This window comes from Scleropages formosus, chromosome 8 (assembly GCF_900964775.1).
Source record: "Scleropages formosus chromosome 8, fSclFor1.1, whole genome shotgun sequence".
In the NCBI taxonomy this organism is placed as follows: domain Eukaryota; kingdom Metazoa; phylum Chordata; class Actinopteri; order Osteoglossiformes; family Osteoglossidae; genus Scleropages; species Scleropages formosus.
The window spans coordinates 15799177-15850437 of record NC_041813.1 but is presented as its reverse complement, the minus strand read 5'-3'; the positions used below and the strand labels follow the sequence as shown (position 1 = coordinate 15850437).

Here is a 51261-nt window from a genome sequence, read left to right as displayed (position 1 = left end):
GTCTCACACTTTATTAAATTTAAAATAAAATAAAAAAAAGTCAGTGCGGCAACGAATGTCTGCTGCTGCTTCGTGAAGCGTATCATTTTGAATCAATGGTCAGGGGAAAGGGAAGTTGAAGGTCTGTTTTACTGTCATTTGCACATTCAAAATGTTACCAGAATGACAAGCTGGGGCTTTTTTTTTTTTTTAAATTAAAAAAAAAAGCCCTGTTCAGCACTGCCAGTTCCTGCAGATCAACAGAAATTTGCTTAATAGGAAAAGCCTTGAGATTCCACATTCAGCCCCACCACATACATGCACAGGCCAAGTATGAATATGCCAAATCATTTTGTTTTATAATGTTCTAATTACAGCAGTGATTCAGTATCTAAACCTGATACTGCATCTCTACACCTAAAACATGCCCCATTTGCTCACCTGGGCTGGATTACAGGTGTCCTCTACGGAATCTACTGCAGCATCCTTCCCCACAAAATACCCCATAAAACAGTTGTTCCGTCCAATGTGAGTGTTTATTTATAGATTCCATTAAAACTGATTGCTTGGAGAACAGGCATAATAAAAAATAGAAGGGAGAGGCAAGGGGTCAGGAAACACACTGCTAGCCTCTGCCCTTGTGTAGTTCTAAAATATCAAAACAAGTGTCTGTCCTAGAGTCCTGGACAAGGACTACCAGACAGGACAAGCCTCACCTCTACACAGAAAAAAAAAAAAAAAAAGTCATACATTTTTAACTTCACTTATACAGGAAAATAGCTAATAAGATGCTAGTGGCTTCATGATAACTAAAATATATTATTTCTTATATAAATATGGAAATCCAAGTTCTTCCATCTGTTGAGTCTTTCGTAGAAACTTCTTCTCTGTTGCAACAGACAGTTCATGCAGCATGTGTGAATACAGGCCTGGTTGTCACCGAGCTGAACTCTTCTCCAATACCAGAAGAAATGTTTATTATTAACTCCCCTATCTTCTGTGGTAAATTTAACTAAGATAATAACGATAAAATACAGGTGTGTGTATATGTATACATTTAACAATTCATGTGACCTTCCAGCACTTGTATCCCCCATCCTTAACAGCTGAACTCAACTAAGAAATGTAACCATGGAGATACTGGATTTAAAATCTGAGCTGAAGAAAAGCCCTTCCCATCAACAGGCTCCACAAACCAACTGGTACCAGAGCACTGCGTGTGTGTTTCAGGTCTAACATTAAGATCGCATAAGGCACCCTCTGAAGCTGCATGTGTGGCTGTGAGGCGTTACCAACCGCACAGAAACACCCAAGCTAGACAGACAGACAGACAGAAACAGTGGAAGTGCACATGCTGTGTCATTCCCTGGGTTCTGAGCTCTGGGGTAAAGGGGTAGGAGTTGTAGACCCAAGCCTCCCAGAGTTTTCCACACACATTTTCCTTTCAACATCTCCTCAGTATTGAATTAACATTCAGGGCCATAAGGGTCTAATCAGCAAACACATTGAGAAGGAGGGAGTTTCACATGAACAGGGGAGAGAAAGAAAAAAAAAAAAAAAGAATATACATCTCCAGTAGGTTTCTGGCAAGACCAGCAAGGTCACGTGTGGGGTCCTACAAGAGAGGTCAACTGGTCCATGAGAGATAGTGTTGCTCTGGGAATTAAAAACAGACATTTCTGTGAGGTCTCAGAGAGAGGAGTCGGCAGAGGAGCCCGGTCCAAGCCTTCGGTCCATAGCGCCAACTATGTGGTAACATCACCACATTCATGTCCAAAATAAATCCACACCGAGAGCAGTGCCAGGTTTGTCACGGGTTTCTTCCCCACCGTACTGCTGCAGTGCCCTCACTTTGGAAGAGTGATTTTCACATAGGAAGTTGGAATGTAGCCCTCGTCACCGTTGGGACGACGCACACGGGTCCAGCCATCACCCTTGTCCTCCTCCACCACGCTCAGGACCTCCCCCTCCTGCATGGAAATGGTCCCCTCACTGGAGCCTGAAGGAGAAGGAAATCATGGATGGGATCATCACTGCAAACACATCACTATAACAAAGAGTGCTGTACACCAACAGCCCAAGAGCAGAAAGGAACCGTTCATCACATCAAACTAAACATGAAAAACTGGATCAACGGCCCCAGCACAACATGAGGAAATATATGTCACCGCACTTTTTAGCGCAGAAGTGTGTTTTCTGGAAGGTACCTGGGAAACTGTAGAGTGCCGTGCACTGGCCAATGGGCACGTCCATCTCATCCTCATCAAACTCGTCAAATTCAGCATATATTGCCTGTGAGCTGTCAGGGTCCCCTGCTTCACAGTTGGCATTATCAGTGCTGCAGTGAAGCACACACACCCACAGAGATGCCAATCAGTTCCTTTGCAAAAATGTGGCTGAGGTAAAGAGCACGTCAAGGACAAGGGAAAGACCAGCCTCACCTGTATTTGTTGTAGGCACCATTGTTGTTGTTAAGGCTGTGGGTTGAGTACCGTATGTTGTCCCCTCGGCCGCCAGCCTCCACCAGCCACGACTGCAGAAGCAAACAGAGAACCATTAAACCCAACACACTGAGTGCGGGAGGAGGTGGAGGCAGAGAATCGGACCACTGGAGTCAACCTCACCTCATACTTGGCCAGCTCGCCCCTCAGCCGTTCCATGTTCTGGGCTGTCTGAGTGATCTGGGGTGCCAAACTCTCAGGGTTTCCCATCTGTGGGTTCTTCTCATAGACATCTTTCATCTTCACCAATGCTTCACTGGGGAGGGTTGGATACAGTGAGGGAGGTCTACCTTTGACGAGCTGCCAACCCACCATTAACCCACAAGTCACTCAGAGGGACTCACCTCTGGTCTTGCTCCTTCTGCAGCTCCTTCCCAATCTCATCCATCTTCTGCTGCAGCTTCTTCCTCCGCTGCTCTGGCGGTAGGTGAGCAAAGTCCTCTGTGATGGCAGGCTAGATGGACGAGTGGGGCGAAATGGGTGTCACTGAACCAGTTCCTGCTAACGCAAATACACCTACATGCACTAACACCTCCAGCATGTCTACCTCAAAAGGACGTTGGGGAACAGAAAGCAAAATTATGTATTGAGTGAGTGCAACTATCCAGATAGTATCAGATTTTGGTCCTTAGAATAGTGCAGTTGTGAGACCACATCCATTATGGTGACATGCTGGAAGGAATGAGTGAAGATTGTACCACCTTCGACAGCTTGTTTTTAATTACTGTTAGTTGCAGTTATATGAATCCCCACCAGATGGCCTTCCAACCTTTACTTTCGAGCTTTGCGGATTTGAGATGTAGCAATAAACACCACCTCCGTTCAGGATTCCCTTGATTAATTGGAGGTAGAAAGACTAGTTCATGATTCCCTGACACCTTCAACCATTCCCAAAATCATGACAGCAGCTGACAGTGAAATTTACCCGCAACCTCAAAGACACCACAAAATCCTTTGGATAAATCCATTACCAAGGACTTCTCTGGAGTATAAACCTAGGAGGCAAGACAAAAACAATGTGTACCAAAGAGGTTATAAGAACAGCTCCTTTCTGACTATAGAAGATTCAAGATATCGACTGGAAGATGATTGCCTCTTAGTCTCCGAGGAGTTTTTTTGCCCTGGATTAGCGGTGAATGATGCAGTGATGAGTTTGAGTCATCCTCAGTCCACAGAAAACCCCTCAGTACCATTCATTCATAAAAGCACACCCCCCTCAATTGGCCACCCTGCCAGCTGTAGGCAGGCTTAGAAGGCATAAGAGAACAGTGCAACCTCTGACACTCACCGAGCGCTTGAGGGTCCGGAACGAGGAGATTCGGGGTTTGACTGTCTTATTGATTTCCTTGAGACAGTATGACAGAGGGTCCCGGGTAAACTTTGGGGATGGGGGTCCATTTGCGGGCAAAGGAGTATGGTGAGTGGAGGCAGGAGTGAGAGGGGGTGAAGGGAGCTGGGGTTGGGGAGGTAGAGGGTATTGGCACAGGCCAAGGATAGAAGGGCAAGGGTAGACAAAACAAAAAAAGACAAACACACGCACACACGCACACACACGGGAAAGAGACAACACAACACCATCAACACAAAGGCAGCCAACCCTCAACACAGATGTCCCACCCACCACCCAAAACCAGGGACTTTGACACCGAAGCACTAAAAACATAGCCAAGATGGTGGCCACAGTAAAGGACAAGGTGAAGGGCAACCAGTCTCCATGACAATGGCCCAAACAATGGCTGGCGGTCAAACCGACAGAGCGCAGCCCAGCGGGGGTCCCATCTCAGCTCACAGAATGCACTAGATCTTGAGTCCTTCAGGGGATCTTTTGAGAAACAGGATGTGTGTTAAACACCAGTATGCTGCATACACAGCTTTCACACTGAAGCATTATGGAGAATGAAATGAATTCCTAGAAGCGCATAAATATGCATGCTTGCAAGACACAAAGCCTAAGGTTATGGTGGCTTTGCCAGCATTGCGAGGTGGTTCTGATAAACACAGAACCATCAAAGGGGAGGTGACAAAGGCTGGACAAGGACATCTACTGTATGGTCAAACAGTTAAGAGTGGAGCATGCAGTGTTACAAGGCCTGGAGACTAGACAGAATGGTTGTGTCTCCAACATCGCAGTGTTTTAGTCCTCCCCTCAGTGATCCTGGTCGCTGATCAGTACTTAGCCAGCGGCCATTGAGCAGGATAGCCACAAAGAAAGGGAGGGAAGTGCCCTCAACCCCAGAGAGGGAGGAGCCACAACATTCAACATCCTGTGAAACAAGACACTGCAAAGGCAAGGACTACAGAGAAGACAGACAGCACATGGAGCCAATCATAAGACAGCACAACATGATGGGGAGAAGGTTAGCCAAAAGAATGTCCAGAGGGAAGGAAGTTAGACAGGAAGTGAAAGGGAGGGGGGATGGATGGGCAGTCTGTGGATGATGTTCATTTCCACAGTTTCAGCTCCAGGGAGCCAACACACAGCTGACCTTTACAGGCAGTACCAAGTGACCAAGGGGCATTATAAGACTGCGCCATTAAGTAGGAAAGCTTTTTAAAATACATTCTAATGTTAAATACCCTTCACTTAAAGATTAATCCTGACACTGCAAAACAAGCACCAGAGTAGAGATGAAGATCCATTCAGACAGTGTCTTTCAAGGCTTGTGCTACCCTTTCTCTCCAAGGGAAATGCTGTTGCCAAGGCATGGACTTTCTGATGAATATAAAGCCTCGGAGAGCAGGCGATTTAGGTGTGTGTGTGTGTGTGTGTACGTATTTTGCATATTGTATGTACATTTTTGTGCTAAACTTTTACGCTTGGGGAGGGGGGGGGGGACTTGTGGAATCGTGCAAGAAATTATCCTTTCTAAGATCAAATGTAGAGTTTTGTTGCGAGTTGAGTCAAGACTTGAAGTGAAAGTCAATGTGATGTGTATCTCTGTGCCTTGGAGCTTTTCCAAGCCCCAGTATGCAGGTTGATGACTACCCCCCTGCCATGTGAGAGGTTGTATGAGGCTGTCATTGGCTGGGCAGGGGTAGGAAAGGCAGGGCCTACCTTGTTCTTCTTGCCGAAGAGCCGCAGCTTGTTTTTGTTCTTGCCAAGCAGGTCCAGGGGCCCTTTGGGTGTGCTCAGGCTGCTGTCTGATGACGTGCGGTTGATACCCTGGCTGTAATCCTCAAATTCCACGTCTCCTGGGCGATCAAAGCCTGACTTGTGCTGCTCAATGACTGCCAGGGAGTCCTGCAGTCGGCACCAAGTGTCAAATGTCCCACACATACAAATCAACGGTGACACAGAGAGAAATGCCCATGCAAATGGATATGCAGACAAGAGACTGAGCAAGACGGAAGGCTCACACTCTTCTGGTCGGTGTTGGTGGCTGCCTTGGTAATGCCTTCCAGGCACTTCCCGATGATCGGCATCACCTGCTTTTCTGTCTCAGCAAACATGGAGTAGCCCTCCGCCAAGCACCGAATTCGGCGCTCATCCAAGTCCTGTAGTTTCTGTTAAAGAAAAACAGGAGTCACTCAGACACCAAATCAAACCAAGCCAGTCAGGTGGTTTGTGGTTTCAGTTACCAAAAAAAAAAAAAAAAAATCCCAGAGCAATGGACCATTATACCCATGTATGAGCACTAACTACATTAACATAACATATAGAGCTTTGCAAGCAATTTGCCACCTTTGCTCCTCTGTGTCCCCATCTGAACTTAGTCCCCTAGTTTTAACTAGTAGAGTACAGCTTCTTGATCCCTTGCCAGCTTATTTAAATAGTCTGGCAGTCCTCCAAAATAGTCGAGTCCAGACAGTGTGCAAAGCTACTCACATTGAAGATTTGGGGAATCTGGGAATAGTAGAACTGGTTCTGCTCTTTGTTGTACTTCTGCAGCTGGGAAGCATACTCATTCTTACACTCTTCTGCTGTGTGTGCACGCATATGCGCCACCTGCTTGGCCTAAAGGACAGAGGCGCACACAAAGTGCAAATACAGAAAAACCAGTCAGTCGAGAAGCTCAAATATGACTGACAGCAGAAAACCCTGCTCCAATTGCTTACATACCTTCTCCACGTCTGCTTTAGTAGCATTGATGTCCTGGTCAGTCTTCTCAGCATTCTGAGCTGCTCTTTCAGCTTCCCGCCATTCGCGCTCAAAGCGTTTCTTGCTCTGTGCAAAAAGATGGAGGTGTAATGTTCATCCAACCAGCAACTGCAACCACAAAAAGCTTGACTACTCACGTACCCAATGATTCAACTGTTTTTCCACTAAGTGTTCTGAGCACTGCCATCACCTCACAATCCAACAACTCATCCATCCAGTGATCTGTCCTTTGTCTTCACCTAACAATGCAAATATTCATCCACCTAAAGACCTCAGCATTACCACCATCCAAAAACTTGACCTCTCATCTATTCAGTCTTCATCTCTCCGAAGGTCACCAAAGGAGCACAGGTCAGCAAGAGGGACACTCACATTTTCCATCTGCTTAAAGCTGCATTCCAGGCTTTGCTGGGCCTTCTTAGCCTCAGACAGATGCTGCAGGTAAAAGTCAAAGTTTGAAGTTCAATGATATCCAAGGAAGCATGAAATAAACAAATGATACAATGAGGCTAGGGCAAGCTAAAATCTTTAATTCCAGGCTGAAAATATGTCAAACAGAAACCCAAGTCACACTCTTAGATAGTCATGAGACATTTACATTTATTCATCTAGCAGACACTTTTCTCCAAAGCGATGTACATCTCAGAAAAATACTGTGTGTGCATTGAGATATAGTAAGGCCTCTCTCGAAGGGTACCATGAGCAGCTTGTCTCTTGAAAGTGACAATTACTGCACATCCCTGCAAGCTCTGGTCTGACATCACTGCTTGCCTACATCTCTCTTAGTCTCTCACCGTCTTGCGCTCTTGCTTCAGCTCCTGCAAGTGCTTTGTAAGTTCCAGGCAGATCTTGATCATCATGTTCTCAGCAATAACCTCCCGCTGCCCAGCATAGTCATTCATCTCATTCAGGATGTCCTGGAAGGCCTGGTGATTGGTGAACCTGAGCCAGGGGTCAAGTTGGGGTATTGGTAAGTAAATGACAGTAAGAGGAACAGGGAAGAGTGAGAGGGAAGGGCAGTCAGTCTAAGATGACATGATATGCTGATTAGAGCCACAATGCTAAGACCCTGTCTATATTCTTGCTGGCTCGCCCATGAAGTTCAGCATCAACGGGAATGTAGATAACAGCCCAGTATTTCCATACACTGATTTTGTTCAGCCTCATCCCACAGCAGACAGGTGTTCAAAGGACAAACTGCACCAATATGCAAAGTGCACACCAGCGAATCTGCACGTGTTCTTTCCCCTCTCAGACAGATTCTGAAGGCCTTGACAACTCTACAGGTTATCTCTATAAATTAAATTATTTTCAAGTTAAGGGCATCTTCTGTCACACTGTCAAGTTTTCTCTATGACAGAGAGATAAAGTGTGCCATGAATCAGTGAGGGAGTGAGCAATTGAGTCAGGTGCCAAGTGACACAGAACAGGTTCTTACCTGCATTCCTGCTCCTCCTTGCTGCCTCGTTTGGGGAGATACTTTTTTGTCATATTCCTATAAGCGACATAACCCTCCAGTCAAAACACAGCAGAACAATGGACATCCCGAATGTAACGCACCAATAACAAAAGAAGAAAACCCAACAGCGAGCCATTTTGGAAAACTTTTGCAAGGGAGTCAGTGGTATCTGGAGTCTGTACTAGCAACCAGGGTGTGGGACTGTCCCTGAACTCTAGGGGTTTACTGAAATTTAAGCACATAGTAGGAAAGATCACAACAGTTAACGTTTACACAGGACCAGAGGCTGGTGAAAGTACAGGTACGTCTTGGGGGAGAAGAGAAAAGGAGGGGAGAGGAGAAAAAAAAAAAAAAAAAAAAAAAAAATCACACCGCTGAGTGGGGCTGGTATTAGAGATATTACCAGAGAGATACTGGGGCAGAAAATCCATCCTCATACAATAAGAAATTATGTGTCAGGACTGGAAAAAAGCATATTTGTATTTTTTCCTAATTATTTTTAATATCTTGAACTAGCTGCCTCTGCAGTCAGAACTGTAACCTAAAAATTACAGCTTATTAACACTGACTTAAAATGGTCTTGTATATTATGTAATTCAGAGCTTCACATGGCACAAAGTGAGACTCTCAATGCTTTCAGAACAGCTTTAGAAGTTTGGCGAGAGCCAAAACTGGCACCCCCTCCCCACAAACCACATCCCACTGGTGTTTGTCTCTTTCTTTCACTACATCCTCTTTGTCACATGCCCGTCTGCTCCCACTTCCTTCTATCTCCAAGGAAGGAGAGAAAGATAGAGGCAGTAAGCAAGACAAACAACCATGAGAGGAAAAAGAAACCAAGACTGGGGAAAGAGAACGCCTAGATCCAAGAAAAGGCAAACATATCACACGAGTGACAAAGCACGGGATTAGACCCCACTGATGTGGGGTTGAACCCATGGACTCACCTCAGCTGTTTGGCATAGTTCTGCTCAATTTCAGTCCGCTCCTTCACAAACTTTACATACTTTTCCACCAGGTCCAGGCCGGATTGCGTGTGCTTCTCAATCGTGTCATACTGGTCCTGTTGGAAAGGAATCCATCATTCAGTGGGGCCTCTTTAAAGAGCAAATGCTTTCTCATTTTATTCAAATACCGAATGAAATTATAATAATTAAAATACTGATCATGAGCAAAGACATCCAATGAAGCAAACAGTATGACTCCCTCAATGTCCTATTTATCAGCCTTTTGTAATTTATTACAGCACGAGTAGCACAAGATTCAAAAGGCAATTCAAACGAAACACTGCCAGTTCAGACAGTTCTTTCAGAGTTACAGAACTAGTGTATCCAACATGCATTTATTGAGCAAATATTCCCAGCAAACAGCACTCTGCTCTTAAACATGACATGTTAGCCAACTCTTGCTTATTGCAGATGACCTAATTGAACTTTATTTCATTGCTCTAATTTTTGCAGTATTGGGTCTTTTTTAAAAAAAAAAAAAAAAAAAAAAAAATTCCAAATTTAATAATCTTCAGTTAGTGCTACATTTTGTTATAAGGTTGTGATGGGTCTCCTGGTTTGTTACTCTCATCACAGTCAACTGTTTCCTTATAAAGATAACAATACTATAGGTACAGCAGCAAGCTTAGCAGCTGCCCCAGTGCAGTCTTGAAGTAGCTGGAACTGGCATAGCTAATCGCTAATTTTCCTTATTAGCAAACTTAATACGCATGAACTAGCTAACAAATCCTATCATCAGTGTGGTACTGGGTACAAATTCCTAACACGTACAGTAGCAGCAGTATTCAATGTAGCACACTCAGAGAGAGGCTTTGCAGAGCGACAAATATCAGTGACATTTCAGCAAAGTGACCACAATAATGTGGACATATCTAGTCACAACCATGCACAGGCCACGCATGCCTTTCGCAGGAACAAAAGCTAACGTCAAGCCCTCCAAATGATTGTTATTCTTCTGTAATAGAAGCAATAGTGATGCTAAGCTAGCTGAACACGAGTAGCCGCAGGAGTCTAGTACCACCTATTTGGCGAGAACGGGCCCATATCACGTGAAGAATGCAGTGAGAGTTTGCTGATATCATATGAATGTAGCTCTAGTGCTCTGCATTCCTTTTAAGCAGCAGTCCCTGTAACTTTCGTTATCATCATTGCCACCAAAATCACCTTCAACTACTGTTGACCCATAAACAAACTGTCATGAAGTTAGCACTAATATAAACAAACAAATTATAAACTTGCTGAACGCCCTCGTCATGTGTAACCTCTGAAGGGATGCTGAAAGTTGAGAAATAGGAAGGGGCAAATACTTGGACACACACGACCTAATGTTGCCATGCTTGACCCTCACCCCGTCCATCAACGGGAAAGTGCAGTCAGGAATCCGAGGGAGGCATTCGGCCTTCCCCTCCACTGACCGCCGCTGCAATTTCACCCCAACTGTATGCTTGCGCACTCTAGCCGCGACCAAGGGTTTACGCACAGCAACAAAACGAGCTTCCTGCAACACTAACACTCGACAGGAACAGTGATACCGAAACACTACTCCTGCATATAGAACAGGGTTGGACACACAGACCAAAAAAACACAACCAAGAGCAGTCCCCACGCTCTGCTTCTCACTTCACCACTCAAATATTACCTCATGTGTGGGCATGTCAGTGTGTGAGAGGCATCACAAAAAAAGCCTTTTTGTCCACCCCCCACCTCTGTGCTCTTACAGTAAGCATATGGCACACCGCGCAGGATTGCACACTTCAGGCAAAGATTCCTGACATGTTCAGCCATGTCGCAGTTAACTCTAACCAAGATTTGTCAACAGGGAAGGGGGGGGTTTAAAAAAAAAAAAAAAAAAAAAAAAAAGAAAAAGAAAAAAGGGGAGAAAATGAAAACTAGTGCAAACCATGCTATTTCTAAAGTCCTTTCAAAGCACAACTGGAAAAAGCTGTTTTAAGTCAAACAAAGGCACTGAAATGGAAACTTCAAGAAGAGAGCACACTGCCAGTTTCATGTGCATTTAAGCTGAACTGTTTGCATGGAGCAGATACACACCACCTCTCAAGGTATGAAACAAGGCAACAGCCTTAGTAACATCCAACTTTACGACACGGGAGTCAATCCATACACGAAACAAGCTGCAGATGCATTCACACCAGGAGCTCTCTGCATGAACCCAAAGTAGTCCATCTACTTTTCCTCCTTCCTGTTCTGCACCATAAATCGCTGTTCTGTGCAAATGACCATAAAAGAGGGCGGCGAGCATGCAAGGTGAATCAAACATAGAGCGTAAACACAAAACCTTGCACTGATCGCAATATATCAACTGTCCAACAAAGTTTCCCTGAGGAGATGGGTCACAGTCAACACCAGTAGCGTATGGGTGTAGCCAAAAAGTGACCCCTTTTCTCGAGATCCCAAGATGATCCTCAAAAATGTCTGAGGCCAGAAATACACACCAACAAGCTTCACCTCTGCAAACACTGAGGTATGAAAGCTGGGTCAGAAATAAGTTTATGCTGGCTATTTCTGGTCCATGTTTCCCAATAGGTTGTGTGGTAATCACTCTACAGTTAAGAACTCCTGAATCCAACATCTGTCACTGAGATAAAGTCTATCTCTGACACACAGACACAGGAGGACTACTGTTTTAGACCCATAACTTGTGGAATCAAAGGACCTGGGTTCAAATCCCACCTCATTCTGTAGTACCTTAGATCAAGGTACTTACCCTGAATTGATACAGTACAAAAGGGTTCATTTGTGACACAACACTAAGTCATTGTAAAGACCAGGACTTCCACAACAGTACATAACCAACAGAACATAACCAACACTGGTCCGCCACTGAGGGGGAAGTGATAAAGCCCCGGGGTCATCTGGACCATATGCTACACAAGCACGTCCCACAGGTTTTCCAATGGTTGTGAGAAACTTGTCACTCCTCCAGCTGGCGCTAAGCTCTCCTGCCACTGTGACCCAAAGCATGTAAAGAAACCCATGAGCCTGCCAGGATGCACATGTGAAAGAAGCTCTCCCTAGGCTGGCAAAGAGTAAAACCATTCAATGTAAAAACCACACCACTGTCCCACACTGTTTAGCCAGTGAAGAAAAAGATGACCTACTAAACATTTATTCAACACTTTTCTCCAAAGCAACTTACAATGTTAATCTTCCAACATTTATTTATTTATTATTTTTTTTAACTGAAACAATTTAGGGTAAATACATCCCTCAGGGGTACTACTGCCAGAGGTGAGATTTGAACCTGTGACCTCCAGGTCCAAAGGCAGCAGCTCTAACCACTATGCTACCAGCTCTCCCCATAAACAGACATACAGCCAGCAATGAACAGAATCTGGCAAATTCTTACTTCCTTAGTCACCGTCACACAAATTTGTTTATTTCTGAGGCCACACATTCAAGCAGCAAGAGCAAACCATTGTCCATCTCCACGGCTTAGTCTGTTGACTGGGGAAAGGGGAAATCCTATTCCATTGGAGACCCAGGAGAAAAATTCAGTTGTCAGCTGTTACATCACTGGGAATGGAGGGGGAACACCACACACACAAAATCAGGTTCCATAACGTTTAATGGTTTTACTGGAATTAGTGTGATTCTGGAAGACGTTGCAATGAAAAGGTAGGGCCAGACAAGTCCTCCTGAACACAACTTATTTACATTATTTCATTTAGCTGATGCTTCTCACCAAAGCAACTTACAATGCTAAGCTACTTTACAATTATTTACCCATTTATACAGCTGGGTAATTTTACTGGAGCAATTTAGGTTAAGCACCTTGCTCACGGGTATTACAGCTGGAGGTGAAATTCAAACCTACAACCTTTGGGTCTAAAAGCAGCAGCACTAACCATTACGCTACCAGCTATCCCCTTATTCAAGGGAAAAAGTCAGAAAGTATCCACAGTATTGTTTAAACAAATACCTTCTTACTAACATTTTAGGCACTATTTACATCCCTTGTAGGTATCTGCAACTCTCCCCAACACCACACCTTTCTCTCCACAAGCTGCCCCTCGTTCCCTCCCAGGTGCCATCTCTGGGGACACCGAAGACACATCCCAGGCTTCCAGTCAACTTGCTGTCTCAGCTACACCCTGGAGCCTTGGAGAAGAGACGTGTCCCACCCGGGGGGTACTGTGCTCTCTGGTAGCAGAATCCACAACAGATTTCCTTCCGAGGCAGGGAAGGGAGCGGAACATAAACAGATGAACATCAGTTGATGGACATTAATTAGATGTCCTGACTTTATGAAATTAGGGCAAAACAAATTAGGTTGGTGCTCCAGCAGAGGGATGGTTGATGGTGAGAGGGAGGGGGGCACTGATAATGAGGTCAGTGCTACTCACGTCACCCTCCCACCCTGTGGCCTTTCACTACATGTAGAAGTAGAACAATACTGACACGTTGATCAGCATGGGGCAGGAGCTAAGGGAGGGGAAAGGGGGAGATTTTTCAAAAAAAAAAAAAAAAAAAAAACAAACACACACAATAGCAGCACTCAGAAGTGGTGATCAACACAACTATGAGCTCCCAGGTATGAGCTAAATGTTCCCTCCTATACTGCAGATCAATATCAGATCAAACACGCCAATACGTGAGCAGATTCTTTGACTCTGCTAGTGCCAGCATGACCCAAGCCACCAGCACATTTATTCATTTAGCAGATCCTTTCCTCCAAAGCGATGCACATCTCAGAAAATACGTGTGTTTTACATTAGCAGAAAGAGAGACTTGGAGGCAGATGTGCGATTACAACGCAGTTAGTTTTCCACTTTCCACCATGAGCCAATGTACATCACAAGACTAGCTGCATAAAGTTTATCTGAACATCAACAAACCCTAATCATAATCCTTAATTATTCGAAAGCACTGTGCCGCAATCACCTCACCGGCTCAAGCTGACCCTTGCTACCCCCCATATTCCCCCCAGGCCCCCTACCAAGGGGCGTGCAACAAAAGCACTGAGGAATGCTGGGCGTTAGACTGTAGAGCTGTTGACACCCAATCAAAAACAACAGGGATCCACTCGCATAACAAAAGCATGTTGGCCACATGTTTCTTAAAACACCTTCGGAGGCTTTGTTTGGGCCAAGGCTGCAAATTGCGAGCGGCAGCAGGAAACAAACTGGGGGTGGGGGGTGGGCATGAATGCAGGGAAACCAGACAGCCCACCAAAACCCCACTAGTGTCCCATGGGAGGAGTCCACCCCTCGAGTCCTCTGTTGGGACAGCAATAAGACGGAGGAATGCGCCCTTCCTGGTTCCACATGTGTACGCAACATCCGAGTGAGCGTGATTAAGGGCCAGTTGAGTTGTAGGCGTGCAACATGTGGCAAATTCCACCACACACACGTAGCGATTATTCATTTTTATTCATCCACGTGTCTGTCCACAATGCAGACCTTTGACAGTCATCAACGTCAATGTGGATCAATGTCCAAAGCTCTCCTAGAGAGACACACACACAGAGGTTGCTGAAACAAAGGCCAGCTGGGACATTCATTGACCTGGTCACCAGGTCAGCCTTAAATGTGGTTATTACAGCGATCAGTGTAGCAACAGACACCAGGACATGCTGGGCACCCAGATTAACCATATGCGCCGATTAAGATTTAAACGTCTCAACTGTTAAGGCAGACAGAGGAGCATGAAGGCATTTTCAACACAGCGACACTCAGCTCCTTGTTGTAAGTCTGAGCACTTCTTCTTGATCAAAATATGTACAAGTGTTGGAGTGAAGTGATGCAGCTCACTGAAGAAAAAAGATCAAGGACATTTTCGGTAGGGTGTCCCTCAAAGACTGCAAATCAGCAAGGCGGCTAAGTGTGTAAAGGAAATTACAATTCCAAATGATCAGTGAATCCATATGAATACATGGTCCGGACCGATCGGGAGCAGGGAGCGGAAGTGCGCACAGATGTCCTCGAGCTGCTTCGGCGCGCGCTGTGCTGCAGGATGTCGCCATCAGGGACAGGGAATTGGACATGAAACCAAAACTCGGATTCCAGGGAGCCCTGTTGTTGTACTCCTACCAGGAAGGCTGGCAAAACTCTCTTCTTCAGTCACGCAGCTGCGTGGAAAACCTCGCGTTTTGGCAAAAAAGAGAGTACAGAGAGTGGAGTGTCACGCTGTTTTCTCCCCGGGTCACAGAGAATAAACTCAAGGACCAGCAGCGGCTGAACAAAGCTGTGCTAAGTTAAAAGAAATGTGCTGTACTGTGAGACAAAAGTCTTACGTGTAGTCTAGATCATAATTCTGAGCGGAAAGAGTGACGCTTAGGTTTAATTGATAGGTATCCATGTCCTAACACACCTTTCTGCTCGTTTGGGGCTCAGACAGACACGCACCGCACGGAGGAGGAGGTGCGGAACTTAAGTCGTATCATTAACTCCATGGATGGTACGAAAGTGACTCTTGAGCTCAGACCCAAGCGTCTGCAGTTACGGAGGTGTCACTACAGCGAAGGAGAAAGGCAGGAAAAGGGAGGAGAAGGAGGGACAAAGCCGCAGAAAACTTCGGAAAAAACCAAACAACAGAAAACAAAGTTCAGAGAAAACACCGCAAATCCCAGGGCGTGTGAGAAATCAGGAATGAGTCATGACCCCCCAGAAACACACACGTTTTCTCCAGTCCCCCTACTGGGGCTCTTAGCCACTTTCTGCGTTACATTGTTACTCACCCAGAGCTCCGAGCCCCAATCCATGCCGCACGTCTTCTGATCGGGATAAACCACCGCAAGAGAAAACTGTGTCAAAAGTTACCGGGAGTTCCACAAAGCAATCCGCGTGTTTTCCCTCGACAACCACGCGTGTCCGTGATTGAAGTCCAACCCGGCGCGTCCCCCGCACCTCTTCCTAGCTTTTAAACGTATTTAATGTGCTTTTCTCTCCCCACCAGGATGGCCTGCTGCTCCTTCTTCTCAAGGCTCAGGATAAACTGGCTCTCGCACTCGCGTCACTCCTAGATTTCTCTCTTAAAGGAGCCGCGCGCAACGTCCCCCCTGGAGCTGTGGAGCTCGTGGCCGGGGACTTCATCATGCAGGTCGCGCGCTTCCACATGTACAGCTACAGCAAACACGGTTATTAGTGAGGCTCTGTATTTATATAATGAAACCTGTTCACTCTTTTCTCGGTATGACTGATACGGGAATTCCCAGCACTATTTGTCTGAAATGCAGGTATTTTTAAATGAATATCAGACACTTTTAAAGCGTAACAGCTCTTCTCAGTCAAAGATCTCAAAAAAGAGTGGAACTATTAGCTCTTATACTAGCACATGATCTATTTTATTTCGTTATATACTGTAATAACTATTCAAATGTAATTTTGTCAGTTTTTTGTTGAAATATCGGCGATGCATTACTCCAGAATGATGTTGCATAGAATTCCCTCCCATACCCCCACTCCTATTTATAGACACAATATTACGTGTGTCACTAAGTCACGTTTTCAATCATATTATCTTCCATAACGCACGTTATGAAATGTATGTGCTTCTCAGTGTTGGTTCGGTAATAATCATCATAGGCAACATGAATGATGCAGTCAGGTCCAGTCCGAGATGGCATTAACTCAGCAATAAGTGTATGGTTAAAAATATCCTCAGCAAACAACAAAAAGTCAATCTGACATAATTTAATAAATTAATCACAGTCCAGCAGCGATCCGTCATATTTATTACAATTTTGATCTTTGTTCTCCAGCAGCTGTGCGACCTAATTAAATTACCGTTTTTGATGCAGACTCCGTTTATTGCAAAGAAAGAGACGCGTTCCAGATTTGTTCACATGATGGCTGCGATGGCGATGCTTTCTTAGTATCTGACTTTGTCTAGTCTCCCAGGAGCTTCTTAGCAACTCAGCGATGCCATTTTCCTCATTGCTCAGTTACCAAGAGTGGCTTGATGCGCCCCCTGCGTTTACTGTGCCGAAGGCTCCTGCACTCGGGTTGCTATCAAAGGGAGATTGATTGATTTCCTCCGACGCGTGTCCCTTTAAGAGGCTGAGGTGGTCGGAGCTCCATGCCACACACTTTGGAGAAGAGATGTGGTAACGTGTCAGCTATGAAAAACCATCTTCGCGTTTACAGTTTATTAGTGAAATTACGGCACTATTACAGGCTTATGATCATGGGAGGATTAAGTTCAGCGAGTGGCTGCAATGCTAATGGAAATATCTAGTATAAATAAGTATTAAGATCAGCCAAAGCCCGTGAAACAAATGTGAAAGAAAATTTAATGTTTTATCTAATTTAAATAAAATTATGTTAAACCAGCCATTCATTCTTTTGCTTGTGTAGTTTGTACACAGATTCCTTTCATTCTCAGACTCAGAGAACCACGATTGCGCGTCTGCCTTGAACCTCCCCATGTTTCCATGAGTGCGGTTTGTTAAAATAGACATTTGATCATTTATAATCTCAACTGGAAGTCAAAATTCTGCTTGGGGCAATTTTATCATATGAGCTATTTACAGCAGTGGGGACGCTTTCCTGGTTCTCCCCCTGGTGGCCAAGACGAGACAGTGTTCTTATAAAGGAGGTGCAGTGGGAAGTTGAAATGATCCTTCTCAAGTTTTAAGTTTATTGTCATAGATACAAGTACCATGTACATGTATCATGAAAATCTTCCTGAATGCTTCTCCACAGACTATGGACAAAGACAATAGAAATACTGCACAAACAATGACAATGACAGTGAGTAGTGCAAAAGCAATGGCAAACATGTTTTTGGAATGTTCACCAAAAGCATTTAAGGCCTAAATTAAAATTGCCTTATACTATGCATTGCAACATATGTTTTTCTTTTTCAGGAAAATATTGCAATAAACCCCACATTTATCATGTTTAATATACAGAAGTACAGTAAAGCAGTAAAACATAGCAGTGACTATTTACAAAGCAGAAACACGGGGTATTTTCAATGCACGTGAGAAAACACAAAAAGGGTTGAAACATGAGCGATACTTTGGCCAAGGACTAGTTTTGCACCACCTGGACTAAGGTACACTTGTGTGTTTATATAGAACCTACTTCACTCCTTTTAATTTACAAATTTAAAATCCCACTGTTGAACTTTACACATCAAATTCCCAAATGCTGTTTTTCACGTAAAGTAAAAGAAGTATAAAATAGCATTACAATAACAGTATTAAATAGAATAACTGTAAAACTGCAATTAATCTTCAACCACGTATTGAAGAGTTCAGGCCATCTCAGCCCCATCCTTTTCCAGTGTCGTGTTGGAGTTTGCCTGAATTTTAAAGAAAGTATTTCCAAAAGAAACATTTGAAAAGTGAAGTTACACACTCCGATCTCCATCGTTCAACTACGTTCAGTCCTGGTCTTCTGTATCTGCTGTGCTTTTCTGTAAAGACTGATGGGCTCCATTACTAATCAAACATTGCATTGGTATACTATTTGGATTCACTGTGTGTTCTGAATGTCTTTTGGAAACAGAGTAATTCCCATACTGTCTTTTTCTTTTCATGAGGAAGAGGATGAAGGCAATTAGGAGAAACAAAATAGCTACTGGTATCACAGCAAAAATGGTATAATCTGAAAAAAAAGCAAAAATAAGGCAACAGTCAAATATTATATAGTGTTTTCTATTGTCACAATTATTGTGCTTTGTATCATTTCTATATACTATGATATTGGAAGAGTAATGTCTTTTCAAAAGCTGCACTGATTTTGAGAAATTGAACATTATCTATATAAATTAATCAAGATAAGTACTTTTTTATTACAATCACATTTTTTCAGCAAATTGTATCTTAAAATCATGCTTGACAGTACATCTTATACATGCAAATCAGTCACACTGCACAGCTCACTAGGTTATAATTGTCAGGCATAGTTTATACTGTACATTACTTATAATTCTTACTCAGACACTCCAAGTAGTTAAGTTACCAAATCATGTTTTCTGAGTCATGTAAATGTAAGTAACATGATCAGACCAGCAAACCTGCTCTGCATGTAATACCTTTTTTTACCACAGTAATGGAGACTGTCCTAGTGGTGCTCCCCAGGTAGTTACTGGCACTGCATGTGTAAACTCCAGAACTGTCTGCTGAAATGATGGAATTGTTTTTCTTAGGAGTGAGGAAATCCACATTCCCTGAAGGTGAGGTCCACTGGAAGAGAGGAGAGGGATTCCCCTGGACAGTGCAGTTCAGAGACACCATGCTTCCCTGGTCCACAATCACATTTTTATCCCCCTCGCTGATCACTGGTGGATCTGGGAAAAGAGAAATATTCATAGCAGGTGTATCCATATGAAACATCCGGTCAGGTGTGGATCAGCACAGACAGAACAGAGGAACAGCACACAATGTATTCATACTGCTATAAACTAGGGCTACCTAGGATTCAAACCCACAGTGACATAAAGATACCAAAATGTCAGAAATGGATCATGTATTTACACAAGGTCTTCATGGTCTAGACCAAAGTTTTGTCAGTTTTTGTTCAAGCAGAGTTCCAGCTTGCTCAGTCCTAATTGAGATTTTGACTGAAGACATGACAAAAATTCAAGTTATTTTCAAGCAAAAGTGCTGATGAGACCATACAGAGATCACAGAGACACTGCTGATACATTAAATACTCACAGTGCACAGGGAAACTGAGAGCTTCAGATTCCACTGCAGGAGGGGACCATTCTCTTTCGGATCCCAGCTGCAGCTCTGCCACACACTTATATTGAGCTCCATCATCTGTTCTATTAGGGGTGATCAGGAGGGTGGAGGACACATTCACAGGTGTCTTGGATTCTCCAGGATACAAGGTTATGTTCACTACCTCAGTGCCTTTGTACCACTTCACTGTGAGGTTCTGAACTGGAGCCACATTCTGGACCTCACACACCAGCCTGTATTGACGCCCCTCCACCAAAGGGCCAGTGTGGTTCTCAAACCTGATGGAGACACTATCTGGAGTGTCTGTGGAGGAAAGGAGAAGCCCTTTAATCAGTATTAACTGTTAGACTGGAACATCAGTGTTTACCAGATTAATAATACAGAGGTAAATCATGGTACATGCTGAAACTATTACTCCATAAAGGTAGGCATCTAGACCTATGGTAAAAAAAGAAAAGCTGTTGAGTTTGGGGAATTTTTCACTGTGGTCTTCAGTCTTATCCTTCTCAATGAGAAGTCAGAAATGCAGGAATTGCAGGAGGATGAAAAGCAGAAAAGAGAAAGAGAGAAAAAACACACTTGCTGTACACGGTGACTAACACTTTTTTCAAACACTGAGGAACTCCCTTAAAGTTTGCAAAGCACTGAGGGTTTATATCCCACACTGTCAGATTTTCAACAGTCCAGAGGAGAGACTGGACACCTGGCTGGTTTGGTACACGGTTTTGTTTAGCCACCCAGCCCATCCCCACGTGCTCTGTGAACACAGTGCAGTTCACTGACACTGGGTCTCCATATTTCACCACCACTGCAGGGGGGTCGATTTCAATGGGACAGTCATCAGCCTCCATTGAAACACACAGTAACAGTACAAAACTCAGCTGCAAATAAAACACACAGACATCATGTGACACATGTTCCCCTCATAACAGAAAGCACACTCATTCACTGCAAGAGGGTTGATGTCTACAGGACAAGAGACATGAGAACCTGCAAAAGAATTATTTTAGATAAAATTTTCAGGGATCACAGAGACACTTCATACATTAAATACTCACAGTCTACTTTGATACTGAAGGGCTCTGACTCCACTACAGGGATCCTCATTGTCATTATCAGAAAATCCCCATTATCATTAAGAGCTTACAACAGGAAAGAACAACAACTTAAAAGTTGTCTCATAGCTAATTATGAAATGTTTGTCATCTTCTTACTGACCATAGACACTCAGGAACATCAGACATAAGCTTTAAACACAGAGTAAGTGAGTTGAATAAAGGTAGTTTACATTTCTATTCTACTTGGATGCATTTTACTGGGAGCTACTGAATGCAGAAACACAAGTTGCTTGTAGAAATTAGACAGGCAAAGAAAGTCAGATTTTTATTTTTTTTATATGATGAAATCAAATTTTTACTTAACTCATTCGCCAGACTTTTCATACCAGATCCAGCTGTTGACTTTGGCATTTTAAAAGGAAAAATATTGTACTTTTTAACTGAGTGATCACCTTTTGGCAGTGCTGTTGTAGTCAATGAGTGGGAGCTTGGGGAATTCACAGTAACAGAGAATATCTTGGTGGCATTGCCCAGGTGGTTACTGGCAGTACATGTGTAAACTCCAGGACTGTCAGCTGAGACTTTGATTGCAATGGAGTTGTTTTTTACTGTGCTGTGATTTACATTCCCTGAAGGTGAGACCCACTGGACATGAGGAGAGGGATTTCCTTGGACTCTGCAAGACAGAAACACCATCTCTCCCTGGGCCATGGTCACATTTTCACCCCCCTTGCTGATCACAGGTGAATCTGGGAAAGGAGAAAAATTCACAGCAGGCGTATCATAAATGCAAGATACATTGGATTCATACTGGTATCACCTAGGTCCATGTAGAATTCAAACCCATGGTAACTGGCTGACTGCTTCCCATCTGCTTTCAAAATAGCCCTCATTTCACTGCTGTTAAAGAAACCCTCTTGGGAACCCTTCATTAGGATTTTGACTGAACACATTAGACAATTCAAGTTATGTTCAACCAAAAGTGCTGTTGAGAACTTACTGGGAACACAGAGGTGCTCGTGATATAGGTAGATGGAAATCAAGCAGTCTTACCCCACCGTACGAAGGTAATGTGCTCCTGAAAACCCTTTCATAACACAAGCATGTATTTACCGCTAGTTTCAATGGTAAAACAATTTTTGTGTTCCAAAGCCTGAGAAATGCCACCCATTTTACAGTGTTCTCCAGAGTTATTGACATCACTGGTAAAGGTGAGCAAAAGAAGAAATAAAAAAATTTTTTCATTGTTCATTAGCTGAGGGGATGCGGTGGCGCAGTGGGTTGGACCGCAGTCCTGCTCTTTGGTGGGTCTGGGGTTCGAGTCCTGCTTGAGGTGCCTTGCGATGGACTGGCGTCCCGTCCTGGGTGTGTCCCCTTCCCCCTCTGGCCTTACGCCCTGTGTTGCCGGGTAGGCTCCGGTTTCCCGTGACCCCGTGAGGGACAAGCGGTTCTGAAAGTGTGTGTGTGTGTATGTGTTCATTAGCTTGATCTTGCACTCACCTTGTAAGAGAAATCTCATCTTTCACTGAGGCAAAATTATTTTTAAAAAATTAAACATTTTTCTGAAAACACATGTTTCTGGAAACCAGTGTATCCTGAAATACCAGCAAATCCCCGTAAAATGAACATAGTTACATTTATTTAACTGATGCTTTTCTCCAAAGTGACTTACGATGTCAAGGTTGCAATTATTACAAGCTTACAATTATTAAACCATTTATACAGATGGGTAATCTTACTATAGCAATTTAGGGTAAGTACCTTGCTCAAGGGTACTGCAGCCAGAGGTGGGGATCATACCTGTGACCTTTGACTCCAGTAGCTCTAACCACTATGCTACCAGCTGTAAATATAGTTATTTCAATATTTAATATTAGTCAACAAAACACAACAATAGGATTTTTGCCTTCTTTAATTACGCTATAATACTTTATGGTCAGCTTGTGCTCATTCAGCTCTTTTGTAGTTGTTACATAACGTACATTAAAACGCTCACGAATAAACGTACATACAAATGATACTGAGCGTTTATGTACCATTACTGCAAAAACAGAATCGTAAAGGCAAAAGAAATGTATTAAAACAACACAAATGAATTTGCACATATCGAACAAACATGGTGTTACACAGCACCTGGGCTGTGCAACTGGACATGCACTCGATCCCATAAGTGTGTTGAGTTTGCAAGCTCTCCCTGGGTCTGCTTGGATTTCATTTACATCACATTTACTCATTTAGCTGACATTTTTCTTCAAAGCAACTGACAACACACACACACACACACACATTTTTGGAACCGCTTGTCCCATACAGGGTCACGGGGAACCGGAGCCTAACCCGGCAACTCAGGGCGTAAGGCTGGAGGGGGAGGGGACACAGCCAGGACGGGACGCCAGTCCGCCGCAAGGCACCCCAAGCAAGACTCGAACCGCAGACCCACCGGAGAGCAGGACTACAGTCCAACCCACTGCGCCACCGCACCCCCTAAACCGCTTGTCCCTTATGGGGTCACGGAGCCTACCCGGCAACACAGGACGTAAGGCCGGAGGGGGAGGGGACACACCTAGGACGGGACGCCAGTCCGTCACAAGGCACCCCAAGCAGGACTCGAACCCCAGACCCACCGGAGAGCAGGACTGCAGTCCAACCCACTGCACCACCGCACCCCCGCAACTGACAACAGTACAATTAATTTACTCACAACAATTTACCCATTTATACAATGTGGTAATTTTAGGGTAAATAGCTGCAGTGCCCTTAAGAAAAGTAGAGGTACGGCTTGAACCTACAAGCTTTGATGCAAAGGCAACAGCTGTAACCACTACACTATTAGGTACCCAAATTCTTCCTTAACACGCTTACTTCAGATGAACTGGTGACTATAAATGGTCTGTAGAGAGCGTGTGCATTTAAGCGTGCAAGTCTGTGTGTGTGTGTGTGTGTGTGTGTGTGTTACTTTGCTCTGTTGTATAGATGTGGGAAGACTGTAGAAAGTTTAGTGCTGTGCATCTAACACTTAAAGTCACCTTGGAGAGAGGTTGCAGAAAAATACTAGTTAGGCATTTTAAGTTGCACTGGGGAAAAGCATCTGCTAAATCAATAAATGTATTGTAAATGTCTCATGCTGCTCAACTGTTGGGAGGTGCATGAAATCCAAACTTGGTCCTTGTAAACAAAATGCATGGGGAGTTGGAGTAGGGGTATGATGCAAAAGTCCTTGTAAACCTGAATTCTCTTAACTCAAATGGGCACATCTCTGTAGCGAGTATAACCATACTCACAGTGCACTGTGATACTGAAAGCTTCAGATTCCACTGCAGGAGGGGACCATTCTCTTTCGGATCCCAGCTGCAGCTCTGCCACACACTTGTATTGAGCTCCATCATCTGTTCTATTAGGGGTGATCAGGAGGGTGGAGGACACATTCACAGGTGTCTTGGATTCTCCAGGATGCAAGGTTATGTTCACTACCTCAGTGCCTTTGTACCACTTCACTGTGAGGTTCTGAACTGGAGCCACATTCTGGACCTCACACACCAGCTTGTATTGATACCCCTCCACCAAAGGGCCAGTGTGGTTCTCAGACCTGATGGAGACACTATCTGGAGTGTCTGTGGAGGAAAGGAGAAGCCCTTTAATCAGTATTAACTGTTAGACTGGAACATCAGTGTTTACCAGATTAATAATACAGAGGTAAATCATGGAACATGCTGAAACTATTACTCCATAAAGGTAGGCATCTAGACCTATGGTAATAAAAGAAAAGCTGTTGAGTTTGGGGAATTTTTCACTGTGGTCTTCAGTCTTATCCTTCTCAATGAGAAGTCAGAAATGCAGGAATTGCAGGAGGATGAAAAGCAGAAAAGAGAAAGAGAGAAAAAACACACTTACTGTACACGGTGACTGACACTTTTCTCAAACACTGAGGAACTCCCTTAAAGTTTGCAAAGCACTGAGGGTTTATATCCCACACTGTCAGATTTTCAACAGTCCAGAGGAGAAACTGGACACCTGGCTGGTTTGGTACAGGGTTTTGTTTAGCCACCCAGCCCATCCCCACGTGCTCTGTGAACACAGTGCAGTTCACTGACACTGGGTCTCCATATTTCACCACCACTGCAGGGGGGTCGATTTTCATGGGACAGTCATCAGCCTCCACTGAAACACACAGTAACAGTACAAAACTCAGCCTCAAATAAAACACACAGACATCATGTGATGCATTCCTCTACATTATCATTCTACAGCAGGGGTGGACAATAATTTTGTACAGAGGGCCACATCAGAAATCTCCCAAGGCATCAGGGGATGAACACATGGAGATAGGAATGACATGCAATCTTGTGAGCTCTGTCATCAAAAAATATATTGTATATGGCACATAAATTTTTACTTACACCTGAATCTGGTTACTTAGTTTATTGCACCAAATGTGTGAAAGCTACTTTGTCATTAGGCTTTCAGTAACCCTGGTTTGCCACTTCGCAGTAGTTGTTCAAGGAAATACATTTTCTGTTTCTCCCAAATCTGAGTTTTCAAGTCCCACACACTTCAGCGCTTTGCCCAAGCTGAGCCAATGATCTGATAGGTGTGTGGTAGGACAGGTCTGTGTGTTCAGTCCTTCAGAAAAACAGCAAACTGCCTGTGGTTTAATGCCCTTAATGAAGTTACCTTGTTTTGTTACAACATCAACTATGTGGTTAAGTTTTAACACTGACAAAACACCTCCTGATGAATATAATGCAGTGCAAAAAAATATTATTTTCTGCTTTGGATTAATTTCAGACACTTTATCCTGCATCCGTTTCACAGACCCATATTTTCTTCCTGTCAAATTCGGACTTTCATCAGCTAAACCACTAGCTAATTTTCCCATTTTACTAAATGTTGTATGCATGTGAATGTGTCTCTCGCAGCCGTCGTGCCAGCGGCTGCAGAGGCGAGCTCCTCGGTTATTTCAAGGTTTTGCGTTACTCCTCGTATAAAGCTGAGAAGCTGGGCTGTGTCACACACATCGCAACTTTCGGGCCAAGGAAGGAGTAGTTAAGTGAAACTGTCCAAAGTGCTTTTCAGTTGCTGCTCCAGATACCCGCCTCATTACGATGAATCCGTCTCGAAAGCAATATTTTTTTTCAAACAACTCCTTGTCTGAGCAGTATTGCTGTTGAATACCCTGCACTCCGCATCAAACTTTCTCTTTTTGCCACAATAAGGTACAGGACTCAGGAGGCTAACAACATAGGCCTAGCTAGCTATCGCTCTTTCTTGCATACGTGAATGACAGAAGCGCAGCGGTGTAATTTTACGATGCTTTCACTGGTGCAATTGCATGTGCTATTGTATACACGTACATTTCAAAATAAAAGTCACAACTAATTTTAGGAAGAAACTAGTTTACAGGATTTCGTAATATGTTTAAAATTTTGGATAATTATTACATATTTAGTAGTTACTAATAACTATTAAATATATGCCTCGGCTCCTCCTGCAGTAGTACACACATTACTGAGGCTCATTTAAAATAACTATGAGTTAACTACTCATCAATAGTCACATACAATTACCTATGGCAATAAACAGGCTATGTGTCACACACAGAGTGGCCGGAGACAGGTGGTGAGTGTGGACTCAATTGCGGGTTGGTTTTATTTCTTTCTTCAAGTCCAAAGGGCTGGGCACAGGGACGGACTGGGAGTAAAAAACAGCCCTGGATTTTCCCCCAAATAGGCCCCACCACAACTACAAACACACACACACATTTTCAGAACCACTTGTCCCATACGGGGTCACAGGGAACCAGAGCCTACCCGGTAACACAGGGCGTAAGGCCAGGGGGGGAGGGGACACACCCAGGACAGGACGCCAGTCTGTCACAAGGCACCCCAAGCAGGACTCAAACCCCAGACCCACCGGAGAGCAGGACTGTGGTTCAACCCACTGCGCCACCGCACCCCCCAACTACAAACAGCCACTACTATCTCACAATATTATAGCAGTCGATGTATCGCATTTATGGCAAATAACATCACAAAATCCACGGTGACTGAAATAAATTTATTATTGTATGAACTAAAATGCTTGAAATCAACATAAAAAGAGCAGAACGCAAAAATGTATAATATGACATGTAATGATAAACATAAACCTAGAATCTAGAAACCTGAAACAACAGAACTATTCTACAATTTGAGTATTCATATGTCTGTTGTGTGTGTGTGTGTGTGTGTCCCTGAACAAGCAAATGAATACAGATAAGTTGATTTCAGATAAGTCTCAGTATAACATCTGTCACTTAATATTAAACCAATCCTAAATTACTTTTAGATTACTTATATATTCTTGTCACACTTTGAATGTTATGGAAAACAAACACATTGTTTTAGGTTTATTTTCAAACAAAATGGTTGTCTGCGTGATGTTATCTCCATCTTGGGGAGAATTATAGCCTATGCTTTGCTATAATTTCAACTGCAGATAACGTGAGAACACCTGATTGTGCAAACTGACACGTAGCACCATTAGAACTGTTAAATTCAGTTTGTTTTGATGTGAGTTCATGACCACTTCGTGGGCAATTTAAAACGGGATGAATGGGTGTGAATTTGGATATTGGCTGGGTTAGCCTACGTGCCACGATCAAAATAATATAGTTTTGGCGTCTACTGTTGCCGCGCAACGACAAAAGTCATGGTGCAGCCAAGCTGAGTGAGAGTGACCATGTGTGCACAAATTATTTGCAAACTCGCTCATTCTCATGTTAATCGGAGCAATCACCTTAGCTACTTCACACACACACACACACACACACACACACACATTTTCTGAACCGCTTGTCCCATACAGGGTCGCGGGAAACCAGAGCCTACCCGGCAACACAGGGCGTAAGGCCAGAGGGGGAGGGGACACACCCAGGACGGGACGCCAGTCCGTCGCAAGGCACCCCAAGAGGGACTCAAACCCCAGACCCACCGGAGAGCAGGACCCGGTCCAAACCACTGCGCCACCGCGCCCCCCTTAGCTACTTCATTTACTCTATTTTCTAACTCAGTAGCAATGTAACCCATTGTAGGATCGCTGCTGTCTCGTTATGAATGAATGGAATATTCACGTCAGACAATGCGGAGTGATAAATAGCAATGAACGTTATAAAATAAATAGCAGTGAATGTTCGGACTAGGGATGTCCTGGGATTTTACTATAGTGCTGTTCATATGCTACATGCTCTATAGTGAGAGAGGCAGGCAAAGGTAACCTGATGTAACTGTCCTGACAGGCGATTCACCAGAACCATTGGCTCAGGAGTAACTGCTGCTGTCTCTCCCTCATCAGGCTCAAGATTAGGGCTACTGCTGTTTGCAGTTGCACTGCTGCTGGCAACACTATTGTCAAACATCTCTATTATTTTTTTGCATTTTGTAGCGTCGGTCTCTAAGGACTTCACTTTTTTTCTTTTAGCTTCTCCCAACCGCCTTTATCTTTACGTTTTTTGCTTGCCATCATGAGCCCGCTCTCCTTTGCGTCAGTTTCGGTTTATTATAAGCAAAAAAGATTGCATTAGCGCCCCCTTTTGTCGGCTGTCAACGTCATTTAATCTGACCCTTTTTCTTTGATGATGAACCAGCCAGGCCGACGGCCTTCTGGACTTCTCCAGAAAGTCCAGATGGCCAGTCTGCCCCTGGCTGGGCACGATGAGGGCCAGAGACAGGCAAAGGTCGTATGAGTCTCAAACGTCAATTCACAGGCAAGTCTATACTCGGTGGTCGTGGAAAGCAGGTGAGGGTCGATAACCAGGAATACTAGGCAAGACCAAGACCAAGACTGCTGACACCACGAGGGCTGCAAGAATCCATGTTGTCATTCGGCTACGGAGCTCCTTATATCCTGGGTCTTCACTGATTGGTCGCAAGTGTTGGAGATCTGCTTGTTCCCGGGGGTGTGACCCTATGTATGTATGGTCCTGTTTATTGTTAATAATACACTTTTCAGATATTCTTATTTCAGGAGGTTGGTTAGAGTATTTTGAACCTTGTATGTTTCCTATTGCCAGACTGAAGGGGTGTAGTGGTTCGGTGGAGCGGCGGCACAGCGGGTTTGACCGGTGCCTTAGGGTAGGGTGGCTCTGGGGTTCGAGTCCTGCTTGGGCTGTGCGGTAGCTCTATACTTCTCCCTGCATTTACCTCCCCTGATGTGCGGCGGAAGGACCTGACAACCCACCTCTGTCCCTCCCTTTACTTGCCTCAAAAACCATGCAGGTGGTTGCTATGGCTCTGGTTTGACTTGGCACCGTCCATGCACCACTGTTGACTAAATGGCTTATTGGAGAGATTGTATATTGCCATCAATGAAATGGATCTATTGTGTTCTTTAACCGGAAAAAAAAACTTAAGAAATAAAGCCTCTCTTAATTGCATCATGTGGAAAATCATCACTAGTTAGCTTACCTCATAAAAACTATACAAATTCAATGTTTTCTACCTCCATTTTTGTTGGGACACCTCTCCTTATAAAACTCTTTGAGTAAATTAGATAGTGATTGAGGGTTACGTTTTAACTATTAACTATTAAGAAAGTCCTGGTAACTTGTTAGTAATTATTGAATAGTTACCACCTTGTTTTTCAAGAACTAATCATGATGTGGAACAGTATACTAGGTGAAAATCTTGGTAACTCGTTAGTATTACTGAATAGTTACCACATCGTTCTTCAGGAACTACTCATGAGCTAAGAGTTTATCTAGCAATGACTTACCAAAGAGTTCTGTATGTATCTACTCTTTTCTCTGCACTGGTATCCCATAGCTGCCCAGTCAAATTACAGACCCTGGTTATCACCTACAAATGCATCAGTAGAACTGCTTCCAGCTATTTACAAGACTTGATGAACCACTACACCCAAACCAGACCCCTCCGCTTATCTACTTCTGCCTGCTTGGTGGTCCCGCGCACGAAAGGTAAAGCACAGAGGTTCTCAGTTCTGGCTCCGTTGTGGTGGAATAACCGCCCCCTGTCACTCAGAAATGCTGAAACTCTGTCCACATTTAAAAAGGGTCTGAAAACTCACCTCTTCCAGTCTCACTTCCCCCATGATCTCTTAAGCTCATGTAAGTAAGGTGTAAATGTACATGCACCGTAACTGTTTGATTATACCCAGATAAGCCTTTACACAGTCGATACTCCTGTAGTATTGTACGTAAATGTTTGTGTATCTTAAAAAAATTGTCGGAAGGTGATCAGGAAGCGTCTATTCTGAATCTTATGCAGCTACTCGTATGATGAACATTGGAGCATATAGGGGAAAGAAACTAACTTTACTTAAGAATCACACATCTGCAGCTATGTCTCTTTTTCCTAATGCACAAATTGTATCCTCTGAGATGACGTAGGTCGCTTTGGAGAAAAGCATCTGCTAAATGAATAAATGTAATATGGTTCACACCTGGTGCATTGTTGTTAAAAAAAAACTGAAATTGTAATAAAAAATATATAGGTTCTCAGCAGCATATTTAACAAATCTAAATAAATATCCCAAATCAGGACAATGCTTGTAGTGTTTGTCCCTTTGCAATATGGATGTCTTCCTATATGCCTCTTCTGTTAGAAAGCCAAATTTTCAAGGTGAACTGAGCCGTTTTTTCGGCTAATGTCATTTTTGCATTCATTCACTTTCACTTCTTCACAATTCTGAATACAAATGTGGAAGGAAAGAGACAGTTGGGACATAGAAACTGTCAACAGCTGTTATCTTTATCAACAAAAAGCACTAACAACAGCACTTTATCAGCTGTTCAGATCTTACTTCCTACCTGTAAAATACTTCTGTCAATGATAAATCCATTGATTTTTTTTTTTACCATTGTGTTTTTTTACATCGGCATGCTGTATATATAATAATACAATATTAATGACTAATAGTATATGTAGCAAGCTGGGGCGGCCCATGGAGGGGGCGGAGATGGGGGCAAAGCAGCCACAGCTGGGGTTGATTTCACTCCCTATTTCTTCCCCGGTGCCCAGCAGTAGAAAGAAGAGACCGAGGAGGAGAATGAGATAGAGGCGAACCCGAACCCGATCCCTGAGACAACGCCCGCATCCCGACCAACCCGACTCTGCCAGCCCCCCTGACCAGCACGAAGCCTCTCCCTACCTGTTCCCTGGTCCCCCTTTCCCGTTTCCTTCCTTCTCCCCTGTCTAAGGGCAAATAAAAGCCCACTGCAACAGGCAACGGCATCTCCTGTCTCCTGCCTCGTCTCTTACAGTATACTATTACTACTATTACACTACTATACGGAATACTGTTCATTGTACATATTAACCTCAGTGTACTTAACGGGAGTAAAATAATGCATGTATTATGCTTCTACTGGTTTGAAAATGCGTACACCAGAATCTGTAAGTATTTCAGTGTGGCAAAGAACCAGCAGATACACCCTTTTGTGTGTTTTTTTTTACCTCAAAATGCAGTAGTGTGACCACGTCTCTAAGTCCACCCAAAATTCACACCCTGCATTCTGCACAACATTTTCTCACAATAACAAGTCTCTTAGTGTTTACTCTGTCATGCAGATGGGAATGAAATGGAAATGAATATGCCCGGATGCTGCTTTAAATTTGCCTGATGCAGTTTGGCGCTTAATTGTGAACCAGTCACGCTACTTACTGTGGCATTTGGGATTGTGGGTGGTATCAGCAATAAAGTTTATGTTGAGCTCCTTCAGTATACCCAGGCCTCTGACCTGTGCTTAGCTAACAATGCTAAACATATTAACCCTTTCCAATCAGTTATTACTGTTGTCAACATTATGTTAATTTTCTATCTGAACAGCACACTATGGCTTCCTGATCTAATGTCATAGTCATACACCTTCATCCTGTCATGCCCTCAACCGCATGCCCGACAGCTGCAGTTATGGGTGCATGCTGCTGTATGACCAAAAATAACTAGCTTAGTAGTATTTTTTCATTGCTGAATCAATTCAGCTTTAGTCTTTGCTCAAAGGCATTGGAATTTTTCTCCTGGTGGAAATTGACACACCCTGTTTTAGTTATAAGGCTATCTTTGCTACAGAGGCAATTCAGTTTAAGCTTAAGTAATTTGAGATTCCTAACTACTATCATTCTTGAGCTGTCAGAAGACAGTTTCTTAAAAAAAAATCAAGATCAATAGATTGACACTGAATATGTTAACCCTGTGCCAGTTGTCCAGAGTTCAGTTCTCTACTGTACTGTACATAAATCTTTAAAAATCCTTAAAAATTCAAGATGGAAGCTAACAGAAATCTTAATCTCTGGAATATATCCATTTGGGGTCTGAAAGCTGCTAACTCCCTCTCTCCTGTAACGATAGCTACTTTGGTGCAGGATAAACAGGTTTCCAATACGTGGCTTTACAGCCACTAGTGAGAGACAGTCTTCGTGTCTGAGTTCCACACATAAATGAGTTGAACAACATGGATTTGCAAACTCACCACCTGCGACGGTAAGAAGCATGACAAAGCCCAGCAATTTCTTAAATTTCATCCCGTCTCACTGCGCTGAGGACTGATGGTTCGGAGCTGGGTCCAGTTCTACTGAATAGACGGCAAGTGCTCTCACTCTTCACTACGTTGTTGAACAGCAAAGAAACGTTGACGAACGGAAGGAGAAAAAGAGGAAACCACAACCATGAAGAAAATGAAACAGATCTGAGAGCAATGTAACAAGGGAGGTCAGCAGTAAAATATGCTTCAGCATTTATCCCCTCCCTGCCACCATATCCGAGAACAATGTGAGTGTACAACAGAAGCCGTGTGGACTAACAAACAACTTCTATTGATACAAAAAGAAAGACATCTGTTGCGCTCTTTTTGTTTGCAGTAGCTTGCAGCCATTTTGCTTTATTAGAAAGCTCCCACTTCAGGCTTCTGGCCTTTGTTGGAGTTTGTAGTGGAACAGAGCTAGGCGTATGGCTTAAATAGGTTTTCAAATTAACATTTGATTCACTGACTCTTGTAGTAAAATACTGAAAAATGGCCTGTACTGGAATAAATGGAGGAGCACGTCTCATATCTAGGTTGCATTCGGGGTCAGGCAGGCCAACGAGTTATTCATTAATACTGAGCTATTACTTTACAGTACAACTGGCATTCTGACATATTATCACAGTACTTCTCAGTAAAGGCGGGTTGCTGATTACACTAAGTCCTAAGTATCTTCAGTGCCCAAGTTCAAATCACATTCCTGCAAGCTGAAGGGCGTGTAACTCCCTCTCTAGAAAGAAACATACACTGTCTGAATTGCTTGTCCCATACAGGGTCGTGAGGAGCCAGAGTCTGGCTTGCCAACTCAGGGCATAAGGTTGGAGGGGGAGGGGACACACCCAGGATAGGACACCAGGCCATCACAAGCCACCCAAGTGGGACTCGAACCCCAGACCCACCGGAGAGCAGGACCTGGTCCAACCCACTGCACCACTGTGCCACCACTCCCCCCTACAAAACATATTCAGAACAGTCAAATTTATAGATACAGCGCAAGTTAGAAGTGCAAGTACACCATAGCAACCTCAGCAATACCTGTATAGGATGAACAGCACAGAAGAGTGAAAGCAAAGAAAGCCTGTCATGGATCTCTGGGAATTGTGGTGGAACAGTTGAAAATACATGGTACCGCTTATCCTGATCAAAACTGTTTACCAAGTGTGTTATGAAAACAAACTAGTTTGAAGTGCCAACATTTTCAACTAGTATAATTAATGGAAAAAAAACAAATAGACACATATTTACATGTACTATATAGTTTTTTTTATTATAGTGTTTTATTTAATTACATTAACACAAACAAAAAAAGAACTCTGAGGTTACCATGGCATATCACCACACTTGACAAAACACAGTGGTGAGTAGTCTTGGTTCAAAGGTTGGATATGTCTGGAACACAATATCTGTAGCCCTGACTGAGTTTGTTTTAACAATTCACTCTATTCAATAGAACAAGACATGGTTGGCTTCTTTGTATATGAAGTCACCCACCTTCAGGGCACTGGGGATCAAATTTCTGTAACATACTTACAGTGTTAGAAAAAAAATATATCTTGTGGGCTTACTAAACAAATCAGTGTTCACATTACATTGCTTTTAAGTGTGTTTTCTGACTATCATAAATTCCAGAGGAGTCTTTGTGCATCTTTAGAATGTTGCAGCCTCACCCTGATGCCAGACTGTGTCTCCAGACTGTTTCCATCACCATGGCAATGTTCTTTCCCAAACCCAGCTCTGTCCATCTCCATGGTGACAGGAGCTCTCCTTCCACCTTGATACTTCTCCCTCCCCAGCCAAGCTCTGTGGTCCTGGCACAAACTGTTAGATGGGTTTAATCATCATGGTGACCTTTTTCAATGAGTAGGAGCCTCCGTGGAATTCAGCCCAGTAGACCCCGTCCTGGTAGCGGCTACGGTAGTGACCTCCCCTGTACCACACTCCATTGAGGTTGGAATGGGCACACATGTGGTACCACCAGCCCCCCTTCTGATAATGAGCACAGTTACCTGTCCAAGACACAGGGAAGCTGTTACTGTCACACTCACCTGTACAGGGAAGAGTGCAGGAGAGACCTTCTTATGAGAATAAGTATTTGTATGTGTGTCAGAGCAAAGAGTGTGACTGGCAGTGTGAGTGTGTGTGTGTGAAAGACAGAGACAGAGATACTGTGACTGGCAGTTAGGTGTACCTGTGTAGGCATCTCGGTCTCGATCCAGTGTGGTGAAAGCCTTGTTGTTGTGCCAGGAGAGAGAGTCACCAGCATTACCGTTATATTCTCCCAGGCGCAAACGGTATGAGTCGCTCTCCGGCTCCAAGTGGAAGTGGTTGTATTCTGCAAACACCTGGCGGCTCTGCCAATCTTCCAGCATCACCCGCAGGCGGTAGTCTGCTTGTGCAGTCAGCCAGTACATATGTTCGAGGCCCAGCCAATATTCTCCGTTGAGGTTGCCAAAACCTTGCTAGAGAGGACAAGATGCACATTACCACACAAATTACCTTACATCCACCTGCTGCTCTTTCATCTGTTGCTGTAAATGCAGTTTTCTGCAGTCTTTCCTTTGTTTTTCTATTTGCTTGAATTCAGTTTTTTTTAATATAATTTTCTTCTTATCAAGGGGACACAGATTGTTGCAAACACTGAAGTCCTGCAGGTCTACACCCACTTAACTTTCTAGTTTATTTTTTAAACAGCTAATGCAGTACCTGTTAAATGATTGATTACATTTGCTATAATTTTTTTTCATAATTTACAATCATTTGTGTCATTGACTTAAGTTGTCTTTTACTTTCCTTTTTGGCCAAGTAGTTCTTGCACCACTTTGAGCGGTGTTTGGAACTACTGTCCCACTGGAGCTTGAGGGCCTTGAGAGCATTGGAGTTGTAACTCCAGTGGAACTGTGTGCCACCAAAGTTTTCTATGATATCCATGCTAGTTGAGACTACCATAGACTTCATAAAGATCATTAAATCTGTCACCAGAAATGCTACCCTCCATGTTGGAAAGTGGGAACCACACAGGCATAGCTTGTCCTCTACCCCTCTACATTTTACAAATACTCAGTAGTTGGACCCAAATATTTTACACTTTGACTCATAAGTCCATAAGACTCAAACATCCAGTTTCTGTGTTTTTTGACCAGGCAAATCTGGCTTCATGTATGAGTAACCAAACTTTTGACTGGCAGTTAACAACTAAACTGTTTCTGTTTAAAATACAGTCTCAAACTTTTTAACAATTTAAAACCATATAAGAATGTTAAATGAACTTTCAAAGAAGATCACACTTACAGTCATTTAACTGATGCTTACAATATTAAAGTACTTACAACAATTTACCCATTTATACAGCTGGATAACATTATTGGCACAATTTAGGATGAGTACCTTGCTCAAAGATACTACAGCTGGAGGCAGGACATGATCCTGCAATCTTTGGGTTCAAAAGGCAGCAGTTGTAACCAGTATACTACCAGCTGCCCCTAAACATGCACTATAAAAGCGCTGAAAGCAGAAAATGTTGCCGCTAACAAACTGTGAGCGCTAACTTTGTACTGCTCCCAGGTTCTGAAGAAGTTGACGGATCCATCCAACCGTCTCTGAATGACAGTCCAGCCACCCTGGGCACGGTCCTGTTCACACCAAGCCTGCAGTAGATGGTTTGTGTTGCGTGGGCGGAGCAGGTAAATCCCACTGGTGTGTCCCCCTGAGTCCAAAACATGTTGACAGTCCCACCACGGTCCTGTGGGGTAGGGTGGATGCACAACACAATGTGTGAGGAATATGCTTGGTTACTGGTAACTATATTCTTGTTTTGTAAATCAATTTTTGTTACTTGTTTTTTACTGACTATAGTGTGCTAGATAACTGACTATGTCATGGTTTTTGGGTAAATTGTCTTTGGTATGGGTTGCTGCGTAGTGGTTCCTAGCTGCCATGTCCTGCGTGTGGAATCTGAGGAATTTAGGTTGATAGGCATGTGTTGGGGGATGAAGTGCCTTTGGAGGTCAGAGGTCATCAGAGTCAGGCTCAGAGTTCCCTCAGCAACCTTATCTGCTATCTGTTTCACAGGTTGAGAGATGTCCCTCAACCTCAGCAACGCAGATCACACACAGCTTGTCAGCTTGCTGAAGAAAATACTGAGTTAGGATTTAGAGCAGCGGTAGTAAACCATGGTCCTGAAAGGCAACAGTCCATTTTAATTAGATTTGATTTACCAAAAAAATTATTTAGACAAGAGTTAAGAGCATACAGTATGACCCTCTAGAGCCTGGTATGGTGGCTCTGGCTTAGACTGTGCACTATGGTGAATTTAGTACCGCTTTAACTTCTTCAGCTGGAATCAAACCTAATTCTAGATGGAGAAACTTCAGCTGATCCTGGTCATTCTTTTCATGTGAAATACACTGGTATTGCTCCTGTATACCTCATCCTATCCCACAATACTATCTTCATTTTCATAATGCTCCTTTAGCAGGTGATAGAGTTCCACATCTAGAAGGAAAATAACTTCTTAGGTACGTATTGGTGATTTTCCTCCAACTCTTCAATTCATCAGGCTAGGCTATTTTGTCAGTGTTTAGGCATTCCTAAGCAGAAGCAGTTTCTAAAACAAGGTCAGTGACATTCTAAGTGTGTCTGGTTTTACTCTGTGTAGTGAGATAACACCTTCTCCCCCTCACACACACATACACACGCAGAGCTGTTGCGAAAATGTGGAATGGGCTATGAGGAAGGTCCCCTACCCGGACTTTTAGTTACAGGGAAGCTGATCAACGGTTGCTCAGTGGCTGGGCTAAATACAGTGCTGCCTGGTTCCACCCTGAAGACAGTGGCACTTTGATCCCTCTGGACATCACTGTCAGCCTCTCCGGTCTCCACACTAGCATTTTGGGCCCTTTGGGGCTCTGTGTAGATGGGTAATGAGACCCCCTGCCACACACAGACACACACAAATACAGACAACACAGAGACAAGTACAGAGCTGATTATATCAACATCACAGCTACTATTAAAATGTTTACTATACAAGTCATTGCCATGGTTGCTACATATGTGGTAATGATTAATTCACTCTTGTCAACCACCTTAAAGAAACACACACACTGAACCGCTCGTCCCATACAGGGTCGCAGGGAGCCGGAGCCTAACCCAGCAATGCAGGGCATAAGGCTGGAGGGGACACACCCAGGACGGGATGCTAGTCCATCGCAAGGCACCCCAAGCGAGACTTGAACCCCAAACCCACCGGAGAGCAGGACCCAGTCTAATTCACTGCGCCACTGTGCCCCCCTCTTAAAGAAACCTTTCCTGTAAATTATTTTTATGGTTACCTCGGCCATCAGTTCAGTTTGGTGGCACCCCAATGACAATAAAAAATGGCAAAACATCAGTTTGTTGATGTTTTGATGAGTTTTTCCTACATAGTTATACAGATTTAGGATGTCATTTGATGTCAGGATGCAGTTTACCTCACTTTTTTTTGCTTTATTTTAGGTGGAATTACAAAAAAAAAATCATCATAAAGGGCCCTATTCTCATGAGCAGTGACTGATGGAAGATCAATAAAAGGTTAATTATATAAGTAATAAAAATGCCTGAATACCTGCTGTGGCAGGCCTGTGTTTTTCACCTGGCACTGCTTCTCCAGCCTGGTGATCAGCTCACTCTGATTGGTCACTTTAGAATTGAGCATCTCATACTTCCTCTCCAGTTCATTGTAACTGGCAGAGACCTGCAGCACCTGGGGCCATAGAGAGGGCAATAATGAAGGAGATTGGCAACAGGCTGACTGTGAAGGGGTCATGGATTGGCTTAAGGGAATGGAGATGGAGAAGGAAACATCACACAGGAATATCAAGGGGACAAAAAAAGGTAAGGAAGTTGAAGAGAAATACAATTTCCTCCATAGGATAATTATGAAGTGATCCCCATGTGATCCCACAAGGTACCTGTGCAGTGGTGTTGAGCAGCAAGCTCTCCAGTTGCTGTTGTTCCAGTGTCAGGTCCTTGCTCTGGAGGACCTGCTGCAACAGCTGGGCATACGTCTGAGTTAAGCGCGCATTCAGGCCACTGCTCTCTGCTCGCAATGCACGCACCTCCTCCACTAGGCCATTGTCCCTTCCCAGAAGCGCTCGCAGTTCTTCCAACTGCCCCTTTTGGCGCCTCATCTCTGCCCACAGGGCTGCCACCTCAGACAGGTTGGCCTTGCTTGCAGCTGTGCGTGATGTCACGCACACAGCCCCTGTTAGCTGCTGGGGAACAACGAAGGTGTAGGAGCAGCGGCTGGCCTTTGGCTCTGATGAGTGGGACATCTGCTCCTGACAACTCTGCCCCTGCTGACCCCCCACCTTAACGTTCCCCTTTCTGTCTGCTCCAGCTTGGCCAAGGAGAACCGTCAACAGCAGAAGTAGCAAAGTCCACCAAGTCTCCATTGGGGTCTCTGTGCACAATACAGTATAAAACAACTTATTCTTATGTAGCACTATATGCTGAAAGCAGACTCAGGGTACTTTCGAACATTACAGATGACACAAATGACAAATCAAAAACAAATGACAATGCTTGCTCCCACACCAGTCTCTCTGATGGGTTTCTCTTTGTAGTTCCAGTCTAACCCAAATGTTTAAACTTACACATAGCCTATTGCAGGAATAATAAAAATACAAATTGTGCCACACAACAAAATCTGTTGGAAGACCAGATGTATCCACATGTTTACTCTGGCTAATGCAAGGAGAAAGTACCCTGATCAAGAACTCTGTCTGGCAGGGGTAAATTAGTGGGTTAACATCATGAGGTCCACGGTCAAGGATAATACACATACCCAACCTTCGAACTACTGTCAGTATTGTAACCTTCACTATTGACACAGACCCTGTCACAAAATCACAGCTTTCACAGAGGCCACGGACATATTGCTCAAAGGGGGCTGGAAATAGCATAATGATTAAAAGCTGTCACCTTCTACTCAAAGGACCCAGGTTTGAATACCCACTCCAGTTTAGCTGTGAATTGCTCCTATAAAAATGAAGATGTTTAAATGGATAAATAACTTTAAGGAGCTGAACATTAAATAGCTTTGGAGAAAAGTATCACATACACAAACACAATATCTACAACCGCTTGTCCCAAGCGGGGTCACAGCAAACTGGAGCCTAACCGGGCAATAGAGGGTGCAGGGATGGAGGGGGAGGGGACACACCCTGGACAGGACTCCAGTCCATCACAAGGCACCCCAAGCAGGACTCAAGCCCCAGACCCGCACACAGAGGGCTCGAGCCAAACCCGCCGCACCACCACACCCCCTGCCCCTCCACGTATCAAATACATAAATGTAAATACACAGATTTTGGATAACTAAGTACAGCTAAAGTCTTCATTTAAATTGAGATAATCAATAAATAAATCACTTAAGAATATTGTCATCTCCTAATCTCAGTTCATCAATGCAACAGTCAGTCAGTACAACCTGGTCCATGTCACTCCTTTAATAAACCTCAGCATTTGTTTTGCTCTGCACACTCATGAATCAAATGTAGGATTCAGTGCAGTGGAATACATGGCTCTGTTACTCAAGTTGATTTTCTTCACAGATGAACAGGAAAAGATTGCCAAGATCCAAAATACAAAACTGAATTAGAGACGTAAGATTGAAGAGAGAAAGAGATTACTTCATGCATGTTCTCACTCTAAAAAATGTCCTCATCCTTAGGCAATGAGTTGAAAACAGCAAAACAATACCTTTGTTATGAAGGCAGTAAAGCAATGAGCGGCTCAGTTTGGACCAAATATCCCAGCGTTCTGTAGTCTCCGTCCTCCTGTAGCTCACCGTTGTAAGAGAACTCACAGCTCAGGTTTCAAACCAACTTTCATGCAGATCTGCCCTGCTGAACGTGAGGAAGTGGTCAACACTGGCAGCCTTTTTCCCACCAAACTGATACCCTCATGTGCAGTATAGAGAGCTCTGCTCTCTAGAAAAGAAAGAGCAGTACAGTTACAACTGTAATGAGTCCGGTGGTCTCGATCTTTCTCTGTGGCTGAACTCAGCCAGTCCTGCAAGCAGTGGGACAGTGAAGGGGTCTGAGTCACACAGCTTTGAAAGCAGTAAGACTTCCCTCTTCAGTCCCCCCAAACCTTCCTCTTAGAGGATCTGTAAACAAAGAGAGGTTTAATTACACACTGCCTGTAATGACCCCCTCCTCCCTGTTGAAATGCCTCAATCTGACCCTCCCTACATCTCTACCCCTTCCTGACCTGTTCAGTAAAGACTCAGAAACCCCCCCTCCAGTCTGTTGATTACAGTTACCATTTCCCTGAACTTCTGTGGTCACAATCTGACATTCTCAGGAGACAATTAATGGTAAAAAGGTTTGCAGTATAAAGTTGAATTTACACAGATGCTTGCTGTATGATGCTTTGTGACCAGCCACTACAACAAATGTGATTCAGCTATGGGCAGCTATGCTTCTGGGGTGCATCGGGCAGCTCTGGTGCCTCACGGCTCCTGAGCAACAGATTTGGACATGAATTTGAATTTGGCTCCTTCTCTGTGGAGTTTGCATGTTCTCCTCATTCTGTGACACTTTCTTTCAGGTACTCTGATTTCCTTCTGCAATCCAAAGACATGTATTTTAGGTGAACTGGCGACTCAAAGTTACAAAAGTTACGTATGGGGTACATTGACTGTGGTACATTGATGGCTGAATGATTCTATGAAGTTTAGTGTAACTAATAGTCAAGGAAGTTGGGTTAGAGAAAAGCTTTGACTAATGCACCTGTCAATCAGAACCTTGACCCCTCCTCCCTCAAGCATTCACCTTTATAGAGAAAAAAATAAGTTCAAGATTCACCTTCTATTCTCATTTGTTTATTTAGCAGACACTTTTCTGCAAAGCGACTTCCAATGAACTCTATGCAGTGTTATCAGCCCACACACCTTATTCACCAAGGAGACTTACACTGCTAGACACACTACTTACAATGGGTCACTCATCCATACATCAGTGGAACACACTCTCTCTGTCACTCACGCTCTATGGGGGAACCTGAACAGCATGTCTTTGAACTGTGAGAGGAAACTAGAGCACCCAGACCAGAGGAAACCAACTCAGACAACATGCAATAAAATGCAAACTAAGCAGGGACCAACCCACATCCTTTCGTGCCACTCAGGTGCTGTGAGACAGTAGTGCTCCTCGCTGTGCCACCTTATTCACCAGTCCTCCATCATCATTAGGTGAAGATTCATCTGTCATTCACCAATGCACAGAATATCTTAGGTCAAGATTCACCTACTTTTAAAATTGTCCTTCTCTCAGTGGCCATCTTTACATGTTTTCTAAAAATTTGTAAATAAAGAAACACACACACACACACACTTTCTGACCCGCTTGTCCCATATGGGGTCGCAGGGAACTGGAGCATACCCGGAAACACAGGGCGTAGGGCCAGAGGGGGAGGGGACACACCCAGGACGGGATGCCAGTCCGTCGCAAGGCACCCCAAGCGGGACTCGAACCCCAGACCCACTGGAGAGCAGGACCCGGTCCAACATTTTAAAGTAATTTTAAAATAACAAAAAGTAATAAATTACTTAATATTATATCATAAAGTAAAATGTGTGTGTGTGTGTGTGTGTATGTAAAAATAAATATTAAAACAAACATTAAAAGTTTAATTTTGATCATTAAAAACAATAAAATAATTAATCAAATAAAGAAGAGAAATATAAAGTTTACTTTTAATAATTTAAAAGGAAATAACTACATTACTAAAAATTAGAATATTATTTTATAATTTAAAATAAATTCAATAAAAATTAATTAACAGAAAATAAATGTATAAAAAATAAAAATATAGTAACATTTACGAATAAATAAATTAAGTGTTTTTGTTATTTTATTTTAGTTTTTCGATTTCTTGCGTCTAGCGGCAATTGCAGCTCTGCTGAGCCTTCCAGAAATAAACAAATAAACAAAGAAACTGAATTTGAATTGGAAACCAACCAATCACACAGCACGTTACACCCAGGCCTATCCGCCACTTCTTTGGTCACGTGTTCTATCTGCGACTTGCGCAGTGTTGAATCCATATAGATAATGTATGTCATGACGAGTTTTTTTTTTTTTTTATTGTGGAAATCGGTTTGCTTCTGAATAATTTCCTATTAAAGGCCAAATCTGCCTTGCTTTTATAGTGAATACAAAGAGTTGTCTATAGTACCGCGACGTTGTAAGTTTACGATGTGACGACGGGTAATTTGTTTTCCTCTGTAAAACACCTTTGTTTCAAAGTTTCAGCTTTCAAAACTGTTTGAAAAGGTCAAGATTCATTTCGTTTGTGCAATTCCTCAATGAAAATTCGGCGTCGAAGTGCTTGAGGGGGTTGGGTTCAAGGTTCGGATTGACGGGTGCATAAATGGAGAGGTATAAACATGAAGACGAAAAGATTTGTCGCTCTAACTTCGTTATTCGCTCCAACACTGCAGGGGGCGGCATAGGTCTTTTCAATATTTTGACCCGGCTAAATACCCACCAGTAGGGTACAAAAACAGCAGTCGCGTTGCTCACGGTCTCATTTGAGTGTTGCACACGGTCTTATTTCAGCCTAGCGCACGCGGCGTTCCGGCGCACGTGGTAATCCAAGACTCGCGTTACATCATGGCGGGGTCGCTCGAGAAGAGCTCTCTATGCGCTTCAAATAAATGATTTTTTTTTTTTTGGTACACTTTAATGTCGTGGCTTTATTTATCTGTAATAATCTGATACCATGGGGAAGTCGAGGGTAAGAAGATGCCGCCGGTTTTTCCTGTTCGATCAGCATTGATCCCACTGACTGAATTATTTATCTTAGTTTCTTCTGGTTTTCAAAAAAACTCATTAATTTACCAACGTTAGTATTGTTACTAAATATTACTGTTAAAATGTAACTTTTCTTGGACGTATGTGTGGTAGATTAACAGATGAGATGGTTTTAAAATGAATTTGTTAACGAGGTAAATCCTAAGTTTTTTTGGTCATATTTGTGAATACTTTACTCAATCATCATGCATCCAACCAGATAACAGATATTAACAGTTATTAGTTACATTTCTGTGGGACACCCATCTGTAATTATATATATATATATATATATATATATTTTTTTTTTTTTATTGAAATTAATCTCACATTTATGATTTTTCTTGGTAAGTAACTTAGTCTGCTAGGTTTGCTTACAATACTTAACATACCAGTGATTAATAGCAGGGTCATTTTTATTGTTCTGGAGTCAGGATAAATGTCTTCTTCAAGGGTGATGTTACAGCAGAAGTGGGATTCAAACCTGAGTCTTTCCATTGCAAGGTGATGCTGTAACTGCTGTGCCCCCTGCTGCATAAATGTTTTGTTTTGTTTTGTCTGTGGTCAGACAAAGAACCAGAAGAAGGCCCGTCTAAATGCGCTTCGCGTGGCCCAGGAAGAGTACTCCACCATCCCGCATTCCTTCGTCTTCCACCGCGGGCAAGTCGGCAGGAACGTGGGCCAGCTGGTGATGGACGTGCGACGTGTAATGGAGCCCTTCACTGCAAGGTCTCTCAAGGTCAGTCAGACCGTCTGTCTGTCTGTCTGCAGGCAGGAATCCCAACATGCTCTCTTCCAGGGTGAGGTCTGTGGAGGTCTCATTAAACCTGATGCCCATTTCTCTGTAGGTGCGCAAAAGTAATGTCTTGAAAGACTTTGTCTCTGTGGCGGGTCCACTGGGAGTGACTCATTTTGTCGTCTTCTCCAAAACACCCACTACTGTAAATATGGTGAGTACAAATTAGAAATGCCCTGTATTGCCTTTGACATTTTGCCACGCCTAGTGATACGTTGTTCCTCAGTTGTTGTTGTTGGGTCCCATCGAGACGATGTCGACTCATTGCGACTCTATGGATAGTTGTCCTGAGAAGTGTCTGGTCTTCTGCCAACTGGCTAAGACTTGAAAGTGGGCATTCATGGCTGTGGTGACTGTTCTCGATCCACCGTGTAGCAGGCCTTCCTCTTCTACATTGACCTTCCGCTTTGCCCGGCATGATTGGTATTTGTGTTCATTTCTCTTTGCAGCGGTTGGCTCGCCTGTCCAAAGGACCTACAATGTATTTCAAAGTGCTGAAAGTGAGTACCTTTTGTAAATGATTGGATGGGGCTGGCTGTACAGGGTTTGTGAAAATGTCATTTGTGGGTGATCCATGTGGCATTGATAGTGTTCAAAAGCTGACAAACCTAGAAGTATAGACATTATGAGCAAGTTAATTTTAAAAAAAAAAAAAAAAAAAAACACTTGAAGTATCACATTCTTTGCTTGTTGCTGAATGTGACATTAATGACCTTCATTCTACATATAATTAATACAAGTTGATGTGATATTTAGTTCCTTACTAAAGGCTGATCTCTTGTTCTTTCACTCAGTACACTCTCATAAAAGATGTTGTGTCATCCCTGAAGAGACACCGCATGCACCAGCAGCAGTTCACTCATCACCCTTTGCTGGTGCTCAACGATTTTGGTATGGAGGGCATGCAGGTCAAGTTGATGGCCACAATGTTCCAGAACATGTTCCCTACTATCAATGTGCACAAAGTGAGTTGAGATGGGTGGGAGGGATGGGCTTTTGTCAAATGAATGTTGTGATGTAGGAGGGCCCTGGACACCTGTGATGAAAGTATAGTCTGCTGAGGTCACCTATGATCTCAATCTTTTAACTTGAATCTATCCTGATCTCTGGATTCCTCCCCTTCAAGCAAGAAGAAAACATGCCTTAGCTGATTTCTACACCCCCCCCCCCCTCTCTTTTGCTCTAAGTCTGACTGTTTGGTTTTTTTAATTGCAGGTGAACCTGAATGTCATAAAAAGATGTGTTCTGCTGAACTATGACCGTGTATCACAGGAGATAGAATTCCGCCATTAGTAAGTGTGATTTGATTTGCATGCTATGAGTAGCATCAAATTTACCATAATTTTTTTTTATGCAAATATTTATGGGGTAGCTGGTAGGGTACTGGTTAGAGCTGATGCCTTTGGACCCAAAAGCTGTGTGGTTCTAATTCCACCTTCAGCTGTTGTACCCTTCAGCAAGGAACTTACCCTAAATTTTTCCAATAAAACTACCTAGCTGTATACATGGATTAGTAATTGTAAGTATCTTAACTTTAAGTCGCTTTGGTTAGCTAAACAGATAAATGTAAACTATTGTTGTATTGGCTCATTTGGGTGCAAGTGATGAGCATATGAATCATGACTGCACAGTGATTTGTGTTCAAAGTAAACGCCCTGATTGTACCCAGTTGGCCAAACTGAAGCTGGAAAATGTGTGTTGTGGCAATACCCTCTCAGCAGTGTGAACTTGTGTGTTTCCCATTCTTCTCCCCTTGCAGCAGCCTGAAAGTGGTCCCCGTGGGGATGAGTCGTGGGGTCAAGAAGCTCATGCAGGAGCGCTTCCCCAAAATGAGCCGCCTGGAGGACATCAGTGAGCTCCTCATGAAGTAAGTAGTTCTGGTGCATGCAACCATATGGATGGAGTTGGCTAGTCTGTGCATTGCTGACTTTAAAATAATTCACGCGCGCGCGCGCATTTTCGGAACTGCTTGTCCCATACGGGGTCGCGGGGAACCGGAGCCAACCCAGTAACACAAGGCGTAAGGCCGGAGGGGGAGGGGACACACCCAGGACGGGATGCCAGTCCGTCGCAAGGCACCCCAAGCGGGACTCGAACCCCAGACCCACCGGAGAGCAGGACTGTGGTCCAACCCACTGCGCCACCGCACCCCCTGCTTAAAATAATTCATCTAGTCTAAATACAAATACCAGTGTTTTTTCTAAATTAACAGAATGAGAGTCTGTATAATTGTGATGAAATGGTTGAACTTAAGTCACTTGGTTCTACCGTGTTTGGATGCAAATGATGCAGCTTTTAACTTTGACTGTTCAGTGATCTTATTCAGAGTAAACGCTCTGATGCATCCTGGGGTAGGGCAGTTGCAGGCTGCTGCCACCACTGCTGCTTGTTAGTGCTTAACGCTTTCTCTCTCTTGCACTCATTGCAGAGGGGCCAACCTGTCGGAGAGTGAGGCAGAGCAGGATGGGGAACACAACATCACTGAGCTGCCCCAGGTGTTCTCTGGTCGTGGCAACATGTGCTCGGAGCAGAGTGCCGTGCGGTTGACAGAGGTAACAGCAACTTGTTAGTGCCTGTCAGGGGAGCTACATGATGAGAGCATAAACTTACTGATTGCTGTGATGCTTTTTCACAAAGTAAACGCTTTCTGATGCTCCCTGGTACATGCCTGTGTGTACATATGCTCGTTTGTCCGTGTGTAGTTATGTGCCATGCTTTAACTACTTTCCCCAACTTGCTCTCAGATTGGTCCTAGGATGACGCTGAAGTTGGTGAAGATTGAGGAGGGCCTGGGGGAGGGGAACATACTGTACCACTCTCTTGGTGAGTGCATGCCTGTTTTTGCGTCCCTCCCCTCTTATTCTTTCCATAGATTTTGAGGACAATAAATGCCCTCTGGTGCATCTTGGAGGATGCTGCTGTTGTTTTTGACCAAGGTCATTCCTTCTTTGTATAGTCAGTAAAAGTGATGAGGAGCTTCAGGAGATGCTGAAGAAGAAGGAGGTGAAGCTTAAGCAAAAGGAGGAACGAAAGAAGCAGCAGGAGCAGAACATTGCCAAGAAGAGGGAGAAAAGAGAGGAGAACAAGTCAGTTTGAGTAATTACTAACACTCTTAGTAGGCCAGTTGAAGTTCTGTAGTAGAATACGGTCTACTAAAGTTAGCCGAAGTTCAAGGTATAAATTCTTGAAGATGCAAAAACTTAGTCCAACGTCTCAATTTAGATAATGTTAAGCCTTTGAGTATAATTTTTTTTTTTACCTTTCTCTAAGGTTTTTACTGTAGCCAACCAATATGTAAATTGTGTAACCAGTGCATAAAGTGCCTGTTACTAAACCTTTATTTGCTGTAAGTTTGTGGTATACTGTGACTTTGAATTTGCAAACAAATCAAGTAATGAACAGGCTTCCAGTTCCAGCGGTAAGTTGAGGAACCAAAGTATGTATTCTGTCTGAATTACTGGGTTTGATGGCTGGTGTGGACATCAACAGGAAGAAGAGTCTGGCTGGAATGAAAAAGAAACATCAGCAGCAGGAGGAAGACACAGACAGCGAAGTAGAGGATCCTGGGCAACATGAAGACCTGGCGGTAGCTGACCAGTCAGATGATGAGGCTGAGTATTACAGACAAGCTGTAGGGGAGGAGCCGGATGAAGGTAAAAGATTCCACCATATTGACACGGCAGTGTGACTATATAATATACCACACTTTTGTTCTGAATTTTGCCATCTCTTCCGCAGATATGTTTCCCACAGCCAAGAGGAAGATGAGCCTCAATAAATCACCGAGGCCCTTCAAAAAGAGGAAGCTGTCAACAGGGAGAGAGTCAGCCAAAATGGGCAAGAAAAACAAAGGAGGCCCAAAGGCCAAACACTCTGGTAAATCTGGTGACAAGGGCCAGCCTGGGGAACAGAAACAGCGGAACCAAAAAGGCAGTAAAAAGTTTGGAGTGAAGAAAGGAGAAAAGGGTCTGAAATTTAAAGGACAGAAGGGTGGTGCTAAGCCTGCTTTTAAGAAAGGGCCAGGTGCCAGAGGGGTAAAGCAGGGTTTCAGACGGAAGGGAAAAGGAAGGCCAGGAGCCAGCATCTGAAGCAAGACATGAGTGCTTCTCAGTGACTGATTAACTGGCTCCTCAATGTCTGGACAGAGCCATGTGGAACAGCCTTCTCCCTACTGGTACTGGTAGACCTATGGAACTGCCTGCCATCTGCCCCTTACTGTCTGGGCATACTCATTACATCTGCTGGAGTCAAACTGAAATAGTGCTACCATTGCAGTATGACTGTCCTGGTTTTGGGTGGAGACTGTGCCATGTAAATTTGTTCTGTTGTCTGCTGTTTGTACATTGAAAACTAATTTACATCATTAAAGTGGTGTTTTTATGTTTTACATGTAAAGATGGTATTTTGGTGCTGTCTCTGGCAACTTTAGTACACATGCACTTTATCATGCTGAAAAGCGAGATTTTCCCCTAGTGACAGGACAAAGCTATGCATCTAACAAGTGTTATTCTAACAATTTTAGGAGAAACCATGTCAGTGCTGAACAATTACAATACCTGTTTGTAGAGAGACAGTATTTTAAAGACTTGAACCTGAGGACACTTTGTCTGCATTTGTAAATAAATTTGTAGTTTTATAGCATTGCACAGTAATGAAAAAGACCAAGCGATAAAGAGGCATTGAACGACCCGCATTACTGAGAGGTTTAAGGGCGAGTGGGGAAAAGGTGTTTATTGGAAACAGTTGGGAATTGTGGGAAAGCTGTAAAATAGTCCTTCAACTGCTGTGAAGGGGTGACAGGGATTAACAAGGAGGTGAGTGCCTGTCGAGGAGGGTGTAAAGGTGAAGAAAAGCTTGGAAAAGGCTAGGCAGGCTGCTGAGGTGTAGGTCCTTGAGGAAAAACATGGGAGTGCTTTTATACAGCAAACCTACTGCATCCAGCTGCTGACGGTCGAGGCACGAACTTCCGAATATGCGCACCTCGTGGTGGAGTGCCAAGCTGTGCTGTTGTGTGTCTGAGTAAAGAGTTTAACATGTAATGCATTTCATGAACCCTGAATGCAGAAGGCTGGCAAGTTCCTTCATATCATTCATGTCATTTGTCCGGGTCTGGGGTTCAAGTCCTGCTTGGGGTGCCTTGGGGCAGACCGGCATCCCCTCTGGGGTGTGTCCCCTGCACCGCTGGGTTAGGCTCTGGCTTGTTGCAACCCCACTTGGAACAAGCAGCTTCAGTCATGGTTTGTGTTTGAAGACTTCTTGCACATATAACACCCCTTCTTTAAAAGGGTGTTTTATTCCCCTTGCTTTTATTGCACAATCGCAGGTAAAACAAATACAACCAAAACCCAAGTGTACAAAATATGTAGGCCTACACTTAGATGTCTCTCACAAAATTAGAAGTACTCAGTCCATCTATCAGTCAAGTGAGTACAGCTCTACAGTCTCAGCTACAAGTTTTCGCAAGTGTAACTCCATCTTTTTACACTTTGCAATCATCTGAAGCATTTATATATTATCCAATCAGCAGCTGACTTTTAAATGCATCGGTCTATAGAGAAGCTGAGCTATAAAGCCAGAAATGTTGTTTCTGTACGTGAGAAGCTGGACGAGACTTCTGCTAAGTCTTTCAGCATGGTAAGCCGTATGATGAAAGCAGAGACAGTTTGTGCAATGGGGGCACTGTGACTCACCCCCCCACTCCACGCACGCACTGTCTGAAACCACTCGTCCCAAGCGGTGTCATGGCAAACCGGAGCACAACCCAGCAACACAGGGCGCAAGGGGACACACCCAGGACGGGACACCAGTCTGTCGCAAGGCACCCCAAGCAAGACTCGAACCCCAGCCCCAGGCCCACCAGAGAGCAGGCACAGGCCAAACCTGCTGCACCCTCTCACTCCACACCCACCAGTGCTCATTGAAGTACTGAAGTCTGAATGCCCGTAGGTGCTGTGATGTGATGCCGAACCCCATATGGGTTAAATATGGGTTCGGCATCACATCGCAATACATAAATAATATATTTATTATTAAACAAACAATTCAGTAACTCACAACATAAAAAGATTAATACAGAAAAATCAAACCTAGTCAGTAAACAAAAAAGTAAATAAAAATACACAAAATAAAATACATTACAAGGCAACCCCATAACCAAGCATATTACATCATAGCCTTAACAATATTACAGTAATTTGCAGTCTTAATGACCTCCTTATTAATACTATATTCCTCAGTAGTTTTTATGTATTGCTTAAATTCTTTAAGTAAAGCAGAAAAGAAAAGACGGACCTGTGTATATATTTGGCTACAATAATTATTAAATTGAAGATATGCCTATTTCTCTATGCTTGTATGAGTGCAAGAATCCAAAGAGTACTTATTGATAAAGCAAAGCAAAATCCTTACACAGCTTTCAGCAATGAACTTAGAGACATCTTTGCATACTTTTTTGTTGTATCTTTTATTGGTGGGTCGGTGCTGTTTGATGTCGTGTGGAGAGACGGTTCATGTACACACACACACACACACACACACACACACACACACACACACACACACACACACACACACACACACACACACACACACACACACAGAGAGAGACAGAGACAGAGAGAGAGAGGCTGAAATCGCTTCTCCCGAGCGGGGTCACAGCGATCCGGAGCCTAACCCGGCAACACAGGGCACAAGGCTGGAGAGGGAAGGGACACATCCAGGACGGGACGCCAGTCGGTCGCAAGGCACCCCAAGCGGGACTCGAACCCCAGACCCACCGGAGAGTTGCGCCACCGCGCCCCCCGTAGTGAGTTCGAATTTGTATAATTTAGGACGCGATTCACAGAACTGCCACTAGATGGCGATAACATTCTAACATTGATAACATTCTCTGTTCGGCGAAAATGCGAAAGAAGTGAAGAGTTTTGCCTCAGACTGTGTACGAGCCCAAGTGGGGCGCCGGGCGTTTTTCTTGGTATTTTTATTAAATGTAACGTCGTTATTGGAAGAAGCTGCAACGGTGTTAGTGACAACATTTGGTATAACAGTGCCAGAAAAGGTGAGGCACAGAGTCTGCCTGGAGTGCATGTGGAAAAGCACAATTTTACATGTATCCCATTCTTGAATTTCCTGAGAAAATGCTTAACACTACAATTTGTGTACGATCTTAAGAGATTTCTTTGACCTGTCTCTTAAAAAGTATTTGTGAGTCAGCAGGCAAACTTTCTCCCATGGAACATTGTTAAAAGGAGTATTCCAATAAGCAGTACTAATAAGGTGAGGTGGCAACTTGATTCTGAAACAAAGAATGAACAGCTCTGTCTGTTATTATTTCTGAAGGACCGTGAAATGACTGT

The 51261-nt window shown here is 43.7% G+C and overlaps 4 protein-coding genes across 6 annotated transcripts; 1 reads left to right on the top strand and 3 right to left on the bottom strand.

The window, feature by feature from the left end:
- Nucleotides 1-496: 496 nt before the first annotated feature.
- Nucleotides 497-16011, bottom strand: trip10a (thyroid hormone receptor interactor 10a). Of its 3 annotated transcripts, none has more exons than XM_018754791.2 (15): nucleotides 15743-16011; nucleotides 8986-9101; nucleotides 8018-8074; nucleotides 7374-7521; nucleotides 6952-7014; nucleotides 6541-6645; nucleotides 6307-6435; nucleotides 5838-5984; nucleotides 5536-5721; nucleotides 3769-3933; nucleotides 2825-2934; nucleotides 2604-2736; nucleotides 2421-2512; nucleotides 2187-2317; nucleotides 497-1978 (listed from the first exon to the last, which is right to left on the bottom strand). In XM_018754791.2, exons 1-15 carry the CDS (start codon nucleotides 15764-15766, stop codon nucleotides 1827-1829), a joined length of 1758 nt encoding a protein of 585 aa, XP_018610307.1. In that variant the 5' UTR covers nucleotides 15767-16011; the 3' UTR covers nucleotides 497-1826. The 3 variants fall into 3 exon arrangements, with proteins under 3 accessions (XP_018610307.1, XP_018610308.2, XP_018610309.1); XM_018754792.2 differs by lacking the exon at nucleotides 3769-3933 and adding an exon at nucleotides 3452-3475; XM_018754793.2 differs by lacking the exon at nucleotides 3769-3933.
- Nucleotides 16012-17948: 1937 nt separating this feature from the next.
- On the bottom strand, nucleotides 17949-32402 carry LOC108935731 (hemicentin-1). The gene is made up of 7 exons (XM_029253943.1): nucleotides 32222-32402; nucleotides 24649-24915; nucleotides 24039-24368; nucleotides 21210-21506; nucleotides 19673-20002; nucleotides 19048-19302; nucleotides 17949-18617 (listed from the first exon to the last, which is right to left on the bottom strand). The coding sequence occupies exons 1-7, from the start codon at nucleotides 32271-32273 to the stop codon at nucleotides 18394-18396; spliced, it is 1755 nt and encodes a 584-aa protein (XP_029109776.1). The 5' UTR covers nucleotides 32274-32402; the 3' UTR covers nucleotides 17949-18393.
- Nucleotides 32403-33667: 1265 nt separating this feature from the next.
- On the bottom strand, nucleotides 33668-40383 carry angptl6 (angiopoietin-like 6). The gene is made up of 7 exons (XM_018754686.1): nucleotides 40013-40383; nucleotides 38221-38711; nucleotides 37875-38012; nucleotides 37015-37201; nucleotides 35818-36011; nucleotides 34461-34731; nucleotides 33668-34278 (listed from the first exon to the last, which is right to left on the bottom strand). The coding sequence occupies exons 2-7, from the start codon at nucleotides 38701-38703 to the stop codon at nucleotides 34094-34096; spliced, it is 1458 nt and encodes a 485-aa protein (XP_018610202.1). The 5' UTR covers nucleotides 38704-38711; nucleotides 40013-40383; the 3' UTR covers nucleotides 33668-34093.
- Nucleotides 40384-42583: 2200 nt separating this feature from the next.
- Nucleotides 42584-48295, top strand: ppan (peter pan homolog). The gene is made up of 12 exons (XM_018754546.2): nucleotides 42584-43054; nucleotides 43679-43849; nucleotides 43959-44060; nucleotides 44356-44406; nucleotides 44701-44871; nucleotides 45122-45198; nucleotides 45666-45773; nucleotides 46335-46458; nucleotides 46651-46729; nucleotides 46863-46992; nucleotides 47396-47559; nucleotides 47645-48295. Exons 1-12 carry the CDS (start codon nucleotides 43040-43042, stop codon nucleotides 47992-47994), a joined length of 1542 nt encoding a protein of 513 aa, XP_018610062.1. The 5' UTR covers nucleotides 42584-43039; the 3' UTR covers nucleotides 47995-48295.
- Nucleotides 48296-51261: the final 2966 nt, after the last annotated feature.

Excerpts from the sequence above, each read along its gene's own strand:
- trip10a (XM_018754791.2), bottom strand. The coding sequence starts at position 15,766 with ATGGATTGGGGCTCGGAGCTCTGG. Across the intron at positions 6,436-6,540 it reads CTAAAGCAGACGTGGAGAAG|GCCAAGCAGGTGGCGCATAT; the intron begins GTATGTAAGCAA and ends TCTGTCCTTTAG. Across the intron at positions 3,934-5,535 it reads TCTTCGGCAAGAAGAACAAG|CTCCCTTCACCCCCTCTCAC; the intron begins GTAGGCCCTGCC and ends CCCCAACCCCAG.
- LOC108935731 (XM_029253943.1), bottom strand. The coding sequence starts at position 32,273 with ATGAAATTTAAGAAATTGCTGGGCTTTGTCATGCTTCTTACCGTCGCA. Across the intron at positions 19,303-19,672 it reads TCTCAGTTTCCCTGTGCACT|ATCCACCAGTGATCAGCGAG; the intron begins GTGAGTATTTAA and ends CTCTTTTCCCAG. Across the intron at positions 18,618-19,047 it reads CATTACTGTGGTAAAAAAAG|ATTATACCATTTTTGCTGTG; the intron begins GTATTACATGCA and ends CTTTTTTTTCAG.
- angptl6 (XM_018754686.1), bottom strand. The coding sequence starts at position 38,703 with ATGGAGACTTGGTGGACTTTGCTACTTCTGCTGTTGACGGTTCTCCTT. Across the intron at positions 36,012-37,014 it reads CCCTGTAACTAAAAGTCCGG|GACCGTGGTGGGACTGTCAA; the intron begins GTAGGGGACCTT and ends CCTACCCCACAG. Across the intron at positions 34,279-34,460 it reads AGACCGAGATGCCTACACAG|GTAACTGTGCTCATTATCAG; the intron begins GTACACCTAACT and ends TGTCTTGGACAG.
- ppan (XM_018754546.2), top strand. Across the intron at positions 44,061-44,355 it reads CACCCACTACTGTAAATATG|CGGTTGGCTCGCCTGTCCAA; the intron begins GTGAGTACAAAT and ends TTCTCTTTGCAG. Across the intron at positions 46,993-47,395 it reads GAGAAAAGAGAGGAGAACAA|GAAGAAGAGTCTGGCTGGAA; the intron begins GTCAGTTTGAGT and ends GGACATCAACAG.